Consider the following 72,089-nt stretch of genomic DNA (forward strand, 5'->3'; position numbering starts at 1 on the left):
AAATTGGGGCTGAAGTAAATCTTCCCTTGAGGTTCTCAAAAGCGCCTTGCGCCTCACGTGACCAAAAAAACTTCTTTGAAGTACTGGTAAGAGCAGTAATAGGTGCAATCACTCTAGAGAAGTTCTTTATGAATTTGCGGTAAAAATTGGCAAATCCTACAAATCTTTGGACAGCCTTTCGACTACCAGGGGTTGGCCACTCCAGAATCGACGAGATCTTGCGAGGATCCATCGATATACCCTCAGTGGAAATGATAAACCCAAGGAATTCAATGGAGGTTTTCTCAAATTCGCACTTCTCAATCTTTGCATACAGCTGATGCGTGCGTAGCCTGGAAAATACCCTCCTAAGATGGATACGATGTTCGGCCAGTGAAGAAGAAAAGACCAAGATATCATCGAGGTAGACTACAACGAAAAGGTCCAGGAAATCTCTAAAAATATCATTGATGAAGTGCTGGAAAGTCGCAGGTGCGTTGCAAAGCCCAAAAGGCATGACCAGGTACTCGAAATGACCATAACGAGTACGAAAAGCAGTCTTCCACTCGTCACCCTCACGAATACGTACTAAATTGTATGCTCCTTGAAGATCCAATTTAGAAAAAACCTTTGCAGAACGTAGTCTCTGAAACAGTTCAGGAACCAGCGGAAGGGGATAACGGTTCTTTACTGTAATTTTATTTAATTCCCTATAATCAATACAGGGACGAAGCGACCCGTCCTTCTTTTCGACAAAAAATATTCCCGCTCCCGCCGGGGATGTAGAGGGTCTAATAAAACCTTTCTCCAGATTTTCATCAATATAGTCCTTGAGGATCTTAAGTTCGGGTTCAGAAAGTGGATATATTTTACCAAATGGTATATTAGATCCGGGTAATAGATCTATTGGACAGTCGTAAATTCGATGAGGCGGTAAGACTTTAGCACCCTTTTCATCAAAAACATCACGAAAGTCCCAGAAATGTTCAGGTAACCTGGAAAAGTGTTTGGCCGGAGCAGAGTGAGGAACCAAATTACAAGAGAAGTGTTGTGAACATCCTTCAGGGAAAGTTAGCTTGCCTGATCGCCAATCAATTACAGGATTATGAGTCTTTAACCAGGGGACTCCTAAAATAACAGGGAAAATCGGGGAAGCCACAACATCAAAGGAGAGAAACTCTGCATGCTCAAATAATTTTATTGAAAGAGGCAAAGTCTCATATTTTACAGGTCCAGAGGAAATTGGAGAACCATCAGCTGTCTTAATTAACACAGGACAGGGCTTAACCTTGAGAGGGATCAGATGTTGTTTCACAAAAGCCAGGTCCATGAAGCAGCCGCATGCCCCAGAATCAATTAGGACCTGAACCTGGAGAGCTTCCCTTGGGCACTGTAATGAAAAGGGGAAGGTAATGAGGGATACATCGGAGGTGTCATGAGTACCCGGAAACTTAGACATTAAAAGCTTACTTGAAGGTCGGTTAGGGCAGGAACGGAGAAAATGTCCTGATTGGCCACAATACAAGCAGAGATTGTGTTGTCTGCGTCTAGCCCGTTCCTCAGAAGACAGGGGGGAACGGATGAGTCCAATCTGCATCGGTTCAGGCTCAGCTACAGATGTGGATGGAACCGGAGTAGACCTAGGAAATATTGGGGCTTTAGGAAGTACCCAGGGAGAGGAGCAGGCTTCCAACTTCTCCAGACGACGCTCCCTGAGGCGTCGGTCAATCTGGATAACGAGATCAACAAGTTCATTCAGGGAGTCTGGCACCCCTACACGTGCTAGTTCATCCTTAAGCAAGGTTGAGAGGCCGACACGAAATTGATGTTTTAAGGCAGGTTCGTTCCATTGAGTGTCTGCAGCATGATTTCGAAATTCAGATATGTAATCCTCTACGGCCCTCCGACCCTGTTGGAGTACTCTAAGTGCAGCTTCTGCTGTAGCAGTTCTTCTGGGATCATCGTAGTGCACGGCCATGGCTTGAAGAAAAGCGTTAAGGTCACCAAGCAATGGGCTCCTTTGTTCAAGCAAACGATGGGCCCAAACTTGGGGTTCGCCGGACAGAAGGGAGATCACAAAGCCCACCTTTACAGATTCCGAAGCATAAGTGCGAGGATTCAGTGTAAAAGTCAAATGACAGCTGTTCACAAAGGTTCGGAAAAGCTTCCTATCCCCGGAAAACTTCTCTGGTAACACAATCTTGGGCTCGGGGGCCAGTTGAACATGAGAGGTCGGTGTCGCCCGAACTTGAGAAGCAGCGGACATGGAGGCAGACCCCGGAAGGGGTTCCCTAGGCTGAGCCAGAGCCTGGATTTGGGTTTGCATTTGCTGGTACCCTCCCTGAAGATCTTGTACGGCTTGTGTAAGGGCTGTAAGCTGGAGTGTGAGCTGATTTAGTGCGGATTCTTCCTCTGCAGGCTCCATCGTAGGCGAAGTGATACTGTCACACGTACCTTAGTGGGGAGCCAGAAGTTGAGGAAGTTAGCCTCTCCTACACCTCCCACAGATAGCAGCGCCCAGGGGTGGTAACGGGACTGTAGCAGTGGAGGAGTGGCAGGAGTGCCGGGATAATCTGTGCCGAGGTCTTGGAACGGTTGCAGATGCAAACGTGGTACCAACAGACGTTTAAGCAGAGACGTGGTCAGGCAGGCAAAGGTCAGGGCAGGCGGAGAAGAAGCGGTGTCCAGTAAACAGGCCGAGGTCAAACAAATGGTGAAGGAGAGTCCGTAAAGCAGGCAGGATCAAAACCAGGAAAGTAGTCAGGAAAGCAGCTCAGGAACACTAGCAGAAACTGTAGCGATCACTTCGCAAGGAAACAAAGTAGCCGGCGTCTATTTATGTGGATTGCGCATGCGCGGACGTGCGCGCCTGACCGTGCGCGTGCGCGTTGAGCGTCTATGCGCCTGCGCCGAAAAGTTCGCGCGCACGCACCGACCGACGTCACTGCGCTGCCGCCGAGACCCGGAAGAGCCGAGCGCCCGACCTGCGGTAGGCGCCTTACAGCAAGAGTGGATCAACACCGTGTTTGATATAAAACACCACACTGGGTCTACCTGGCATTATGCATATGCAAGGGATTTGTATTTTGGTGGCCTGTGTATCATTTAAGTCTTATAAGTGGGCATGGGCCATTGGGTATACCATACCGGCACACATGGAAACCTTGGTGGCCCCAGTGCGGGGCAGCATTATGGTGGGCAATGGTTATACAAACTGAATGCCAGGGAGCAATTGGTGATGGTGACTGACTAAGGTAGACTGGGTCGTGGGAGAGCAGAAAGGGGGAATTGTTAATGACTGGGCGTGATGTTTACCCAACAAATAAAAACTGAACACACTTTACTCACAATACAAACCCATATTCCCTTTTAATTATAATACAAAGTGACTACTGTATGTGTGTGCTGACAAAGTAAAAGTCTCTATAGATGGCGTTGCAATGTGCCTAATGGACATTTTTACGATTCTAATGTTCTTTAAAGAGATAATGACACCACAGATTAAATCTTTTTTTACATCTATCATAACATTGTCTTTGCAAGAAGTTTATAATTTTGCCGTAAAAGTATTTGCCTGATGCATTTACATTACCTGTCTGATCTTCCATGTTTCTCAAAGCGGGGGCGGCCATATTTGTTCATTAGCATTGGAAGCTATAACTGACAGGCTGAGAAGGGACAGTCAGGTTGGCAAAACAGTCAGGTTTATAAACTTTAAGTAACAATTACTTACAAAAGCAACCCTGTCAGTGAAAAACCATCAACACGACCTATAGGTAGCTTTTTGTGTAGGTTCATATTTTGAAAAGTAATTTTTTCATGTCAGTATCACTTTAATGGGGTATGTCAGCTTAAAATTAACATACAACATAAACAGTGATTTTTTTGTTTTATCTTTCTATTAATTTCAACCATTGATATAATCAAAAACAAAGAATGAGATATAAAAGGAAAAAATACACTTAAGAAAGGGTTGGGAGGGCAACTGGGAAATACCCTTTCACATATCCATTCTCATATCTTTTTTGAGACTGCTCTTTATTTTTTTTTAAACTTTGTTTTTACTGTTTGTTTTATAACAGTCAATCACAAATGAAACATGTGGGGGGGGGGGGGAATAGAGAAAAAGAGTAAAGTTGAGACCAGAACTGCTCTTTATTTTTTATTGACCTAACAGCTCAAGGTTAAACATTGAGTTCTGCACCCATCTACACAGTTTAATTACTATATTGTTATACAAGAATAGCAAAGCCTGGGCACAAATATATAAATAATCTAATACTGGTGCATCAATGTGTTTAAAGTAAAAAAGCCACAGAGTGCAAAGAGCATTCAGGGCTATGACAATGTTTAGCTTTACACTTGTGTTTGGTAATAGTCTCTGTGGACACTAGAAGTCACAAACAAGGAGCACTGTAGGTAGCAACAATGAAATACATGTTACTTTTACCGGTATACCAATTAAGTATAAAGGGTAAGATTGTTAAATCTAAGTCTAAAATGTTCTAATATAATGGGTAAAGAATGGCACAATAAAGACACAAATGATACAAATGACTGGGTAGTGCTAATACATATTATATTCACATATTTTGCATTTAATAAATAAAGTTGGTGTTATAATTTGGGTAATATAATAGAGCAAAAATGTTTAGATTACTGCTGAGGCTGCAAGTAACAAGCAAACTTATGTGTCTCTGTAAGTGGTAAGGAAAGTTGTGTCCCCATATCACTACCCAGCCAAAGATCTACTATAAAGGAAGCAGACTCTGCAACTGCTGGGGGTACAGAAGGTATATGGGGACCAGTGGTTGATAGTTTCAATATATGTTTATGAAAAACTTTTTATTCTTGACATTTAGGGGGTCATAAAATGACTTTGGCTGTGGGACCTGCTACCTTCTAGCTATACCACTGGCCTACAAGGTTTTAATATAACTGCCCTCTGACTATATAAAAATGTGTAAAGCATGCAGGGCTACACTGAAATCGTTGCTGTCCCCTATTAATTGTACCTAATTAATGCACCAAAGTAATAGGTAACCAAAGTTCAAAGCAACATTTTCCTAGCACTAGGACATGCTGGACAACAATAAAATAATATTGGATGATTCCTTCTACTTCATTTAAACTTGAATGAATTCATATTAATCTTTTAACATATATATATATATATATATATATATAAAGTTCAAAGTATCGGCACTCACCAACCAAAAACACCAATGTCCGGGTGCTAACCATAAAATAGTATAAAGTCTCGCAGAAAGCACTCCAAGAAAAAATAAAAGACAAAAAAGTTTATTTAGACCCAAATGTCTACGCGTTTCGATCCATGCCGGATCGTCATCAGGACGGTGTTAAGGAAGTGAGGTGCATAGTTAAATACCAACATGATCCAATCGGTGTACATATATATTTTATATTTTCTATTATGAAATATATATATTTTTTATTTTCTATTATGAAACTTTGATACTCAGTTAACTGTATGTCTTTTATAATTTTAGGTCCCTGATGGGACATAATCATCACAATAATAGGCACAAGATGCTGTATAAACTCAACGCATCAAATTGGGTGACTTTATGCACTTGATAGGGTAGATATACTGTCACAGTCTTAGTAATGATGTTTTAGTTTTAAATCCCATATGTGCACATAAGGGGTTAACTGAGTCTAATGTCATGTGTACACCGATTGGATCATGTTGGTATTTAACTATGCACCTCACTTCCTTAACACCGTCCTGATGACGATCCGGCATGGATCGAAACGCGTAGACATTTGGGTCTAAATAAACTTTTTTGTCTTTTATTTTTTCTTGGAGTGCTTTCTGCGAGACTTTATATATATATATATATATATATATATATATATATATATATTTTATATATATATATATATATACAATTTATCAAAATTAGAAAATTCTTTTCAATTCTTCTTGAGACTATGTGAAATTGATTAAAAACAAATCAGTTGGCTGATGAAAAGCAATTTTATTCCTCAGGAACAAAGAAAAGTTTCATTTTTATTATGTTCACACTTAACAGTAGTTCTTATACTGCATATCGAGTATTTGTACTGTATTTATAGTTAGTGTTGCTTTAAGTATAGACACATTTAGGGCAGTATGAAGTTGTTGCAATCAGTATGACACTGTGCACTCCAGCCAACAACATGAATAGGAGATGAAGGGGACAATGCCATTCAAGGCAAGGTTACCAAGAGAGTGTTTGTTGCCAAACACACAGAGAAAGTCACATAGCACTGCTTTTAACAATCCAGCCAAAACGTGCACTGTATTTATGTAATGAGTGTACTGAGGACAAAATGTGTAGTCAGTTAATATCCTCAGCCAGTGGCATAGTTACGGGGCTTTAAGAACTTAGCGGTACAAATGGGTAACGGTAACAAATAATAAATGTTAAGCCATATAAGAATACGATACAAGGGTTGAAGGGGAAGGAGGGCTTGTGAAATTGATGTAGAAAGAAGCCTTTGGGGTTCATTTAAAAAAAGAAAAAATCATCATGCAGTAAAGCAGGGGTGGGCAAACTTCGGCCTGCGGGCCACATCTGGCCCCTTGGCCTTTTTAATCATCACGCGAGACTTGGTGTCATTGGCGGGCCGGAATTAAACAGACTAAGGGGGCGTAACGCTGGCCTGGCCCTGCCCGCCCTGGTCCGGTCCGGGGGTAAGTAAATGTGGCCCGTGAGCCAAAAAGTTTGCACACCCTTGCAGTAAAGGCTGAATCTCAATAGAATGCACATTAGCTGTGGAATCTTCTTAATAAGATTAATGAACTGTAGCTCATAAGGGACTGGATGTGATTCCAGTACAGACCTATACTTTGTCACAAAAGCCCCTGTTTAAAAGGAGAATGTTGGGAAATGTGTTATGCAGAATGCAACACATGCTGGGGTTGATTTACCCATCATATTTCACTGCAGAAAACCATCCCTGTTCAACTTTAGCATTTTGATTGTGGCTATCAAAACACTTGTGTGCTATGATGTAACAGTGATAGTTGCCTCGGCTTTTTAGCCTGTCTGAAAAGGCTAGCAATGTATTTTCCTGTATTAAAAGGTTCACAGTAGGAGAGGGTCATACTCCCTCTTATCAAAGCACTGGTAAGGTCCATCTAGAACATGCTCCAGTTTTAATCTCCAATATTAATGAAAGAAAGCCCAAAGAGCTGCTAAGTTAATAAAGTGAATGAAAGGTGTCAGTTATAAAGAAAGTTTGGGTAGAGGGGTGCTTTAGGAGGAAATTATTACTTTGTGTAAATATATAAGGGGAACATACAATTTCACCAGTAATTCGGAGCTTTCTGCATAACAGGTTTCAGGATAACGGATCCCATACCTGTACTGTCTTGGTTTGCATATCAAGCAAAACCTATTGTAGCCTGTGAAAAAAATCATGGTCACAGGTGCTTCTTTTTGTGTACAATTTGAATGTGCTAAGGGCATGCTGTAAATTAAACGGATATTTCTAACTACTTGGGGTAATTACTTGGCTGGTATATTTTAGACTCCCAAAACCCTAAACTCAAATTTAGTGCCCAAAACAGCCTTCTATTTTCTTGAATTTGAAATGAATGACAGCACCAGTACTGTACACACTAAATGATATAAATGATATAACACTGGCATTATCAGGCATTTGAATGGGAGGGGGCTTGAATGATTTTAGGCAGCACATGGCATTAGCCTAAAGCATTGAGGGGTCTTTGAGTGTGTTTGTGATGGGGATATGAGGGCTTGGCATGTAAATTGCTTTTTAGAAGTGAAACATTAAGCTATTTTTGATTTTTTGTTAACTCTGCAAAACTCACCAATAGTAATATAAAGTCATTTTCTGTCATACATGTTATTAATTGTACTTGCACAAGAGCAAATACATTTTCCTTCTTATAAACCTCATAACATTGACATTTAATGGGAATACAGTATCCAATTCCACTTAATTGCAGGTAGCGCTATGCTCCTTGCTTGGAAATACATCTATCTTCTACTACTGACATAGCAAGCAAACATAAACCTTTTGCCAATATGATGTCTCTTCTTGTGATCTTTATTATAAAACTGGATGCATTCCAAATGCTTGGCTACAGTGCTCACTGCTTCTCTTGTAAGGTATTTCAAGATGGCAGGAAACTCAGCAACATTCTGGACTGCAAAAAAACAATAACAGTGGTATAGCTAATAAAAATAATACAATCTAAGCTCACATTATATCTGATTGTGGTTGCTGGGCATCATTAACTCAGGGAACCAGACACCATTTTACATTTTGAGGTATAGAAAGTAATAACTTAGAGACAAAGAATAAGAGAAACAGGTGACAGCAAAAAAACCCCAAAATGTTTATTTTATGAATTATTAAGCTTTATATAGTGCCAACATATTCTGCAGGTTTGTACATCATTTACATGCAGTTCTTGCCCCAGGGAGCTTATTTAAGGTCCCTATCACATTCATGCACAATATAGACAGTGGCATAAGTTGATGTTACTGAGTGAGCCCCACAGCAATTCAACTGTTCATTTAGGGCCATACTGGCCCTCTATTCTCCTGGGCCCCCCTGCAACCACAGGCTTCTGCTTTAGGAACATCCCTGATTATAGCTAATTTTATCAGGAGCCAAATAACCTGCCTGATTGTTTTTGGCGTACCATGGTTGGATTTTAACTTGAGACCCAATGCTAGGAATAATGTGTCCTCTCATAAAATATTGTGTATGTGTTTATATACAGCATATATATATATATATTTACTCTTTATTTATATTGTGCTAGCATCCCTGCCCCAGTGGAACTTACAATACAGCCATACACTGAAAGATCTGCTCATTTGGCAAGGTCACCAAGCGAGTGGATCTTTCTTCGATATACCCACCTTGATGTGGGCCAAAAATCAAATCACATTGATGAGATGTAGACAATCGTGGCCAGGAGCACAACCTATGCGCTCCAAATGCTGACAGGATTTTTATCAGATAATAGTCGGGTAAGCCTGTCTGAAGCCCCCCATACTCGGCAGATAAGATGCCAAGTTGGTCCGTCTGGCCTATTTATTGCTATTTAACCTGACTGTATGTTTTTGTAGTGTAGGAAGAAATCCACAAAGGAATGGGGAGAACATACAGACTCCTTGCAGATAGTGCCTTGGGTGAATTTAAACCTAGGATCTCAAAGCTACAGTATTGTTAAACATTGTGCAGCCTTGCAGCCCATAAAAAAAAAAAAAAAAAAAAAAAATATATATATATATATATATATATATATATATACAGCCTTCATTGGGTTGTATGACCTTATGGAGGCTACAGGCCAGTTACTCTTATAATGTCAAGAAACTTTGACTTGACTTTTATTATCCTTGTGTTTTAATTAGCGGGTCAGGTGACACAGGTGACTTCATGAAGTACCATTTATAACTGATGACCTCACTGCATCTGTTAATATTACTAAATAATGGCCCCCCTCTTGTAAAATAAAAGGATATTATAAGTCACAGACCAGTTCTAAAACCATGTAAAGGCATGAGTGCTTTTATTCAGGTCATGAAAGTCTGAGGTGACGTCTAATATCCTTATATTTTACAAGGGTTGCATTATTTATTATAACACACATGCTTTAGTAAGTCATGTGACAGAAATTACATCATTAAGCAGGGATTAGAACTGATGATGTCACTAAGCACCATTTATAAAGATATAATTGACAGGATTTCCTTAGCTATCGTGTATTACAAGGTTAAATTGTACAGGCTATTCATGGCGTTATGCTACACATAGCTATGTAATGGCATTCTGCTTGGGTTTTGCTGGTCTACTTATGAATCATCATAGATTGTATTAAAGCTAAATTCCAGGAACTTAAATATTTTTTTTTCCAACTTCATTATGCCAAGGCATATGTTTACAAATGTTATTTTGTTTTGATTTTGTTCTGTGTGTATTTTATCTTGTGTTTTACTTTTCCAGCCCAAACATGTGTTGGGTTTGGACCAGGCTCTCCAGCTTAGAAAAGAAAACAGAATGAAAATACTAGAACCCTACAGGAAAAGCACTGTGATAAGCAGAAGCCTCTCTTCTAGCTCTACTAACAATATGCAAGTGGCTGGCTGCTAACAAATGATCTGGTTGAGCCAGCTAATTTTCATAGATTTGTATATGTATGGACTTATGAAAGTTATATTCTTCTGCACTGACAGCGCTTTATACACCAATTTGTGAATAGCCATTGTTGACAGTATGATAACAGGAGGCCCATGGGCCATGAGCAGATGCTGAACTATCTTGTTTTCCCCACCAATATCCCCAATCATCTCTCTTTTCTGAACACTCAAACAACAGCCTGTGTGTGGGGCTGTGGCATTAACAATTAAAGGAGAACTAATCACTGGAGGTTCCAAAATATTAGGCACACCCCAATGATTATAATCGCTTATTTGAAATCCTGGGCTGGTGCTCTCGTTAGCATAAATATAACTGGAGGCCCAGGGGCCATGTGCAAACTTAACTACCTGTTAGCAGCAAACTGCACTGGCCCGGGTATTTCTGTAGAAGCTACTTTACTGCAGTCTTTTTTTATTGGCCCGCGCAGGGGCAAGTTCATAGGGAAAAAGCACTCTACTGCACATGCACCTGCCTGAATCAGAATGAAGAGAAGACAGATGAGGATGGCGAGCAATACAGAAATACCCTGGCCTGATTTAGTTTTAAGCAAACAGGAGCACCAGACAGGTGTATCAGGTAAGCAATTATAATCTTTGGGGGTGCCTAATATGCTGGCACCCCCAATGATTATATCTTTCAGCCTCCTTTAAAGATAGAATTTTTTTTTAAACCATGCAGATCTCAAACTAAGTTTAGTAATTTGGCCCACAACTGACTGTCAAATAACCTAAGCAGTAGGTAATGTATGACTGCATGGATAAACCAGTTTCCGGTGTGAAACTAAGATTGACTCAAAAGTATTGTTATTAACATGAGGCATCGGCCTCATGCTTTTATATGGTCATGGAACTCCTTGATGAATTATAATATCTTTATATTTTACAAAAGGGGGTACTTTATTCACTAAGCAGAGCTACACTTTTTATCCCCTAGCATTCTATGAATATTATATGAATATTATTTATGCCACTTTGCTAGAATTTGTTGTGAAGCATCCTGGGTCAGTTTTGAAGTAGGCTGTATTCCTGAAAAGTAAAGGGTAGTTAAATTATAGGGTGGGTAGACACTTTATTCTCGATTGACTTCCTATAGACCCACTTAGCTAAACAAGCTGCCAATTCCAACCCTGCTTCTTGGCCTTTTCAAACAAGGGTAGAACAGTGGGTTAGTGGATAGCGTTTCTGGGGTCCTGAGTTAAATCCCTGCCAGGGTACTATCTGCAAGAAGTTTGTATGTGTGGGTTTCCTGCCACATGCAAATAACATACAGGCAGGTTAATTGGCTTCTGCCTAAATTGACCATAGTGTGTGAATGTGATAGATTGTAAGCTTGTCTTGGGAAGGGAATGATGTGAAAGATAATTTCTGTAAAGTGCTGTGGAAATGTGCTGGCATTATATAAATAAAAGATGATTCTGTAATCTTCTCCTCTAGAAAATGATTTATATTTTTCAATACACACTTGGGAGAGCTGGTTTTTATGAATTCACCGGGGAATGGAAGGTTACTAATGGCTCCATAACCCTGCCTTCTTTGTGCACAGATGGTTCCCTGCTCTAGTCAGTTTCTAACAAACCAATCACAAAGCTTCAGGCTCCCTAGCTAGTCATACTAACCTACTACTCTTGTGATGCTGAGCCCACACATGATGAATTCAGAAAGAGAGAGATGATTCTCCCTCAGCCTTCACAGAAACAAACTCAAAAACTACTTCTTGGAGCACTCACATAACACCTAAACAGGAAACTGGCACTTATATTGCAGTGTCAACCTTTCTAACCTGCTGCACTTAATATCCTCATATTTGTCTCTGTAATTTACCCACCCACTTAGATTGTAAGCTCTACGGGAAGGGTACCTCTTTCTTCTTGTCCAGTGATCCCCAATCAGTGGCTAGCAACCATGTTGCTCATCAACCCATTGGATGTTGCTCCTAGTGGTTTTAAAGGGGACCTGTCACCCTAAGAAAAAACTCCAAACTCTTTTCTATCATATCAGTTGAGCAAAATAAACTTAATTTACACTATACAGATAGTATAAATCTTGTTTCCTTCAGTCTTGGAACTATTCACAGCAAGCAGGCAGCTGCCATTTTGTGGACACTGTTAGTAAGGCAAGCTTTGCATCACACAAAAATCTTGTTGGAGGACCAGATGCCCATACCCATGCACTGGCTACATAATTAGGTGATGGGGAGGGTGGGGAAAAGTGTGAAGTGCAGTGACATCTAGGAAGTGCTAAATGGAAAGCTAAAGGTATTGTCTGCCGGGGCAGGCAATATATGATTGACAGCTGGGATTTTTAAATGCCTTTATAATGGGTTTGGATGTGTTATTTAAAAAAAGGAATTTGGGTTTAACTTGAAAAGGACTTTTATTATTCAGCTTTTTATGTCTGGGTGACAGGTCCGCTTTAAAGCTAGAGCTTATTTTTGAATTCCTGTCTTAAGGCAAGCTTTAGTTGTGTCAAAACCACGTGTAGTGCCAAACTGAGCCTTCTATAGGCTAGTAGTCCACATGGGGGCTACCAGCAGCTATCAGCCAAGATTTGGCACTCGCAGGAACCTTGTGCATGCCTGTGTTGCTCTCCAACTCTTTTTACATTTTGTTGTGTACATAAGAGCTCTATATAAGTATACATGCATACATACAAAGAAACTAGCTAAACTGAATATATGGTTAGACTGTACCTGAAAATCACCCAGTGGCCAAAGGGCCTAGTGGGCCCAAGCCCAGAAGTTGCCATGGTTACCAAGTATATACCTTTTTTGACATGGAGGTTATTTGCAGGGCCTCATATAGTGAAGCTCCACTGTGTCCACACTGCAACCCAACAAGTGTGTTGGTAACTATAACTGGCAGCATCCTCCCCACAGAGTTGCAGCTTGTAGTTCCCTGTGTACAGTATAAAAACATAGTTATACATTTGTCCCCAACAGCCCCGATTTCCACGATTTTTAAAATGTGCCCTATCCTAAAAACAGCTCGTTAGGGTAACTCAAGGGAAATTGAAGTGTCCTGTAACTCTCATTTGTAAAGTTGTAGTTCCACACCAACAACATGTGCCTCAGTCCAGCCATCCGAGCGTCGTCACACCCACCGCGCTCACGGTAATGCCCCCCCCCCCCCCCAGCCGGGAGCGCGCACGCCGTGCGTGCCTCAGAGCGCGTTCCCGCACTGCCCCATCGCGTGGTCTGCTTTGGCTTCCATATTGCAGCAGTGGATCTCTGGGAGGCCGACTACTGACCGAACCCTCACAGCTCCGATCCTTCTCTGGTTTTACCCCGTTGCTCGTCCCCTGCTCTGCGCGCTCGTTGTCAGTGGGAGCCCCCCCCCCGGTGCGTTATAGTCCCGTCCCCTGACGGGGAGGTTGAGAGGGGAACGGGACATGGCGGCTCAGGTGGAGGCTCCTCTGCTACCCGCAAACCCGCTGCTGCCGCCCCTACAGCAACAGCCGCCGCCTGAGGAGATGATAGAGGAGAGGCGGCCGGAGGGAGGGAAGCAGCGCCAGGCCAAAGAGGACGGTGGCACTGGAGGCGAGGAAGTGCAGCTTCGTAAGGAGTTTGTGGAGGCTCCCCCACCCAAGGTGAACCCCTGGATGAAGGCTGGCGGGAGCACCGTGAATGGGCAGCTGCCCGCAGGTGAGTCAGTGGCAACCTCCCAGCAGACTTGGGGGGCGCGCAAAGCTGGATTTGCCCTGCCGGCCGAAGTCTAGCACATTAGTGGCCATCCCCATACACGCTAGTCACCCACAAAACAGCTCCCCTACATCTGTGGTATTGGGTGTGTCTGTCTCTGCCAATGATTACTTGTGTTCTGCCTGCTGCGGGGCTATATTGGGCGCAACCACTTGGCTGGGGAGGGGTGGCTATGGTCGCTGTTGGTCACCTCATACAGTTACACAGCTCAGGTGTTCTGCTGGCTTCTGGTTAACCCATATTCATTTACTGGGAGCAGCCGCTTGGTTTGTGGGGGGGGGGGGGTGGGGTGGATTATATGGTTATTGCTGGTCAACTCATGCAGTTACACACCCTAGGAGTTAATATGGTGGCTGCTGGTTAGCCCATGCGGATCCCTTTACTAGGAGTTGGTGTGTAGGCTGCTGATTGCCCCATGCGGATCCCTTTACTAGGAGTTGGTGTGGTGGCTGCTGATTGCCCCATGCGGCTCTTATAGTGGCAGCTATTGAGTCATGCTGATTGGGAAACCCATGCTTTTTCTCCTACTTGGTGAAGGAATGGTGTTCTGATCAAATGGCAGTTTTGGAAATGAACCCTTGTTGGTGTGCTAGATCACTCATGTGCTGCCTCTACTGGCTTTCACTGACTAGCTCCTAATAGCTTTATATGGGTTGTTTTGGTAATCGCTGTACTTATGATATTGGGGTAATAGTGAGCTTATTTTATCTAGTGCATTGGGCGCCTTAAACTGTACCATATTGTAGTGGTTGTCACACAGTTTAGTTAAAGCCTTATTTACATGGCTAACCTTTGTCCAGGGCCCTACTTACCTCATGGGCAGGACGTAGATATAGGAAAATATCTGCAAAGCAGCCCAATTCCACAAATATATATACCAGCAAAAAGGGCTCCCCCTAATTGACCTTCAAGCTGTGTTTAAGGTGTAAATAGGAGCAGATAGATTTGGGGAGAAGTATATCTGGCCCACTTGTCACTGTTTAAGACCCCCAGGGTGCCATACCCAGAGTCTGGAAAGAAACTGTCCCGTAGGCTGGTTCTTACACTAGTTTTGACTGCTGGGTGAGCAGTGGGCATGGGAATGAATGGACCTGGCGCAGAATCCGGTATCTTTAGCCTGTGCAACGGGGTGGTGGGCGCCGGGAGTCTGTAACGTGAGACAAGGGCCACACGCTGCTGTGCTAGCTGGGAGTGGTGGCTGCTGCAGGACTGGGTGTTGCCAGAAGGTGTGTGGGTGCTTTGTAGCGAATGGGATACACGGTGGTTGAGGAGGACAGGAATGGAGCTTTATTGGGGTGCTTGTAATGTCATTCGCATGCTTCTCTTGCCAGTCTTGTGACATGGCTCAGATCTTGGGGGCGGTGCCAGGGGGAGGGGGTGGGGTGTGCATATTGTTGAACACCCATTGATGACATTGCAGTCTGGCAGGGGCACAAGGGTGCTGCTAGCCCCGGCGGCTAAAGAGTTCTATGGCTGTGCGGTACTGAGTTACGTGCTGAGAGGGAATAGGGTGGGAGCGCTGCGTGCCCGGCGGCTAAAGGGTTACAGACACACTTTAGAACGTCCCCGGGTCCAACGTTCTGTTTCAGGCCCCGCCCACTCGGCTACCCAGCATTCCCAATGCGGACAGGCAACGTGGGTTTTCACTCCTGTAGGCCTCAGCCGAACGCCACATGTTACTTGGCACTTCCCTGCTTGCTTTTTGCACCCGTATCTTTGTACAAAGCCGACAAAGTGCCCATTATTAAGGCTCTGCTGCTCGAACTTGCAGCGTTAGCAGTTTTTAAATGGTGAACTTCCTCACGCCTTCTCGCCATGTGAACTTCTCTCAGCCATGTGCAACATGCCGCCCTCCAGATGTTGCTGAACTACACATGCTGAATTGTAGTTAAAGGAGCAGCTAAAGGACATAGATCAGACATTTTTTAGCTGGCTTTAGTTCAGCAACTGGATCATTGGGGTGTTGTAGTTCAGTCTCGGTGAGGAATATGATAGGTTCAGAGGACATGTACAATGGTGCCAGGATACTCCCTGTAACAACCTTGTATGAAACTCCCCCCACAAGCTGGGATGCTGCAGTCCTGAGGGCTTGATTAGGCCTTGGCATGTCTCCCATGCTTCGCTGGCACTGTGAGCTACAGACCTGCACTGCTTCCCTATCCCCTCTGCTGTTAAAAATAGCCCGCTTCTATTCCCAGGCTATAAGTGGCAGTGTGACAAGGCTTGAGGGCAATTAGTGCATATAGATGTTATGATTGCCATTCGGCATGTTGTGCAGTAACTAAATGTGCAAGGAGTTTGCCCTTGGTTATCATGTGCTGCTGATGCATTACCATTCTGTGCTTCATATTGCTGCATAGCCAAATCACTTAATGTTTTCAAACAATTTCCCATTGTGCTCTTAATATTTTGCAAAAAGATACCCCCATAAAATAGTCCTTAGCAGCAAGTCATTCATATTAAGGAACATTAAAGAGAATTTTGACATACAGTATGTATTTTGTGCTTTTTGCCTCCTAACTATTTGAAGACTGTCCAAAATATGTCCTTTAAAAATAGTATATTACAGTTTTCCTAAATGTAACTTAAAAAAAAGTCTACTGTGCTATTTAGAATCAATTACTTAAAATGAGCATTAAAGGGCCAGTATTGCCTCCTGACCTCACAACTTATTGGCCCAGGTATGGGACCAAAATGGTGGAATTTGTGGTCTAGTCAGAGCTAGGCCAGATATCAATCTGACTTAAAAATGCCCTTTGTACAAGGATCGTATTCTGCTCTGTATGAAGTCCTCTTAGGGCTCTGGTACACGGGGAGATTAGTCGCCCGCGGCAAAACTCCCTGCTCGCGGGCGACTAATCTCCCCGAGTTGCCTTCCCTCTGCCATCCCACCGGCGAACATGTAAGTCGCCCGCGGGATGGCAGACGCGGCGGCGCGATTTCGCGCAAATCGCCGAAAAAGACTCCCCGTGTACCAGAGCCCTTACAGATCATCTTATCAGCCTGACTTTCTCTGCCACCTGGGTGGCAAAATGTGCAAACATCTGCTTGTTTGCCAGCCTTGCCAAGTGAGTAGATCTTAGTGCTTGTGGAACCATGCCCATGTTAAGGCTGCTATACACGGGCCGATTCTAGCTGTCAATATCGGTCCCTTAGACCAATTTGGCAGCTTATTGGCCTGTGTATGAGCACTAACGACGGGCCTGTCCGACCGACATCACCTAAAATCGCCCAGGTTTGAAATTTAGTCGGATTGGGACCGCATCGGCTCCTTGCTGTGGTCCCCAAACTGACAGATGCCTATACTAGTCTTCCTTAGTTGATCTTTCGCCCAAGGGCCAAACAACTAAATTAGCCTGATATCCCCACCTATGGGTGGGCGATATCGGGAGAAGGTCCACTCACTTGGCAATCTCACCAAACAAGCGGATCATAGCATGTATGGCCACCTTTAGTCTTTGCTGAAATTCATTTTTACATAGTACTATGTTAGTTTAAACGATTTGTGAGATTCTTTACTGGCTTTTGTATATAGTTACATAGGGTTGAAAAAAGACCAGAGTCCATCAAGTTCAACCCATCCAAGTAAACCCAGCACACACAACCCACGCCTACCAATCTATACACTGATAGCTTCTTTGAAGCTGCTCATACTAAGTTTGTTCACACACACACACATGGTTGAGCAGATTGTGAGAATCCAGTCTTTTAACCTCCTGATCAATGGTCAGATCATAGTAGGTGCATATGGAGACCAATCAAGAGAGGACCTCACCCCAGTGCCTTGTGTTTCTGCAGCCAGCAGGAATATCCAGTCTGTCCAATATCTGAGAACTCAAATGTAGGTAGGATTATGATTTAGCCCCACACAGGCTACTGGCTTGGTTAGTGACCAGTTCAGCAGTCTGAATCTGCTTGTGGATGAAACCTAGTTTCATACGATTTTCAGGCTGCGTGTGGGCTCTGAATTATCCTGATACGTTTTATACTGTGGCAATTGGATTGGCCAGGTTAGAAAATTTCAGTTGTATAATGATAAAATCTGCACGTGTATTGTGTATCACTATATTCTTGAGGGACCTACAATGAAAGTCTCTAATTCAATTGGTGTCTGCCAACTCCAGTCCTCCGATTTGTATTTTAAGGGGCTTTATCCTACAATTTCAGCCTGAAAGTTGGTTTTAGATCTTTGCGTTTAAACATTCGACCTATATCTGAACCTTCGTCGGAAGAAGACTAAAATCTGAACCTGTATGGCCACCTTTAGGCTGATGCCACTTGGGGCTGATTTGTCGCCTGTGAAAAAACAGAGGCCATGAATTAGCCCCCTTTACTGGAATCAGCCGCCTTTTGCCTGCACTCAGAACCACTGAATCAGTCCAGGTGCAGGCACATGCGACGGAAATCGGAAGGAATGCAAGAGTTTTGCATTTCAGAACTGATATCCGCTGTGTGTGCCTGCTCTCAGGGCTATGGGTGCAGGCAAAGAGGGCTGATACCAGTGTTTTCTATAAGCCAAGGATCATCCCTGTGTGGCATCAACTTAAAGGGGTGGTTCACCTTTAATTTAACGTTAAAAAAAATGAACAATTCTAAGCAACTTTTTTCAATTGGTCTACATTATTTTGTATAGTTTTTACAACCCCTTTAACTCAGATATTTAATTTTAGGAAACTTCGGCGATTGCGGCACCACGTATACCATCTCGCCGGCGATTTACATTCTCGCCAGTGGGATGGCATATCGGGGAGAATTGTCGCGGGCGACTAAACTCCCTGTGTGCCACAGCCCTAAGGTTGATGTGGCGATGTCTGCCTGAACCCACACAACCCATGGGTCCTGCAAGAATCAGGCAGGCCCACACATCACTAATATATACGCTTCCCTCAGCCAGTAGGCTAATGTCCGATGGAGAGATTTAGTTGCCTGCAGATTAACAATACGAATTCCTGGTAGAAAGGCCTACACATCGCTTCGGTTTTCTGAAATCATGAGAAGTTTCCTTCTGCAGGCAACTTTGTGTGACATTCGAAAACCAAAGCAATTTGTAGTCCTTTCCGCCAGTGATTCGAGGAGTTGTTGGTGGAAAGGCATTTTGGAGAGATTAGTTGCCTGTGGTAGCAGAGATCTATCGCAGGTGACTAAATCTCTCCATTGGACATCAGCCTTAGGGCTCTGGCACACGGGGAGATTAGTCGCCCGCGACAAATCTCCCTGTTCGCGGGCAACTAATCTCCCGGAGTTGCCATCCCACCGGCGAACCTGTAAGTCGCCGGTGGGATGGCACACGCGGCGCGATTTCGGCAAATTGCCGAAAATGCCTCGCGAGGCAACTTTGGCGATTTGCCGAAATCGCCTGCACAGCGTGTACCATCTCACCAGAGACTTACATGTTCGCCGGTGGGATGGTAGTTCGGGGAGATTAGTCGCCCGTGACAAGGGAGATTTGTCGTGGGCGACTAATATCCCCGTGTGCCAGAGCCCTTAAGCATGTTGCCACTGATAAACTATCTTGGAGACTTATGTGACACCAAGGTGTAATATGTGATCATGTCCCACTTAAGTCAGGAAGAGTATTTAACAGCTGTTTTTGTATTGTTGGTGTCATTTGTCCTTTTTATTCCTGCCGTGTGGTGGTTCCTTTTGTTTTTAGAAGCAAATTCTCCTGCCCACCCCCACACCTGGTTAACAGTGAGTTGATTAGTTGGCCTGCAGGCATTTCCTCTACACTAAGTGACTCTGCAAGTAGTCAATTTGTGCTCATAAGAATTCAAATTGAGAGCATACCCTTTTGCAAAGGTGTCCATGGATAAAGAATGGATGAAGGGGCTTTGGTGTAAAATAACATTTACATCTCTATGCAGAAGTTCCCATAGCTGGCGCATGTGCTGTTGAATGAGCAGTAAATTGTTGTGTATTTCATGTAACTTTTTTTCTGTGCATCCTCTTGTTGGAGGCTAGGTTCAGCGACCCTAGTAAACAGGCGGGTAGTTGGAATGACAATAGGAGTTTTTTTAGTAACAAGCAATTGCAATAATCTTGCCTCACAATTTATCTGCTTTCTTGTCCAAGGTCATTGTAGCAATCAAACATTTACAGTTTCAAGTTGCAAGGAGACAAAATGGAAAGTCAAATAATTCCAAAACCACAGAAAATAGAAGGTAAAGACCAGGTGCAAATTTTCTGTGAATATCGGCATACGTAATAGAGAAGAGTGAACTGTTGCTGCGTTAAAGACTTTAGTAAGTCTTTTACTTAGAGTGCAAACTTTGTGGGGAGCAAACAGCTGCTAGTGAGAAATACCAGCAACTAATGCCAAATTGTAACCTCTTAACTATAGTTAATAAAAAGAAATGGTAAAGTAGGACATGGGAAGCAAAATATCATTATTGGTTGTGTATTTTTTTTTTTTTTTTTTTTTTTTTTAAAATACAAGTTTTGTGAAGGTTAATTAACTCCTTGACTAGGCTGCAGGACGAAGAGGGGTGGCTTCCCATGTGTTCCCTGTTGTAGGTAAGTGATAAGACATAAGAACCCGAGACAGCCTGAATTTACTTGTCTGGTACAAGAGTTTTATATACAACATATGCTCTTATCAAGGGGCACCACATTTGTTCCTTATGTTACATGTGCTTGGCATCCAGTCTCCTTCAGCCTGTGCAACCAGTTAATTAGAATAATCAATATTTACACTTGGTCTGTATTAGAACGTGGCTCAAGTTATCTGATCACTCATAAGTAGGAAGCCATAAAAAGCTTTGTTGTCAAATGTATCTCATAAAGATTTGGTTGGCTACCTTCTGTAAAGGCTGGCAGGGGATGGTGGTTGCAATAATTTTACAAAGGCTTCAGTGGCATGGGTTTGACAAAGGCTACATTTCTGCATGGCTTATCCCTTTGTAGAATCAATATTTGCATTTGAATGGTACTGCTTTTGGCCTATACACAGGCACTTGTGAGAACCAATAATATTACTTAAGGTTGGTATTGTTGTTGGGGTATGTTTTCCTCTGGGGGGTGGTTATTTTGGTTCCACTTGCCTTTTTGTTCCACTACCTCAGAGTAAGGTTTTATTTAGGACTAACTGCAGTGCTGCCCCCTTCACATTGCTCTGTGAAGCTTAGTGAACACTAGATGTACTTAAAGCTATCTACAACAGCAGCAAAGTGCCTTCTGTTTTCAGAATTTGTGGTTGATGGCAAATTGAGGTTACTTGGCATGTGTTGCTCTTAAGTATAAGTTCAACTGTGGTTGCATAATCCGTGGAAGATTAATATTTGTACAATTCCCTCTGGTGTGGACCTCCAGACTGTATCCGTTCTTGGCCAGAGTAGAAAGTCACAACAGCAGAGAAGGACTGACATGGGTCTTTTGTAACTTCTCTGTACGTTTGATGGTTAGGACATCCCAGGCTAGCTGTTTGAAATGTGAAAATTGACTTGGGAAAAAGTTTCATGGAAAAGTTTTGGGAAGATGTTAGCCAGTTTGGTAGAACATTGGCCACATTGGAACCCGTTCAGATGGAGAGAATTAACTAGGAAGAAGACTTTTATTGATCATTTATTTTTGTGTTTTGAACTAACTGTAGGCCTGTTTGTAAGCGTGAGGTCAGTTATTCACTGTAACCTAGATTTAGCCCTGAAAACAGACCCTGGTGTAATAAAATATTGGGATATATGATATAAGATCAACAACATAAAAACAACTAGTTTATTTTGTAGAATTCCCCATTTATGTTTTAGATTACTGAGGACATATTTTGAAGATGTGTGAACAATGCAGACAGCCAAGAAGGGTACTTTTATTAACACATTTTCTAGCTGAGAACTTTGTTGGATTACTTTCACTGAAGAACAGGTTATACTGTAATTTACTCAATTCCTCCATGTTACTGTTTTGTGTTGCTAAATGTATTTTCCCACCCACGCTAATTATGATTTATAATACTAGAGAAAAGCCAAGCAAATAGCATATGTTCTGCATGTAACAAAAAAACTTTCTGGTATGTTATTCTCTCTTTTATCATTTTAGCATGTATTTGTGTTATGTTGCAGTCCTATTGCTGCAGCCTTATGCATCAATTTAAAGATCGTTGGTGACTTTTCAGGGTCTATATTATGCATCCTCGTGAATAAGCTCAGAGCTTCTCTGACTGCAGCAGTTATGGGATCTGGCGATTCGTGGAAGTTCTTCGTTTCTAATTGTGGCTTATTTTTTCTGTTGTAGTTTCAAATTTAGAATAAATGTTTCTTTCACACTGTTATGGGCCAATTTCAGTCTTGCTCTTTGAAAATACTTTTTACAGTATTAAGGCATACACTAAAGCTAGCCATACCAGGGCTGGAACTAGGGGCATGCAGAAGAGGCATGTATGAAGTGCAGTGGTGGGAGAGCAGGAGAGTATCGCCGGTGGGGTGGTTGAACCGAGCAGCAGCCATTGTTTTTAGCCAAGTAGTATTGCCTTTGCCTGCCTATGGGCCGCTCACATTTTTTTTGTTGGCATCTTTTTAGCTGTTGTATAGGGCCAAAACTGACACTATGAGACTGTAGACTTGGCACTTCTAGTCCATTGCCTGGCAAAGATCGTTCCACTTTTTTTTTTGCAAGGCCTTTGTATGTCCAACTTCAATCTTGGAGAATCAATAATCTAGTGGCTGCCATTTCTTAAGGTGGCCATACACATTAAGATCTACTAATTTGGCGAGGTTGCCAGCCTTTCACCGATATGCCCATTAGGTGGGTGTTATTGGGCTAATTCGATTGTTTGGCTCTAAGGCCAAACTATCAAATTACAATGATGGGGTTTAATTTTTTATTTGTTAGCTCTTCTGGGTACGTTATGAAAGTGTTTATATGGGGGCCTTACTTGTAAATCACTCCTACAGACTGGCATGCCGTACAAACAGACGAATACAGTACAAGGGGTAAACCACATGTATTCCTCACTTCTTTTGGGCTGACAGCATGAATTATCCAGAACAGCAGAAACTGCCAGTAAGTGGGTCTTCCCCGCTGACCAATGGATTGCAGGATTATCATTTCTCTGATTTGCTATACATGCCCAGATGGTCGGACAGTATGGTTCTAACTGACAAATTTGTCTGACCAAATCTGGACATTAATATCCAGCTTGTAAATGTAATTATTGGAAACATAATATTGTTTGATAATGATTGATTACAGCTCTTGGGGCATTTACATGGATCTGAAAGTAAAATTTGAGGACGAATAGTTATTTTAGTCTTAGATGAGTTTAAGGGGGGAGGATGGACTTTAAAAAAGTGTCTGGAACCCAAAAACTATGGAGGCTTTTGGCCTACATCCTGATTTGTCACTGAAAACAGCCACAAGAATGCTTTATAGGGCAACAGTTGCATGGAGCTGCATTTTTGCTGCAACAGCTTTTTGCTGGTCTCAGGCAGGAGACGCTCGCTTGCTCCTGCCAATCACTCTCTGGGGCTATAAACTATATATAATTTTGTGCCTGTAGTTTTAAAATGCTGTTGTGACTACCAAACGCCTAGAATAGTTGTCCTGTAGTCTTTTTGGTGAGTCAGGTGTTTAAGGCAGCTGTTTTAACAGACCTGAAGGTGATCTAAAATCAAACATATTGTTTGATTAAAGGAACCGTAACACCAAAAAATGAAAGAGCTTTAAAGTAATAAAAATATAATGCACTGTTGCCCTGCACTGGTAAAACTGGTGTGTTTGCTACAGTAACACTACTATAATTTATATAATAAGCTGCTGTGTAGCCACGGAGGCAGCCATTCAAGCTGGAAAAAAGGAGAAAAGGCACAGGTTACATAGCAGATAACAGATAAGTTCTGTAGAATACAATAGTGTTTCATCTGTTATCTGCTATGTGCCTGTGCCTTTTCTCCTTTGAATGGCTGCCTCCATGGCTACATAGCAGCTTATTTATATAAATTATAGTAGACTTTCTGAAGTAAACACACAACAGTCTCTGCTTCATTTGGCATAGCTACACTCAGTCCAAAGATGATATAGGAACAGATTGACTTTTCTCCACCTGCCCACAAGATGCAGGCAGAGAGAAGCAGGTCATACACTTCATGTGCCCTTGCCCTTAGTCATTTGACATTGACAAAATAAGAACAGAGTAAAGGCAAGTGAATCTGGGGTCTACATCAGACCTCCAACTGATAAGCCTGATGTAGCACACTGCAGCTGCCAGGTGTCTTCATCTTTCACATTTCGTTACTATGTTTATGTATATATAGAAATGACATCTCTAGATGATATGTATGTGTGTAATACACAGGGAAAACAGCACTATAATAAATCATGTGATAGGAGACCCGGTAGGCAGGAAGCCCAGCCCCATAGAGCTTTCAAACAAGTAGTATTTGATACAGGTATAGGATCCCTTATCTGGAAACCCACTGTCCAGAAAGTTCCAAATTACGGAAAGGCCATCTCCCATAGACTCCATTTTAAAGAAATTATTTCCCTTTTCTCTGTAATAAAAAAACAGTACCTTGTACTTGATCCCAACTAAGATGTAATTGATCTTTATTGGATGGAAACCAATCCTATTGGGTTTATTTGATGTTTAAGTGATTTTTTAGTAAACTTAAAGCGTGGAGATCCAAACTACAGAAATTCCCCTTATGCAGAAGACCCTAGGTCCCGAGCATTCTGGATAACAGATCCCATACCTGTATATATTTGTCATGTAGAAATGCCGCAAAGTTAAGGAGTAGCCCTTAACTTTTTGCAACACTTATAAACACAACAACTTTGTGTTTTTAAATACTGGTTTTGTGATTTTATTTGCAACATTTTTTAGGAGAAGGACACTCTTGGGGAACAAAGCGTCCTAGCGCTCCTTTCCATGCAGTATAGGCAGTGTCCCATGGCATCATTTAAAATGTCCTTTAAAGACATGAAAACACATAGATAAATGCATGCCTAGCAGCGTGTTTTTGTTACTTGTTGTAATAACACATTGTATTTTACTGTTTAGCTCCGCTATGCATGTAATACTCTTCTTTCTTAGTAACAGAGGGCAGTCAACATAACACTTGTGGGAAGTTGCACTATTTCAAGGTTACCCTTTTATTACTAGGTGACATGGGTGGCAGGGCCCTGTATTTGGGATTTGTTGGTGTTGTCATGCCTCCTGTTCAGTGGCACTATGTTTGTATAATGACACTGAGGAGGGATGAGATGAAAAGGGGCTTGTTTGCTGCTTACAGTGTTTTTTTTTTTTTTATAATCTGCTTCTTCCTGTTGGAATTAGCCCTTTTAGAAGGCTTAGCTGTCAGTGTGGCTAATGTGCATACAACTCATTTGCATATCTCTGTTCTTGGGTCCCATATTAAGGAGAAGGAAGAACAGTGTCCTGCTGCAATTCTGGACTAAACGCAGAATCAAAACCCCACATGTTGACGCCTATTGTAATTCTGTATAAAGTATGTAATTCTGTGTAAAGGGCAGCAGAAGCAATTTTCATTGTTTTTTTTTTTTTTATAAAATGCATTTTATACTGGATTAACTTGTTTTTTAGGCATCTGATCCATGCATAAAAGTTGCTGGAAAAACTCCCTTCCAACTGCTGCTGAGTGCTTCTTGATTAACTTACTGGAGTAGGGTCACTTGAGGCTACTAAATAGGCCTCTGGGTCTGTAGTGTAAAACATTTTAGTCAGGAGAGCCATTTACATAGCCATGACTCCTAAAATGGCTATGATGCGGTGGCCCTGTATGCAGCTACCTTGTTCTTACATTCCAGGAATTCAGTTGATTGGACAGCCCTAAGGAGATTACAACCGATCCCATAAGCTCTGCTGTGGGATGGTTCAGGAAGGCTTCAGTAATGATATTGCTTATCTGCTGCTTTTCCTTTGTGCTCACCTGCTAGCTAGGTGATGAGTCCCCCTTACATACTATTAGCAGCTATTAAGCAAAGCATTGAACAAACCGAATGGACACTTAGGGCAAGATTTATTAACACTCAGGGTTTTCTTTTTTCCACGTTTCGCGCAATTCAACTCAATGTCTGGTATTTAGTGCAAAAAAATCCCAAAAACTTGAATGTAAAAATTCACCATCTAAAAGCTTGCAAGTTTCTATAGAAGTCAATGGGAGTTGTCCTAGACAAATTCTAAAAGTTTTATTTGCATTTGTAAACTCAAATTCGAGGTATTTGAGGTTTTTTATTTTTATGTTTATTTGAAACAAACTTGAAAATTAATAAGCCCATTAAAGTGAGGTATTATTAATCTAATTGGGATGGAAGCATCCAGACTTTCTGCCTTTTGGTGGTTTGGGGTTGTTTCCACTAAAGCAGATCAGTACTTTATTTTACAACAGAGATTGCATTTACAGTAATTTAAGTTTTATAAATATATTTTATTGCAACATTTGTCAAATTATCTTGCATTGGTCAGTTGCAGCTATAGATTAAATCAGATCTCTTTAACTGCTGTGGCGCTAATCAAAACATTGATGTGCTCCTGTGTTGCACTGCATTAAATGGGGTAGTTCACCTTTAAAGGAACAGAAACACCCAAAAAATTGTTCTAAACTCATTAAAATATAATGTACTGTTGACCTACACGGGTGCATCTGATCTGTTTGCTTCAGAAACACTGCTATAGTTTATATAAACAAGCTGCTGTGTAGCAATGGAGGCAATTGAAATAGGGCTAAATGGCATAGGTTAAATAGTGGATAACAGCTCTGTAGAACACCATTATATTCTACATAGCTTATCTGCTGTGTAACCTGAGTCTTTTCCTCCTTTGGATGACTGCGCCATAGCTATTAGGCAGCTTAATTATGTATACTATAGTTGTGTTTCTAAAGCAAAAATGCCAGGGCAGGGCAACAGTACATTATTTGGTGACCTCCTCAAGATGGCGGATACGCTGTCTCTGCGCTGTCCAGTATATCCCACTCTCATGTACTGTAACTCTGTATTTGTAATCAGCGCGCCACCATGGCAGCCAGACGTAAAGGTTGCTATTGGCTGTGGGTGGACATTTGGGAGGTTACTTTTTTTTTTTTTTTTTTTTTACTCTGCCACTCAATCCATTCTGCATGGAGACATGGGAGACATTACTGAACAGAATCACAATGTCTTGGTCTTGTCCAAAACTGCAGCTTCATGGGAGATTCAGAATAGACAAGTCAGTAGTTTTTTCTCAGCATGACAGTGCTGCTTGAAAATGACTGCTGCTGGAGGGGATTACAGAGCGCTGCTGAAGTTATTAAAGTAACTCTTCATATAGGAAGGCATTTTAGTGGGCTTTCCTAGTCCTTTAAAACAATTTTTTTTTTTTTTTTTTACTTTAAAACAACATTTTGGGGTGTTAATGATTTCTTTAAGTTAATACATAGCATGTCTAAAATAGACCCTTGCAACCAGATAGCTGCTAGCACTTTGAGCTGCTGAGCCAAAGGGTAAATAATGAAACCACAAAAAATGAAAACTAATTACAAACTTTGTCAAACTATCACTGTGCATTGTAATAAAGGTTAATTTAAGGTTAAACTACTCATTTAATTTGCTGACTATGGATATTCTGGGACTGATGAGCAAAAGATTGGCCTGTTTAAAAAATTATCTGCAGCGGACAAATGGTTTAATATGTTTAAAGAGGCACTGGTAAAAGTGTGTGTGGCTTGTGATCATATAAGGCCCCTGCAATAAGTACTGGCTTAGTAATCTTTACTAGTAATGTTTTAGGGCAAGAACCCACGGAGCAGTTGTCGCCTGTGATATTACCTCTCCTATCGCGGGCAACAAAAGCTCTGAAAATGCTTTCCACCAGCAACAATAGGCATTGCTGGTGGAAAGCCCTTTGCATTGCTTCTTTTTTCTGAAGCCACACAAAGTTGCCTGCAGGAGAAAACTCTACGCCACTTCGGGTTATTGAAGCGATGCCAAGGGCTTTGCACCGGCGACTTTAGTGGTGCCGCAATAAATCTAAGTTGCCGCAGGCGACTAATCTCCCCGCAATGCCATCCCACCGGCTTGAATGTAAATCACCGGTGGGATGGCATACGTGTCAGTGACGCGTATGCCATCCCACCGGCATTTTTCATTCTAGCCGGTGGGATGGCATTGCGGGGAGATTTACCCCAGCCCTTACTGGTGCTGTTATGGCACTGTTTATATTCACACTGAGCTCTTTGTTAAATCTACATTGTAATTAGCACAGTCTCAACGCGAGATTATGAGCCAGTAAGGGTTATCGTTGCTGGATTAACGGATCATATTACAGGCTGAATAGGGCTGATGTGACTTATTTAGAACAGTACAGTCAGAGCTCAAGGCTGCTGAATGCTGCCAGCACAGAATGCCAACAAGATGCTGCTCGGCACCTTTGCAGCAACAAAGGGGTAAGGCTTCAAGCACTGGCACCTTTGGCAAGCTCAAAAGTCCCCCTGTGCCTTTTATTTTCCATAGCCTGCCTATGTGCAGCAATTAAGAGTGTTTATTTTTGAGAGGCCATTTACACAGTAGCTAAACCATTGGGAGGGGGAGGCCTTTTTGGGAGGAGCAAAATCCTTCTAGCTACTTTGCAAAGCTCGGAGCCATTGGAGATTCCATGAGCAGCCTGCTGAGCCACCCAGAAGCCTGCCTGCAGTGTACAAAGGTAGGGTGGGGATTATATAGGAGGGGCTTTACTGATTAGGCGACCCCAACCTTCCCCCAAAGGTGGCCCTTTTTGGATTTAACAGCCCTATGTACAAACAAGCTAAAATCCCAGCAGATAGTTGCTATTTATAAACCTGCTGGATTCTGTGTGGCCTCTCTTGTGTTTGTAAGAAGTGTTTAGTTTTAACCCCTAAAAATGCTTCAATTCTGCGATTAATCATTTATATGGTAATCCCACGTTGGGGAATTAAAACTGGCCAGGGTCGCCTACATGGCTGGAGGCTGCATCTCTTCTCTACTGTTTTTATATGTTAATCTGTATTTATGTGAAATTGGTTGTCCTGACATCTTTAGATATGCAGAAAGTTTTACTTGTGTGTTTGAAAACTACAGGGGTGGGGAAGACGTTTGCCTCATTATCACTTTTTGTCTTTTCTTATGGCCTATAGCAGTGATCCCCAACCAGTGGCTCATGAGCAACAGGTTGCTCCCCAACCCCTTGGATGTTGCTCCCCGTGGCCTCAAAGTATGTGCTCATTTTTGGTAAGGGGGGAAGTTTCAGTTGCATAAAAAATAAGTATAATGCCAAACAGAGCCTCATGTAGGCTGTCAGTGCACATAAGGGCTATTAAGTAGCCAATTATAGCTCTTATTGGCACCCCCAGAAACATTTTCTATGCTTGTGTTGCTCCCCAGCACTTTTTCCATTTGAATGTTGCTCACGGGTATAAAAGGTTGGGGATCCCTGACCTATAGCATTGATCCCCAACCAGTGGTTCATGAGCAACATGTTGCTTCTCAGCCACTTGGATGTTGCTCCCAGTGGCCTCAAAGCAGGTGTTTTTTGTTTTTTAAATGCCTGGATTGGAGGCAAGTTTTGATTGCATAAAAACCAGTTGTATTGCCAAACAGAGCCTAATTTAGGCTGCCAGTCCACATAGGAGCTATCAAGTAGCCAATCACAGCGCAGCACATTTTTCATGCCTAAAGTGATAGCCTAAAGTTATGGAAGACCCTTATGACCTGCTGCTGTTATATTTTCCTGGCAATAGACCAGCACAACAGGGATCTTATTTTACCAGTGAGCATATACATTATACACTTAACTCTATACAGATGCTGTCATTCTCAGCTTATTTTTAAATGTAACTGTGCCTTTAAATGTCAGCTGTAAAGTGTGCTGATCTAAAAAAGATGGGATATATGACACCTACAGTTTGGATTCTGGCCAGTCATTACATCAGGAGCCCCCAGCATCACTCCTTCAGCATTAGACCGTAGTTAAGGTTTCTGGGACATTTACAAACACACACGCTTCTATTTTATTTTAATGGGCAGGTTAAGCTTGCGGTTAACTTACCCATATGCTGTAGTTCTACCCTTACACAGAATGTCCAGGTTGCTCTAGTCCCTTTGTCAGGGGCAAAATTTTCTGTATCCCTATATTAGTGTGATTGCAGGGCAGTGAGACAGTGTTTTGATGGCCTTGTCTAATCACAGGAGACAAAATGTCCAAATATGCTCTTTTAGTGCTGATGTTGGAAGTTGTAGTTCAAGCTGCAGGTTTGACCTTTTATTTAAAAAAATATACGTTATTTTTATGATTCTCCAATTTAGTAAATGTGGGGGTCAGTTTAGGGCCCAGCTGCAGCTTTAACCCCCATTTCTAGGCTATACGCGTCTACAGATACTGCCCTAATATGGGATGGCTATACCTTTATATTTAGTGTTTTGTTACCTGCAGCGTTTGTGTTTTTATACAGGCAAGATTCAAGCTTCTGAGCTGTCAGCCTGTGATTGGCTTGGCACAAAGAAGTACTTGTTTTGCCTCTCTTGCCTATGGGGAGTTACGCAGAAGTTGTCATGTGAAGCCAAGGGACATGGCAAATAGCTTCTTTGTGATGCCCAGTCCTTGCCTGTTATACCTGGTAGCATCACTATTTATGTGTATTGTAATTTGAATGGCCCTGTGCTGTTCTAGAATTCTCAAAGAATATTCGGCCTAAGGTGTGTATCCTATGCATGGAGCTGTTGTATGCATTTCCATGTACAGCAGTCCTGCACAGACAGACTCCCCCAAGTGCCTCTTGAATATGTGCAGAGCAGCAGTACAGCTGTTTACATTAGTGCTGAAGAGGACGGAAATCTAACTTAATTGTGAAGGGGGTTGGGAGTGGCAGTGCAAGACCTGGGGGGGCACATAAGTTGTGACGGTAGACACAAGTGCCACAACTGATTTCTGATCTGCCCATACATGGACGAGCAGCCACCGCTAACAGTTTGCCAAGGAATGTGATCGAGGGGTGGTTATTGGACAACTTCTTACTACAAAAAGCTACTGTATAGGAACATGTACCACAAACTTGACTTCTGAGGGGTTTTGCTTCTTAAAGGGATTGTGTCGTACTGCAACAAAAAGCCATAAGTTTGCTCCGTGGGTGCAATTTTGATGATTTACAAGTGGCTGCCCTTTGAAACCAGCCCTCCCTGAATAAACACTGGTTAGAAAGTAACCCATGCAGCTCTCGATTTACATTCTAGCCAGTGGAATGGCATTGAGGAAGATAAGTCGCCCGCAACAGAGATTTGTCGCAGCGCGACTAATCACCCCGTGTGTCACGGCCCTTAAGGTACAAAGGCAGATTTAAGCTGCTGATTTGGGCCCCTCAGAAAATCAGGCAGATGATGATTGGGCAGGTTTGGATGCATTGGCTCATTGATGCTGTTCTGGTTGCAATGGCTACTATAAATCCCGTCCGTGTAATCTGATTGTTTGGCCCTAGAGACTAGTCCAGTTTTGGGAAAAGATCCGCTTGTTTGGAAACCCTGCCAAATGAGCAGATCTTCGTGTATGGCCATCTTTGTGACCTTGTACAACAGGGAAGCAGCACTAGTCTCTGGGCTTATTTATCCCTATAATATAATATAATGTAATTTCATACACATGGTGTTACAGGCTTCCACACATGCCTCCCTTTTTTTGATATGTGCATGTATGTTCTGAAAGTGTCATCATAGTGAAGTAAATCTATAGATTAAGAACTGCATATTTCTGGAGAGCATAGGTAGAGAGCTGTATCTCTCCCTATGTTCAGTGTGCAACAGACGGGTAGTCCATTGCAGCAGGCAGTAGAAACTTCTGCAGGTTGGGCGTTACAGCTCTGAGGACAATGAGAGTTGTAGTTTAGTAACATCTTTTGGTCTTTGAGTAGGTAGTGGATTAAATGAAATGTGTGGGTAGGGCCAGTTCATATCTCTTCTGACACATGTGTTCTGCTCTCTATCTGTCACTTGCCTTGTCTGTTTTAATTTTAATACATCATTGTAAGCACCTAGATGTGCACCCTGATGCGCCATCACTGAGCCTCTTTGTATCCCGTACTCACCACCAAATTACCCTAAATAACCTTCATTCCCTTCCTTGACTGGATGGAAATATATTGTGTAAAATATCCTCTTCTACCTAAAACTACATAGATTCTAAACTTGTCCTCCTCTGAATTTTATGAGACTTGTATTAGAGAAACATTGGTATGACTCCTGCTATTCCTATAAATAGCTGTAATGCCAGTACAGGTATCGGACCCCTTATCCGGAAACCCGTTATCCAGAAAACTCCGAATTACGGAATGCCCGTCTCCCATAGACTCCATTTTAATCAAATAATTCAGAATTTTAGAACTGATTTCCTTTTTCTATGTAGAAATAAAACAGAACCTTGTAATTGATTCCAACTAAGATATAATTAATCCTTATTGGATGCAAAACAATCCTATTGGGTTTAATTAATGTTTTATTGATTTTTTAGTAGACTTAAGGTATTGAGATCCAAATTACGGAAAGACCCCTTATCCGGAATACCCTTGGTCCCGAGCATTCTGGATAATGGGTCCTATACCTGTATAGGTTTTCATTGGCTTTTTCTTCAGTTCATTTCAGTGTATGTGTATGCTGGGCTCTTAGTGAGTGGCAGAATGCTGATAGGTGGACCATGGTGCCTTATGAATATAAGGAATGAAAAGCACCACAGGGCAAGAACACACAATTGCTTTGTGCTATTAAACTAATAGCTGACGGAGTTGCCATATATGTTACTGTAGAGCCATTGATTTAGGTGAAACCTTCCTTTGCAAAAGCTGCTATGTTTGCGGGCATGGGGGCAGGGCAGTGGGAGTTTCTCTAGTGTGAAATTCCATTAATCTCCTCTTAAATATAGATTAGACCTTGGCAAATGTCACCGGCTGAATCCACCTGAAAAATAATCTAAAATGTTAAAAAAAAAAAAAAACCCTATTGACTCAGGTGCTGCTTTTCAGGGACGCTGTTTCAGCATCAGGATTTCTACCTGTGTGTTTGATTATCAGGAGTCGCAGCCGCTAGGAATGGTGCTGGTTGCCATCCAATGGCTTTGAGACACGTCGCACTGCTGCCTAGTGACTCACAGCTTTCATGTGAATGGGAGTCAATTGAAAAGTGTAATGTCCAATGCTCTCTCTGTGCACCCAGTGCATTTTATTTTGCCAAAATAACTTTCACTGTTGTTGAAGCAGGGGTAGGCTACCTTCATCCTTCCTGTTATTGCAGAACTACAGCTCCCCACTGTCCCCCGGATTGGCCAGTAAGGGAATGAGTAGTAATGCAAAAGGTCCGGCATTTGTTTGTCAAATAAAGGAGGGGGGGTGAGACTGCTGAACAAACAACCAGAGCTCCAAAGTTCCAAACCTTGTTGCTTCTTTTGTAGCTTATAGGTCCAACTGACAGGTTAGATGGTGTCCTGCCATGGGGGATTTTCTGTGTACTGCAGGACCTGAGCCAGTACCACAATAAAACTGTTGAGCTACCCTCTAGCTCTAGACCTTTGACTAATGTGATTTGGGAGTTGTAGCTCAAGCTGAAGGTTTGACTCCCTCAGTTTCAGAAGCTATGATTTGTATTTGTCACACTCCAATTAACTATGCGCGATGTTCAGATTGGGGCCCTAAATACTTTAGGCCAGTTTAATCGCATCCTTTGATATACTCCTCCTTGCTGTTTATAGTGCAGCAAAATCCCCTGCTCTATGCGGCAGCAATACATTTTGACATTTAATGTTCTTAAAGGCGAGAAACCTTTTTACTTAGCACTTTATCTTTTTTGGACTTCAAATTATATCCTCATCAGTATGTAAGGGTAAAGAAGAAAATACTGAACACACTTGCACATGCAGCAGCTGATGTCTGGAAGGTGTGGAAATAAGCACACATTAACTAACATAAGCTAACTTGTGTTCGCCAAACGAACAGATTTTAGTGTATGGCCACCTTTACAGTGTGCTTTTGTAATGATTGCTAACGATAACATGGTACGACGCACTCATTTTGCAAGGCAATCTTTGCTTGATCTGGCCTCTCAAGACCAATCTGGTTGATTTACAACAGCGGGGCTGTCTTGAGAACCGCAGGGAAGGGCAAATGTGGTCCTAGTTTTGTGGAAATCTAAGGGCTGTGGCACACGGGGAGATAAGTCGCCCGCGACAAATCTCCCTTGTTGCGGGCAACTAATCTCTCTGAAATGCCATCCCACCGGCGAGAGTGCAAATCGCTGGTGGGATCGCATACACGGTGCCGCAATTTCCCCAAAATCGCAGAACGTTCCTCTCAAGGAAATCGCCGCGCCACAAATGCCATCCCACCGACGATTTGCACTCGCAAGTGGGATGGCATTTCGGGGAGATTAGTCGCCCGCGACAAGGGAGATTTGGCCACAGCCCTAAACCTGCACAATAGATAAGCTACCTAGTTCTAGCACAATGTTAATCTGATGGGTTGTAGTTATGGCCCCACACACAGTCTATGAATATTGGTCTGGAGGTGCCAAGTCTACTGCTAAAATTGGACTCTGTATGGGCCATCTTAAACTTGGACATACACGGGCAGATTTAAGATTCCCATTCCACTGTGAGTTAGCGGCTCATTTTTCCATGTATGGGTCCCAGCAATGGGCTTGCCCAACTTATATTGGCCCAAAGTCGTCCAGATAACAATTGTGGAGGTTTAAAAATACCATCAAACAAGCATCCTATCAGCCAGTTAATGGTCCTCACCCCATATTGGCCCGTGCATGGCCTATCTCCTTGCCTATGATACCTTGCCGAAAGCTGAGGCGCTAGTCTGTTTCCATTCAAGTAACTGACGGGGCACAGAAAGTTATGAAGTATTTCACTGTTCAACCCATACCAAGACTGTCAGTGTAAAAATCTCTTTAATGTGAACCAGTTCTTGTGTTTGTGAAACCAGTGCAAATTGGGCACATTAATTGTATAATGTTGTCAGTCCTGGGCTTGTAGCCCCCAGGACACAGATCAAACGCACTTGACAAGCCAGCCATGTGTTCAGTCGCATGGCTGCATTCCCTATTTCTAGCCTCTTGTCTCGTCTGACGTACAGTACATTTTTATGGGTTTATGTTTTTGGATACATTTTCATTTAATGTAGCCAAGTTATACATCTAGATATTGTACATTGCTGCAGATGGTGCCTGCTAGGGGTTATGGGTGCTGCTACATGCCTGCATACTGTTTCCTCCCCCAAACAAGCACTTTTTCCCATTCTTCATGAATTGGCTGTTTAAAGGAGACATATCCTATAAAAATTAAGAATGTACCAGAGAATTATACTCCTAGATATAGAAGGAATGTGCTTAAAAAAGTTGTATTTCAGACTGATTTATTGAGAAATTCCACCAAAACCCCACTAGTCCCGCCCATCTGTTCCACTTCCTGCTGGCTGAATTCTCTGGATGAGCTGGGGAGCCAGCGGCCCTCCGCACTGTAGGATAGGAACCAATCAGCATCTAGGCTGACCTGATAGGGAACTGAAGCCTGTCTTTGCTTGTTGGAGTGCAGGGCCGTGATTGGCTCTCCCCCTCCTACTGTGCTTCTGGCAGGCACCGTTAGGACACGCCCACTCCATTTCAAACTCGGACAGAGAAGTGATAGGATTAATTTTTAGCACAAAGTTAAACCAGCACCGTATATTATTCATAATTGCTTACAAAATTAGTTTTCCCACTTATCCAATATGTCTCCTTTAACAGTTCAGGCTTCTGACACACCCCATGTCACTACTTCCATTCCAATTCACAGTATTGTCTATTGCTGGGTATTTTCTGGTGTTTAGTAGCCGTGACTAAGTAGCTCCGTGTGTCTTTTCTGCGACTTTTTAAAAAGTATTGGCTACTAATTGGCCCGCCGCGAACAAGTCAAGTTTAGTCACGGCTATGTATACCGGTCTGTGGAAACTGAATTGCCGCTAACATGTATGAATGGAGTGTTTGTCTTATGATCACTTTTTTGTTGTGTTCAGGCTACCCTATACTAAGGGATTTAGTTCTGTGCTCTACAAATCGGACTTTAATGTAATTGAATATTTGACTTGTAGCCAAAGATTTCAGGTCAATAAAGGCTGTGTGGCAGTGTGTGGTTTGCCCATAGATCCATCTGATCCCTTCTGTCTTGCACAGCAAGTCCCCACTTCCCTGAGTTTGTAGCCTGTTTAGACTGCTGTGTTTGGAGAATTTATACCACCCCACCCCCATGGTGGTTTAGACGTCCTCTTTAATGTGTTTATAAGTCACGAACATATTCAACAGCGCAGTACAATTGAAGTAGTTAAGAATACAAAAGAAAAGAGTGGCAAAGACACCACCTCTCAATAGAGAACACTCTTCCTCTGCTTTTTCTAACTTCTCCTTTGTCGGTGGCCTCTCCACTTCCTTCCCTGCCCCTTTTATTCCTTTTTAACATAACCCCCTATCTCAGTGCTTACATAAGTCTTTTTGAATAGAAACTGTTTTTTTAAATAGCAAGTTATAAAATTGAAAGACTAAATAAACAGTCTGGAACAGACCTTGAAATATTGCCTAAATATATATTAAAATCCTAAGACCATTTGATTAAACTACCGCATCCCCTTGGGTCAGCCCTGCACCAGATGGTTCTAATAAGCAGGCATCTGCATTTATAGTTATATAAAATGTACATTCTGTAGTTCATTATCATGTACATGGAATCTATTCTGTGGTCCTTGTGAAAAGTTGGGACACATGGGACTCCTGAAAATTTGAATGTTGTCTATCTGTAAAATAGCTCTCTGGAGTTGTGACACTTAGCGGCTTTGGATTAAGGGTAATGTCCCACTGAGAGATTAGTCGCCCGCGTTAAATCTCTGCTACCCCGCGTGTCTTATCACCCCAAAAAGCCGTTTTACCTGCAATAAAGGGAGTTGTCGCTGGAAAAGCCTACGCATCGCTTCCAAAGTTGCCTGCAGGAGGAAACTTTGTGTAACTAATCTCCGTGTGGGATATTACATACACATGTACACATATTAACATACACGTATACCGGGCAGTAGCCCAATAAGTATTGCCTCTGCTCATGATTTTTTACTTGCAAAAATCTAGATTTTTCTTTATTTACTGTCCTACCATACTACTTGCTTCAGATAGCAAGCTATGTATAAATTTCTGTGTCTCGGGCTTACAGATTAGTAGGAGTTCAGCATACAGGGTAATTTTATTGCCTTTTTCTACTTCCAATATTATTCGCAAGTACCCATGGTCCTGCAAGAGAAAGTGCTTTCACTTTACTATTTTAACAATTGAACTGTGGAATTGCCTATAATTAAAACAAGTCCAGTGCAATGCATTTCCAATGCATTACCTATAGGTCATGTTGTATATGGGTGTATACTTCAATTTAAAGTGGAAGTCACGTATGTTGCAGTTGTGTTTAATTAGAAAATCAACATTGGGTCTTAAGATTTTAGTACTGGTACATGGTTTCCGATGAGCAAAAACATTCAATTACTGCCTGCACCTGCTATTCAGAGGGGTGTTGACATTTACACAGCTGGTAGAGAATACACATTGTGTAATATTACAATAAGGGCCTATGCATTTTGGGAAAGAGGTTCAAGGATAACGGAACAAATGGCTGATGCACTCCCCATTGTCTGCAATAGGTCTGCAAAAAAGGTTAAGGCTGATGTCCCACGGTGTGTGTTGCCCGCGCTAGATCTCTATCACGTGCAACTTACCACTTTGAAATGCCTTTCCACTTGCAACAATAGGAGTTGCTGGTGGAAAGGTCTTTACATCGATTTGGTTTTCTGAAGTTGCCTGCAGGAGAAAACTTCGTGATTTTGGAAAACTGAAGCTATGCAAAGGCCTTTCCACCAGCAATTCCAATTTGTGCCGGTGGAAAGGTATTTCGTAGCAGTCAGTCACCCGTGAAAGCAGAGATTTATCGCAGGCGACTTACACACTTTGTGGGACTTCAGCTTAAAGTAGGAAATTTCACACTAAAGGCAGTGGAAAATGTGTTCACTGCATAGGTTGATTTAGTTGTGGCTAAAAATACTAAAAAAATATATGAATCTCTGTCCAGGTTGAGTCAGGTTAAATCAAAATCACAAAGTTTAGTGTGGCTGTCGCTAGCTGTTTATTGTGCGCGTAGTTAAGGCCTTCATGCCTTTGATCTAGTCTTTCAATGCACCTTTCCTCATTATGCTGCCACTTATTTTGTTTGGTGGCCCACTAGCCTCTGTAACAATCTCAGAATAAGTTTCAATCGACCCCCCTTTTTTTTTTTTTTTTTTTTTTTTTTTTTTACAGAACCTCCTGTTCCTGCCAAGGTGGTGAAAGCTGGAAACTCTCGGCCAAGGAGAGGAAGCAAGGTATTTACTTTTTTTTTTTTAATTTTAGTTTCATTGTATCATTTGTATGAATGAGAGAGACATACGCTGTCTGTCTCTATCTTTGTTCTTAAACATTGCCTAGTAACTGTAGACTGTGCGTTATTTACTACTAATTCTTATCTGCAGGTTGGGGATTTTGGTGATGCCACAAACTGGCCTACCCCTGGAGAAATTGCCCACAAGACTGTGCAGGTAAGGCAAACCAAACCTAATCTACTCTTGCTGGTCAAGCCCCCGCGTTAAGAGTACAGTGTAGAGGCTTGTGTGGCATTTTTGTTTTAAGGAAAACTGGTAACAGTTATTAGATTTCCTTAAATTGACACGTGCAAGAATTGGCTTGTTCTTGTGTCCATCAGCAGAGCCATCTTCAGAGACTGTATGATAACATTTAATATGCACTGTTACAGTGCAGAATGTTTATTCTCCGCCATTTCTGAATACAGGAAAACATGGTGGTATTATAAACCACTTTAATCTTAGCCCAGGCCAGAAACTACCCAGTACATACAGTCTGCCATCGGTAATCTCTGCCTAATTACTAGTGGTGCTTTCAGAACCAAACCAGCGATTAGGGGACCCAGGGTACAACAGATCCTCTCTAAAAGTATTGAGCTAATATAGTCCCGTCTTTTGCTGTCTCCTTTAGTATCCAGTGAGAAGCTCCTTGTGACACCAGGAATAGCATAGGCAGGTCCCCCAGAGCTCAATGTCCATTTAGGGATCCCCTTTTCCTGCCTCCTCCCATCTGCTCACTCTCTCTCTCTCTTTCTGGCAGTCACTATTCTGGGACTGAAGCCTTTGCTGCATGCGGTGCTTTGAGGGCGAAGGCCTCCCTGGGGTTTATTTTTAGGATACTGGCCACTGTAACTTGGCTGGTTCTAGGGGGTGGTTTCAGATTTCATTAATTCTTTGAGGACACAGGTAAGGGAAACGTTTGGCCATTTACTTTGTGTATATAATGTTTGGGTCTAGTTATTTATTGTACTCCCCCTTTCCAATGAACATAGTGGATTTTACGTTTACCGGTGTGCAGCTTAGTCTGTGCTCCCGATCCAGGCTGCTTTATTTCTGGCAGAATGCTCAACCATAGACCGTAGCCTCTTACGATTAGATTCTTATGCTGTCATCATATAAGGTAGCAACATCCTGTTTAGCTTATTGTTTGCACCATGGGAGACCAAAGTGTTTGCAAACTAGGTACAGTTTGTTTCATTGTTGTATATGGGCAGTAAATTATGCCGCCCAGTAGTTAAAAGTGCAGCTTCTTAAATTTCAATGTTTTCACAGAAAGGAGTTTGTTTTTCTTTGTGTGTTTGTGTACAGAGAACTTTGTTTTTTTCATGCAAATGTGTAGAAGCCGAGGGAAGAAAGCATACACCGTAATCTGTAGATGTATTACCCCAGCAGCACAACTTTCATGGAGTAATAGAGCTATGAAAGGTGGCAGTAACATGTGCAATGTTTCTACAAGGCCTTGTAACACCAAACGGCAAATCAGATGCTTGCTTTTAAACAGGTGGTTATTAAGAGCAGCTTGCTGAGTGGTTGCTATGATAGGCTCAAACGTTGCACCTCCTTTTACATTACTAGTACTTACATTACTAAGTGTTTCTCTTTTTTCTGGAATGAAGCATTTGTCTCTAGTGACTAACTGAAGAAACAACATATCAGTGGCCTGCTGTGACCACGGGCATGCAAGGTTTCTAAGAAAGGTTCCCTCCAGCCTGTTGGGCTTTGTCAGAAAACTCTGTTGGCCCCTTTCTTATTGGGTCGCCCCTGGAGGGTAGTATAGTTCAGGCTTAGATTGGATCGGGCAATAATAGTGAGTTCATATTGCAGGTTTAGTGGCTGAGGAGGTGATCCCTTGTGTCAGGTTGTCCAGTGAGAGATATTCAGCTTTACTGTTCGCAAGCTGGTGCTATAAAGTGGGGGTGCTTTTGTATGAAGTCTTGTGTGCTTTATACCTTTCAAGATAGATTGGCTAGCTGGCCAGTGGCCACAAAACTGCTCTGCTCAGTACAACCTCACTTCTTTCATTGGCTGGGAAAATATTGTGAATGTTAAGGGGGCCATAGTTGGACTAAATAAGCCAAATGGATTGCCTATCAGAAAGTAAAGTGGAGATGTGGCCCTGTTGTATCTGCTGATGCTTCACGTCAGAGATGTCTATGGAGCTTTAGCAGATTTTCAAACTTGCCCTATCGGTGAACCAATTGTATCCATTATACTTAGATATCATTTAGGATTGTAAGAACACCATGCCAGCTTTAAGCCACATGGCATCAGAATGCCCTTTGCTTAACAGGGCCAAGCTTCAATAAAAAGGTAACTGCCACTGACTGCCCTTCCCACCTGACTAGTAAGCAAAGGTTGGTTGATACACTGGGCAACATCAATTTAATAGGAGCAAAGTAAGACTGTGTCAAACACTAAGCAGGCATTCTGATCTTATTAAAGCCTTTGTCTTTTTTGTTTTTACTTCTAGCCGCCTACCAAACTCCAGCCAGGCCGCAAGTCCCTGGGCAAGAAGGATATGAAAGAGGAAAGTGCAGACGGGAAGGAAAACCAGAGGGTGAAATCAGATGAGTCCAGTGAGGAGAAGAATGGCGATGACGATGGCCAGAGATCAGCTAACAAAAAGAAAGGTACAGTGAGATTTCCTTTAACAATACAGTTTTTTGTTTTTTTTTAATCCAAAAAGGTTCAGTGTCAGTGAAGAAACCTTAAAGGTGTTAGTCAGATCTAAACAATTGCCTCCTTCAAGCACCCAATCCATACTCACCAGCACACTCTGTTCCGCCTGGTGCACAGTATTTAGAGAGACGTCGGCACTCTCCACCACGATCCAAATAGCACAAAAATACCGGCACAACAGGACTTATTTAAGCGGGATAAACCCTGCTGATTTTTAATAGTAGCAAACCATGTAACGTTTCGGTGGCACGCCCCTTCCAGCACCACCATTAACTGTTCTATGCCTCCTTCCCATAATGCCAGATTTTTTGACTGGGCAAAGGCTCAGTAGGTTGAAAAACTGTTGTTAAACAGTGTCTTGATTTCATTCAATTTTTCTCCTGGCATATTTTAATTCTATAACCATACTGTGCTTGCCTTAAGAGTTTTTATTTTTTGAGCAGTATTACCAGTATATGCACAGTATTACCATTCTTCAACCACTAGATGGTGCTGTTCAAATAGCCATAAAGAATTCCTCAAGCTAGGCAAGCAAATAACTAGTAACAGGAAAAACGTGAAAGGGGTTTGAATGCTGATTCATTGATACTACTTTTTTGGTGTTACTGCTTATTTAAGCATCTGTTAACCATATCTGCAAATGCAGACATGAATTGAAAGAATGTTGTGTATGCTCTACCCTTTCACAGCATAGTAGTTAGCGGTATATTATATCTCATCGCACTGCACCTCTCTAATGAAAGCTAAACCTATATTAGTGATCATGCTTAGTAGGGGCTATAAGGTTGCTACAGTAACTACTGTATCAAATTTTAGACAGTGGGTGACCTTCCCTTACCATGCTTCTCATAGGAAAAATGAGTGTGGAAAGCTTAAAGGTGCCCATACAAGTTAAGATCCGCATGAATGGCTGCCCCCAAGGCTACACAGCAGCTTTATTTATATAAACTATATTAGTGTTACTGTAGCAAACACACAATGTTTACCAGTGCAGGGCAATAGTGCATTATATTTCATTTTTTATATTACTATTCCTTTAAAGGGCACATCAAAAAATTATTTTCTTCACCAGAGGTGGTGGTAATTGAGCCTGCACTTTAGAAAGAGAAAACAAACTCTGAGCGCTACTCCACATTTCCTGGGAGAGACCTTTAGAGTATAGGTGGCTATGTTGGTGCTCATTCGCATAATGAGTGTGCGGGGCACATCACCACTCCTATGTCACTAATGTGCTTGCTTGGGAGTATTGTTTTCTCCGACCAGACTGCAGGCTCTATAAGCCCACACCTCCAGTGGGGGAAACTTTTTCTATGATTGGTGCCCTTGAATGTAACACAACAGCAAATCCAAAACCGCAGTCCATCCTGCTACCCATTGCAATCACAATGCCTTGTGTTATGAAGGCAAAATATACCCTATTTGTCCAGCAGTGTTCACAGAATATTCATTTTTTTTGTGTGTGTGGATGCTGAGCAATTGTATTTTGTGTTTCTTATTCTTGTATAAAAAACATTATTGTGAATGTTAAGTTTGCATGTTAGCAACTTTAGTGAATTTAGGGTATTAGAGGGAAATCTGGGGGCTTTTCTGGAAAACTGGATTGAAATGAATCGGATTTAATTTGTAATGCTGAAGCGTTTCCCGCAGGAAACAAACACAAGTGGGTTCCCCTACAAATCGAGATGAAGCCTGATGGACCAAGAGAGAAAAATGCATCCAGGAACAACCGGCAAAATGAGCAGCAACGGCACCCGCTGAACCGCAGTGACCCTAAAAGTATGTTTAACTAGAACAGTTTTCTATCTAAGGCAAATTGGGACTAGGATAATAGGTGCCAAGTTTTCAACAAACCAGCAAAGGCTAATTTCTTGTTGGCTGTTATGTGTTATTTGAGCTGAAGCACACTTTATACCTGTTCATGTGTCCTCAAAGGACCAGTAACACCCAAAAATAAATATATTTTTGTGTGCATTTAAATGTGCTATTACCACTAGAAACCTAAATATATGTATATTAATAAGCAGCTGACTGAAGCCATTCAAGTGGAATTATTTGTAAGAAGAAAAATGCACTTTAGGATATTAACCAGTCCTTCAAGTTTTCTGTTAAAGTGGGCTCAGTAAATACAGGAATATCTGCAATGGCATGGTTTTATGGTGCCACTCTGTGGACATACACGCTAAACGAGCAGATTTTTTTCCCTATATCCCCACCTAAGGTGGGCAGTATTGAACTAATTTGATTGTCTCTAGGGCCAAACAATTGAATTACAACAATGGGCATAGCACCCATTGGACCAAGGACCATATCAGTGAGCTGATGCCGTCCCCAATTTGATGGGCAAATCAAACCTGCCTGATTTTCTCCCAGGTATTGATCAGGGAGGACCATTGGGGGCCCCAAACTCGGGCAAATACTCTGCTGAATCAGTCTAAAGGACTTGAATAGGCAGCTTAAATCTGCTTGTGTATGGCCACCTTATCCATTCCACAAACTTTGCCACCATCTCCATATGCATATAGATGCGAATGGTCAGAAGATGAATATGCAGTGTGGGAATTTTTACCCTTTAGAGCCAGGCTTTTTTTTTTTTTTTTTTTAACCATGGGGATGGCCTCCAGAGCCTTTGTTGGTGTGTTAAGTGTTTGTCTCTACCCCCCAATACAGCAATGTATCCTGATAACAAGTCTGAGCGCGATTGGCAGGACTTCGATGATACGTCCAGCGTGAAAAGTGAGGGAGCTATCAGGGGTGGCTTTAGGGGCAGAGGACGTGGCCGAGGGAGAGGAAGAGGACGTGGTCGAGGAGGCACCCGTTGTAAGTGAAAGTTGTATATTATAACATTTTCTAAAAAATTGTTTCCCCCTATACCGCCATAATGAAAATTATATATAGAACAGTCCAGATCATACACTTTTTTTTTTTCTCCTTTCAATTTACAGCTCACTTTGACTATCCGTACGGGTACAGGAAATTTGATGGTTCAGATGTAACACGTGGGCCAAAGTTTCTCAGTAATATCACTTATTACTACGACAACATGAGCAGTTCAGAGCTGTACAGTGTGGACCAGGAACTTCTAAAAGACTATATCAAACGACAGATGTACGTTGCCTCCATGTATTAGACTGGCATAGAAAGGGTGGATTGGGCCAAGATATTCTGATATGCTTCCTTAGGTGACGTTGGGTTTGTCATAAACGTAGGTGCTAAGTTATAAAAGTGCACTTGCTAATAGCTGCTACTTAGCAAACTGAGAAAATGAAAACTAAGTTGTGATTAGTTGCTATGGGTACAATGCACTTTTTGTGGTTTAACACCTTTCGTTTGTAAATTAGATTGTTTTTTTTACTTTTGTGCTTTTTCTTGCAGAGAATACTATTTTAGTGTGGACAACCTGCAGAGGGACTTCTTTTTGCGCCGGAAGATGGATTCTGAAGGTTTTTTGCCCGTTGGTTTGATTGCCAGTTTCCATCGAGTACAGGCTCTTACCACAGATATTGAACTGATAGTCAAGGTAAAGTGAACTGTGTTGAATTTTGTTTAAATAAAAAAAAATATATATACTCAGACCGTACCACTGTTGCTCTTCAGAGCATCTGTGGCTCATGTTAATGAGCACATATATGTTGATGATGAAGGCTTCTTGTGCAGAACTGCATGTCCATATGTTACCAGTATTTGTCATAAAATAAGATGAATGTACCCATTCTTTGATTGTGTGCATGTTTATAGATATATTTAGATAAATGTGTGTGTAAATGATGCCTTTGTGTTCTGCAGGCACTAAAGGATAGCAAAGTGGTAGAGATTATTGATGAGAAAATTCGCAGGAAAGATCAGCCAGATATGTGGCCACTTCCAGGTCCCTCCCTTTCAGATGCTTCCCAGACCGACTTCAATCAACTCATAAACTGTCCTGAATTCGTCCCCAGGCAAGGATTCCAGAAGGAAACAGGTTAGTGACCTTCAGTTGTTAAAGGTATTTATGACAGAAATGTAATTATAAGAAACTTTCCCAGTACACATACATTTATATAGTTGTACAGGCATAAGATCCATTATAAAGAAAGTTTTGACTTATAGGAAGGCCGTCTCTCATAGACTCCCTTTCTTCCCTTTTTGCATAAAGAATCTGCTCCTGGCTCTCCTCGAACATCCAGCCCAGCCCGAACGACAAAATCCGAAGAGGTCTCTAACTTGAAGACCATGCCAAAGGGTCTTTCGGCCAGTTTGCCTGACCTGGACTCTGATAACTGGATAGAAGTCAAGAAAAGGCCGCGACCTTCCCCAGCAAGAACCAAGGTAATGCCAGGTCAAGATTTGGGGCTTGCTAACATAACCTCTATAGCAGGGATCCCCAACCTTTTATACCCGTGAGCCACATTTAAATGGACAAAGTGTTGGGAAGCAACACAAGCATGAAAAATGTTCATGGGGGTGCAAATAAGAGCTATAATTGGCTACCTAATAGCCCCTATGTGGACTGGCAGCCTACAGAAGGCTCTGTTTGGCATTATACTTGGTTTCTATTCAACCAAAACTTGCCCCCTAACCAGGAATTCAAAAATAAGCACCTTCTTTGAGGCCACTGGGAGCAACATCCAAGGGGTTGGGGAGCAACATGTTGCTCCTGAGCCACTGATTGGGGATCCCTGCTCTATAGAGTCCGAGAATACAGTATGAGCGCAACAAATGGAATGATATTACTGTACACTGCAATTACATCATTCCATTTGAAAGGACCCACTGTGCAGTTTATAGATATGCCTTTTATTTATTTATTTCTTGTGTAGAAATAACAAGTAAAGTACTAGGGAATCACTTAATACATGAATTGAACTGCCTTTCCCAGTTTGCAGCTGGAAATAATATACTAGATGTTATGACCCATTAGGTTAGAGAGCAACAAGTAAGTAGCATTACAATAGGCAGACCAAAGCTGCACACCCAGAATAAACCTTGGGATTTAGGACCATAATAAATTCAATGTTCAAGTATTTTTGCCCCTTTGCAGTGCCATAGTATGTTTAAACTGGAAGCTTGTTTAAAACCATTATATTTACTTTTATTTACATTTAATTAACACAAACAGGATGAGGTTAAGTCGCCACAGGTGGTTACACCCTTGCAGGTGACTCCACAAAAGCCACCCAAAGATCAAGATGAGCCAGAGGAATTGGACTTTATGTTTGATGAGGAAATGGAGCAAATGGACGGGCGGAAGAATACTTTTACTGACTGGTCAGACGAGGACTCTGACTATGAGATCGATGATCGAGATGTGAACAAGATTCTTATTGTGACACAGACACCGCCTTCACTACGTAAGCACCCTGGAGGTGACCGCACCGGCAACCACACCTCCCGTGCAAAGATGAGCTCAGAGTTTGCCAAAGTTATTAACGATGGTCTGTTCTATTACGAGCAGGACCTGTGGACTGAACAGTTTGAGCCAGAATACTCTCAGATTAAGGTGAGTTAAGCATAAGCAGTGTTTTCCACATCTGAACTAAACCTTATTTCCTTCTGTTGAGGTCTTAAGATGGCTGTACTCGTACCAAAAAAATTATTTCATATGAATCAGTATGTGTACATCGGCGGATGGTGGGGCCTGTATAAAACTTTTATCTGCTTATGTACTGTATGTGTTAATATATGGTGCACCAGCAGATAAGGTAGTGAAGAGGGGCCAAAACTCCACTTTCTGCTTTTCTGATGGTTTCTCTGTGTAAAAGAGCTGACTTGTGTTGCTTGAGTGTCCATCATCATTTTTGTTTCTGGGCAGGAATCCTAATTCAGAAAAAAAGTTCTCGCTTTGTGTTTTTGTTTTTTTTTTTTTACTTTTGGGTTACTTGTATAAAAGTGACCTTCAGAAAAGATAATGAAAACTCTGCCTTCTTAAATTTGTGTATGATTTGGTTTTGTATACCTGCCATAGGGGTGAGGATTATATAACAGGAGCAGCAGTTATATTGGGGTTGTGCTGGAACATTTGGGATTCCAGTGTCATGTTGCGGTTCATGTGAGAGTTTGTTGTACAGCTTCCGGTGAGAGCAGAATAATAGACACATAAGTGATACCTCTTTTTGGACAATTTTTTGACAGAGGAAACCTCTTCACGTGTGATACTGATTGTATTCAAATTCAGGTTGAGGACTGCAGGCTGTACATGCCAGCTATAGGGGTTTCTAGGCGACAACTGGTGTTTTGTCAAAAGCAGCTTGCCTCTGTAAATGTCCTCAAAGCAAATGCCATGTGACTGGAAGCGGAGAGGAAGCAAAAAGCATTGAATTGCAGTTTACCATTCTGTGTGTTTCCTTCTTTTGGGTACTGATGGGCTATTGTAATTTGTAAGCATGAAATCAGTCAGCTGCTCTCACATGTGCTAAGCCCTTCCACTCTTTGTTGCCCAGCTTTTTCTGGGCCTTGCCTTCCTGTTCCTGGTAACACAGCACTGGGAGTTGTTCGTGTGATGTTTTCTGGACCATCTAAGAGGGCAGTGGTGGGGCATGAGGGGTGTTTTCCAGTTGCAAGGGATGTCTGTCCTGTTATCACTATGTTCTACAAAGCAGAAGAATCCCTCTTTAGCAAACTATTTGAAGTACTGTGTGCGTGCACCTTTATTTCATTGCTGGCCTGGATCTACTTACCCTTCACTAGGAACCTAGAGCAGGAGGAGCTGTATTGGGTCTACCTTGCCACTGTCTTTCCAGGTAGGAGCTTCACTGTGGGCTTTAATATGTGTATTCTGATCTGAAGACTACCAGCATCCTAAGATAGCTACTGGAACTCCTAACTCCCTAAATGTTTGGAATCTCTGCTTCATCTTACTGTTGAACTGGGTTTCAACTAGAAAATACCTATAATTACTTTTCCCCATACCTTGCCAACACCTTAAAAGGACTTTCACAGAAAAACATGAAGAAAGATTTTCTTTTTTTGCTACTGTTTGGCTTTTTAATGGGCTCTGCAAAAATGTGAGTGAAGCTGCTTGTTGAATTGTGTGCTTAAAGGAACAGTAACACCAAAAAATGAAAATGTATAAAAGTAACTAAAATATAATGTGCTGCTGCCCTGCACTGGTACAACTGGTGTGTTTACTTCAGAAAGTCTACTATAATTTATATAAATAAGCTGCTATGTAGCCATGGAGGCAGCCATTCAAAGGAGAAATGGCACAGGCACATAGCAGATAACAGATAAAACACTATTGTATTCTACAGAACTTATCTGTTATCTGCTATGTAACCTGTGCCTTTTCTCCTTTTTTCCAGCTTGAATGGCTGCCCCCATGGAAACACAGCAGCTTATTATATAAATTATAGTAGTGTTACTGTAGCAAACACACCAGTTTTACCAGTGCAGGGCAACAGTGCATTATATTTTTATTACTTTAAAGCTCTTTCATTTTTTGGTGTTACTGTTCCTTTAACATACGATTGCTATTTCAAGAGTGTTTAATTTATGGAGACTGTTCCATGTGGAATATTTGTATGTACGGTGCTAATTGCTATTCACAGCAAGCTGGAAAAGTACCTGTATTTGAAGACAATTATATTTATCACAGTTTCATATAAAATATCTACATCTGAGAGATTAGAAACAAGATCACTGTGTACCCACGTCCATTGTTATTTCCTAATAATGGCATTGCCTTCTGTTCTCTTGCCATATTGCTGATAGTCTGTATCCTGGCAGGGACTGCACATAATTTATTAAATTATCAGTGATTGTTATATCTTCTAGTTAGGATGTGAATGCTTGCAAGATTAAGTTTGTTAAAGGATCAGTAATGCCAAAATATAAAAGGATTTTGTGTGCTTTAAAGTATAATATCCTTTTAAAAATCGTATTTGCTTCAGGAGCGCTAATAAGAGGCTGACATGAGGCAGCTGTTTATCTGTAAATGTGGCCTAAAGCCCAACTTCAGTATGAACAGATAAACTCTGTAGAATGCAATTGGTTCTTACAGAAGTAGATAAACGGTCTACTGGCCCCTGTACCCGTAGTTGTAATTTAATCATTTGGCCATGGGGCCAAGTGATCAAATTAGCCCGATATCGCTCACCTTAGGTGGACATATTAGGAGAAGATCTCAACGTGTATGGCCACCTTTAGGCTCTAGCCAAATGAGCAGATTTTCTTGACTTTAAGTACTTTTTTTATTTTTTTTTTATTTAAAGGTTAAGTTCTGATTTTAAATGTCATCGAAGGTATGCGCCTATTTTTATATACAGTGCAGGCATGCTTGTGGAAGCAAAAGCCGGTGAATACTAGGGTTCCAATCTAAACAGATAAGATGTTTAATCAGAACCGTTGCAGCTTTGACTTTCATGATAAATACCGGTGGTTTCTGACCAACTGTTTAGTAAATACTTGATGCTGCCTAACATAAACCAAGGCTTTTACAAATACAGTATTTGGAACCCAAATACCTTTTATAAAATGTTCCAGTCAGTGTTTTAGTTAGTTACATAGTTTATAGTATTGAATACATTTAACTTCTTGTTTTTTTTTTCTTATCAGCAAGAAGTGGAGAACTTTAAAAAAGTGAACATGATTAGTCGGGAGCAGTTTGACACCTTAACCCCTGAGCCGCCTGTGGATCCAAACCAGGAAGTTCCTCCAGGACCCCCGCGATTTCAACAAGGTAAGCAGGGATCTTTGCGTCTGCTGTAGTCAGTTTGTTAAATAAAGATCACCGTTGCCATATTTTATTTGGTGTTTTTCTCACATGGGTGGAAATTGCCTTCGCTATAAACACTTTGTAGGCAAGAAAGCCGCCAACATCACTTAATGAACCCCCCTACAGGGTTAAAACGTTGCTGACTGCGATATACTTAAGGACCTGTATGAAGAAATTATACTTAGCAAAAGCTGCAAATATATGTGGCAGTATTTAGATTAAACACAGCTATAGAACTTCAGGTTCTAACAATGTACTTTGCCTTTATACTTTACTGCCTATATGTGAAGTATATATGTTTTGCTAATCATTGTAATCCTCTTTGCTAACTGCATAGCTTAAAATACCCAGGCAGTGTGCCTCTGTTTAATTCCGTTGCCATGACATAGGCAGGTCTTCAGGTGTAGGTTGCTCAGCCACAGGAATGAATTAAATTCTGTGCAAGATTTTTTTTTTTTTTTTTTTTTAATATTTGAATCTTTTCATTTGAGATAACAGAAAACCGCTGCTTTAACCAATAGACAAAAAGTGTGTTCAGTACGAGCCCTATTCCTTAAACTAATGTTGAAAAATTCAGGTGTACTGAACATACAGAACAGCAGGAAAACAGCCCCCCCCCCCCTCACTTGCCCTGAAAGCCTAGATGGTTGGGCAGTAAAGCTTTTCTTATGTAAAATAGGCCATTTGTTGCTAACAATTGCTTTATTTGCTGGATTTATGGGTACAAACTTTAAAGCATGTATCTACTTTACCTGGTAAATTATACAGCTTTCCTATGATCTGAAATACGATTACAGGAATTTATAAATTACTATAAATGTATTGCCAGACTTAAGCCCTATTAAGTTTAGATAATACAGTATACTATGAAATGTTGAGTGCTTGCAGATCTATAATTTACTTTGTTTGCAGTCCCTACAGATGATTTGGCTAATAAGCTGTTTGGTGCCCCTGAACCTTCAACGATTGCCCGGTCCCTACCGACCACTGTTCCCGAATCTCCAAATTACCGCAATGCTCGGACGCCACGTACCCCACGCACACCCCGGTTAAAGGATCCAACTCTTACGCCAAGGTTTTACCCAGTGGTTAAAGAAGGCAGGACGATAGATGCTAAGGTAATAAGAGTTTGACAGGGATAGGTTGTTACCAGCTTTAGATTTATTAGTTTTTCCTTTCTTTGAAGTCAGGGATTTACTGTTGGCTTTAGTCATTTGGGCATGAAGAACGTGTTTTCGATATACATATCCACATCCCTTTTTAGGATTGAGGATTTTCATTAAATGGCAAACCTGGTGAAAACCTCCAGTATATAGTTGGCACTCATCAATCCTTGATATCATTGGACTATATTTAGAGTGCATCCAAAGATCTAAAAAGCATGAGTATACCAGTTAATTCCTCAGTATAATTATAGGGCCAAGGAAAGTACTTAAAAGTTTTCAATCTGCTTCATGGAATATTTCTTTGCAGACTCCACGGAAAAGAAAAACACGACACAGCTCCAACCCGCCAATGGAATGCCACGTGGGATGGGTGATGGACTCCAGGGAGCACAGACCTCGTACTGCCTCTGTCAGGTATAGCTGCACTAAAGCGGTGTGGATGCCAGGGTATTAGAAATAGGTTTATCCTAAAGAGGATTGTTAGTAAAATGCAGTCAGAATTCTCTCCATCTCCATGAAATGGCAAATGGGGGACAGTTCAGTTCCCTGAATCTTGACTGGATTATTTTCTGTTTGCCTTGTTTAACTGCATGATCTTCCATGATATATGCATTAATTTTGCCTGTGTCCAAGAACTGAGTTTTACTAAGGGCCTCACTGCAGTTGCATGGTCAGAAGTTGAGGGGGGCTAAAAACTTTTTTCTCCCAACTGTTTAGAAAAAATTAAAAACATATGCTTAATTATAATTGTTCTTTTAGCTCTACTGCCAGCCCCTCTGAGGTTGCTCCAGCATTGAGCAATTACGGATGTACCCCACAATCTCTGCCAAAGTTCCAGCACCCTTCCCATGAACTGCTGAAAGAGAATGGATTTACACAACATGTTTACCACAAGTACCGCCGACGTTGCCTTAATGGTGAGTCCTTTGGAGAGAGTTCTGTGTGTTGTGTTTTTTTGGGGGGTTTTTGGCTCGTTCTACACTGGATTTTCTCACTTTTATCTCTGTTACAGAAAGGAAACGGCTGGGCATAGGCCAGTCTCAGGAGATGAACACCCTCTTCCGCTTCTGGTCTTTCTTTCTTCGAGATCATTTCAATAAGAAAATGTATGAGGAGTTCAGGCAACTGGCTGTGGAGGATAGCAAAGAGGGATACAGGTCAGTATTGAGGGCAGATGGCTGTTGAAGTGGCATCGAATAGATGAGTCTGTTTCCTTCTCAAGCATCTCCTTGGGGGACACTTGAACAAAGAGGTATAGGCCCCCCCCACCGACTGATCTTCAGTCATCTACCATTACTAGATCTAGGTTCTCCTGGTCACCAGGGGATGTTCCTAGCTGCCTACACAGAGTAGTCCGCACTCTGTACAAATGGGCAGGGGTAACCCCCCTAGCCCCTGTTGCCTCTGGTTCTGGGGTGCACAGCCTGACTGGGCTCTGGGTTATCTGCGGGCAAATGTCCTGTTTTTTAACCTATTACTAAGTGAAGGGGGAATATCTGATGATCCAGAACAGTAGTGCGTGGTTCTTTGACCACATCTTTCTTTCAACGTGGAGATGAATTGGTGACGTTCTTTGTATCCTGTATGAGACACAAGTTCCAGTCACGTGGTTAGGCTTATATATTATGTGTTCTGAGGACTTGGCAAGTAAAGGAGTCACATGGCTGTATATATACATACAGAACAAGTCTGCAATATTGATTTATACAGTGACCAATCGTTGGGCAGATATGTTACTGTATGCTTCATATTTGAACTAAATCTCTGACCCCAGTGATTTAAGTTGTGGGAGGCATTTATGCATTCTGCTACCTCTATAATATGCTTCTAGATTTTTTTAGCCTTATCAATTTTATAGAATAGTTCAGGATTTCTTGTGACCTTTATTTCCAAGATTTTTAAATGGGTACATTATGCTGAATTGTAGCCTTAAAGGGGTTGTGCAGCTTTGAGTTAACTTTTAGCATGCTGTAGAGCAGGGGTCCCCAACCTTTCTTACCCATGAGACACAGTCAAATGTAAAAAGACTTGGAGAGCAACACAAGCACCATAAAAGTTAATGCAGGAGCCAAATAAGGGCTAAGATTGGCTATTAGGTAGCCTCTATGCACACTATCAGCTTACAGGCTTTATTTGGTAGGAAATCTTGTTTTTATTCAACCAAAACTTGCCCCCAAGTCAGGAATTCAAAAATAACTACATGGTTTGGGGGCACTAAGAGCAACATCCAAGGGGTTGGGCAGCAGCATGTTGCTCCTGAGCCACTGGTTGCGGATCACTGCTGTAGAGAGCAATATTCTAAGATAATTTACAATTGGTCTTCATTTTTTATTTGTAGTTTAATTTGTTTTTATTCAGCAGCTCTCCAGCATGGAGTTTCAGCAGCTATTTGGTTGCTAGGATCCAAATTACCTGAGCAACCTGGGTGTGGTTTGAATTAAAGACTGATATGTATATATAGCAGAGGACCTGAATAGAAAAATAAGTAATATAAAGTAACAATAAAAATGAAACTTTAGCCTTTCAGAGCATTAGCATTTTGTCTCAGAGGTCAGTGACCCCCATATGAAAGCTGCAAAAAGGTAGAAGGCAAATAATTCAAAAACAAACAGTGAAGACTAATTAGAATGTTGCTTAGAACTGGCTATTCTATAACATACTAAAAGTTAACTTGTGGCCCACCCCTTTAATGTAAACAGTTATGCTAGTACCAATTTTTAGGATAGAAATTATTCTAAATACATTTTTTCTTATCCTGTTATTTCCCATTAGACTTCACAAATCAAAAGACGCTCCTTAGGAAAGTCTTCTTTAGTCTTTGGACCTATTTAGATGACCCTGCCACTATCTGTTTTTAATCTGCATCTTTAAGTGGTTCATCAAAATAATACCCATTTATAATATGGCTACCGGGGCTTCTACGTGTTTTAGGCCAATAACCTGTTTTCCCACCTATCTCAGGGCTCTGATTTCTGTCTGCCAGCTAGAAATGTGCCTCAGGTTTTTTGCATAACATAACGGCCTTTCTGGTTCTCCTCTGCAGGTACGGGTTGGAGTGCCTGTTCAGATACTACAGCTACGGCCTAGAAAAGAAGTTCCGAGTGGACATATTCCGAGATTTCCAGGAAGAGACTAGAAGGGACTACGAAACTGGTGAGCTCAAGTTTTTAACAAGGGATGGTTGTATTGTGGGTAATATGACAGCATCTCTTTAATTATCCTTTTATGTTACACTGCAGGTCAGCTCTATGGGCTGGAGAAGTTTTGGGCCTTCTTAAAATATTCCAAAGCCAAAAACCTTGACATAGACCCCATATTGCAGGAATATTTGAGCAAGTTCCGCCGACTAGAGGATTTCAGGGTTGATGTAAGTATATTATTAAAGACTGTGTACTTTTAATCTAGGTAGGGTTACCAGTTTATTTGAAAATTAAGGGATATCTCTAATAAGTGCACTTTGCAGGGCATCACTAATTGCATTTAAATGAAACTGCAGTCAGCGCAGCCCTTCTAGCTTGTTCTAGAAGTGTCCCTGAATTTTTATGTGCTCTGGTAACCCTATTCTAAAGCTGTGTTTTGATTGCCATATATGTGTTTCTTGCATTGCTATATGTATACCTTACTGTTTTATGTCAATAGGGTGTTGTATCAATTTCATTTTCCCTTCTGGACACTTGAATGCAGCTCTTTTGGTGGGCTGCTTTATTTCTCAGTCTTATCATTACCTTTATACTGTGTACAGTAACAGGAAATTCTGGTGGTAAAATAGACACTTGCACATACAGCACTGAGCTGTCAAGAAACCTGCTTGAAATTGTATGCTGCCAAAATATGGCTGCAAGTATATTTGTATTTGTTTTAACTTCTAATATAGCTCCATATGCTCTATAAGCTCCATAGTCATGCTTGTTACTTGTACACCTGGGTGTTTCCTTTCTGCAAACAGACCAGGGCCAAAATGATGCAAATATTTTTTTTAAAAAAAAAATTTCCCCCCCCTTTCAGCCACCAATGGGAGAAGATGGAGGATCAAAGAGGCGACACTCACTCTCCACAGGTGAGGGCAGAAGGAGGTACCCATCCCAGTCTTCCAGTAGAGGATCTGGTCATCAGACTTCAACCCAAAATTCAGCGAGGGAAGAGGCCAAAGCCCAAAGCCATCCTTCCACTGCCACACCGGATTCCCAGACTCCTGGAGCAGGGAAGTAGGCAGAATAAAAATTGGAGTGGAACTAAGGACTGGGAAGGGAACATGGTTTCTTGGATATGGGAAGGTGGATATATCAAATGCAATGGATCCAGCCTTCTTCCTACAGGAAACACTGCTTACACCAGAGACTCCAGGTGCTGGAGGCAAGGACTAGTTGTTCCCGTGCCCTTTACACATATAGGGGGTAGCTGCTCATACTGAAGAGGAGGATGATCTTTGGTTAGGGGTATGACATTTAGTTTCATTTCTTTTAGCAGAAACCTGGAGGAAAGCTCTCGCTATGTTCAGAGGGAGATTTTTATTTTTTTTTTTCTCCTTGTTTTTAAATTATTGGATTTGTGCCCTTCTTTTTGAGCAGCAATTCCTCAGTGTGAAAAAAGACTGCGGACTCGTGTCTGCTGTGAGATGGCCACGCGCAGACGAGCCGAGCTTTGCTGTTACAGGCTCGCCATAGGGCGACACACAGGGCCCTTCTCTGGCTTCTGTCTCTCATGCACGAGACACATCAGTTTTCTTTGAAACAAAGATTGGGTTCTGCAGCATCTCCAGTCTCTGACATTGTCTTTTGAACGATGCCTCTTCCTCATTACATTGAAAAGGGGGTTCCAGGGATTGTCCACTTGGTGGCGCCTAATCTTCTGGCTTTCTTTCTTCTCGCAGCAACTCGGCATGCAGCTTATGGCTTCAAGGCAACCCTGCAGTTGGTCCCCCTTCCCTTTTAAGAGAGAATTATATATAAATATATTTTTATTTTTTCTTTTGTTTTATTGTTTTTTTTTTTTTTCTGAATGAGAATGTGAATGAGAACCCAAAAAAAACAAAAACTAGCAAAAGACTAGAGGAAAAAAAATTATCAAAACTGAAAACAAGACTGCCTTTTATTTCCCTTTTAAAACATGAATCTATTTAGCAGTGAGAACAAAATGATGAAACATTGCCTTATAGTAACCTAGAAGCTTGCAGAAGGAGCTGCCATATTGGAATAGAGCAGCAGCCAATCATAAGCATTTTGGAGCAGCCAATAAACAGAAGACTGGCTGCAGACCAGTCATATCACCTGGCACAATAGCCCCCACATTTCATGCTGCTGTTTATCTTCACTGGGACGACTGTTTCAAGGTTGTTCTACCCCAGGGCATATTAATTTGGTATTAAAAAAAAATTGCCGCATGATGTAAAGCAGGAAGAGGCAATTTGATTTTTTTTTTAATTACATTTTTAATTTTTTTCCCCCCTTAAGGAACAAGAATAAACAAAATCAGTTCCATGCTGCAAAAGGGTTAGTTGTGTTGCATTTGCTGTGTTTCTTTGGGGACCTTAGGGCTTAATTCTACCGAAGATTTGGAAATTCTTGGCCAATTGGCCATCGCTGAACCACAGATTACAATCGAGACTCGTTTACACCTTAATAGACTCCCCCCCCCCCCCCCCTCCCCCCGCCAGTTTTAGTAAATCACTGCCATCCCCGCTGCAGGTAGTGCTCTTCTGAATGCAGGAAATTCACAGAGACAATGGAATTGAAACTGCTTTCAGACTCTGTTGCAAAGCCAAATCTGACGGGTCTTGTGGCTGAGAAGGTGCATTTGTGCATGTAGCTGGCATGACAGACACTGCCATTGAATAAAATGGTGCCTAAAGGTTTGGTGTGTTCAGCCAAATCAAGTTACCAGAGCACTAATTAAATAAGCCTTCATATGATTAATTAGGGCTGGATCCTTAAGGAACCATGGCTGGTTACACAGATATTTAAATGCCCCTCCCCTTCATTCTTTATCCTCAGTAGCTGTTAATATTCACCATCGGTGGTGGCAGCTGCCATCTTGCCAGTTTTACCTCTACTTGGATTTGTGTTCCATATATTGGTGATGACTAGTGGGTGAAAGGGTAGATACGAGTGCCTAATACTCCCAGAATCCCTTGAGGGTGCTTACGGAACTGTCACTTGCCCCCTGTGCCCTTTGCAAGTATGCAGTGAACTTAGTCCTGATATGGTTATCTGCCTTTCCAGGCATGTATGTGCTACAGATCATATATCTTCAGATATGTATAGAAATATATATAAATCCGTCATGGTTAGCTGCTCATGTGATTTATTCTTTTACACTGGCCTACTCTTTTATATTGACAGTAGCTAGTGTGTCCTTTAGTTTGCTCCTTCCCTCCCATATCTTGATTTTGGCCCCCATGTAGAATGGCAGGAACGAACTGTTGCTTTGTTGCACCTTACAAATCCATTAAAATACAAACAACCTATTGCTCCAAACCAGTGACTCTAGCACTGCTGGGCTGGGAGTCACGCTGTCTTAGATTTGCACACAATTCACTTCAAACCACTTGTTTTCCCCCCCCAGGAAGACTGACACGCTTACATTTCTTGATGAGAGTGGATTGGTGCTCAGTGTATTGCTGTTCTAAAGATTCCACTACCTTCCCCTTCACAAGCCTTTGCCAACACTTAACCTTCCACCTTCCAAAGTCATCGTTGACTTTGTGCAAACGCTGCTGCCCCCAGACTATGGAATGCTTCAGATACATTACCCCCCACCCCCTTTATGCTCAGATCAAAAAACAGAAAGAAAAAAAAAAATTCAAAAAAAATGGATAAAATTGACAAAATGTAAAATACTTGAATGAGCGCTTGTATTATAACATTAATATTATTCAGAGTATCCATTCTTATTGAGTTATGATTTTGCTTCTAGCTGTGCTTTAGTCATTTCTTGGTAATTTGTGGTAATTATACTTTTTCCTTTTTAATACAAAAAAAAATGTATAAAAATAAAAACCTCAAAGACAATGGTTTCTGATGCTTGTGTTATTGTGGGGGTAGTGCCGGTATGTATTTATATGCTTCCACTTTAGTAAAATACCGTGTATAACCCTCTAGCGCCCTGTGTTCTAATCTGTGGGGCCTTGCGTGTTGCAGGGCTTCAACTCCCACTATTATTGCCCATAGAGTCGAGGCATCCTGGGTGTTGTAGTTCTGCTACATGGCTAGGAAACAGTAGAAAACGGATATCAGAAGCTGCTGAAAGCTAATTGACACAATAAAGCTCTGAGAGAATTTAAAAGGACACTTTAAATTTAAATTTTATTTGACTCCTTTGCCTATCTCTAGAATGTGTATTTAATAGACTTTTCCCCCTACTTTTGGGTTAATGCCCCATGGGGAGATTAGTTGCCCATTCTAAATCTTTGCAACTACCCTTTCCTCACAAGGCAGCTTTGGAGAAACAAAGAGCCATGTAGGTTTTCTTACATTACTGCTGGTGGGCAGGCATTCGGGGAGATCCGTTGCCCACGGTGGCAAAGCTTTATCCCAGGCGACTAATCTCCCCGTGTGCCAGTACATCTAATGAAAGGGCCATTCACCTCAGACTCAGGCCCCCTGGGCACAACCTTCCTAGAGGTGGCCATACATGCACCAATAATATCGTACGAAACCTCGTTTCGTACGATATTCGGTGCGTGTATGGTATGTCGGCGAGTCGACCGATATCGCAGGAGGCTGCTGATATTGGCCGACTCGCGGATCGGACCAGTTTGAAAATTTTGATCGGGCGCCATAGAAGGCGCCTGACCAAAATCTCCCTTCAGGGCTGAATCGGCAGAAGGAGGTAGAAATCCTATTGTTTCTCCCTCCTTACCTGCCGATTCAGAACTGAATGGCGACCGTTGGTCGCACGAAACATCGTCAGATCGCCACGTGTATGGCCAGCTTTATTCCCCATCCAGTCACCTTCCTATTGTTTTATAATCCTTAGTATCGTGATCCAAAGAGGCACAAAAGAAAGTGCCTCTCCTGACAGAAGTCAATAACACCAGTCCCTGGATCAACTTGTACTGAGAGCTATCTCCCATAACCCTGTATTCCCTCACTTGTACTGAGAGCTATCTCCCCTACCCCTGTATTCCCTCACTTGTACTGAGAGCTATCTCCCCTACCCCTGTATTCCCTCACTTGTACTGAGAGCTATCTCCCCTACCCCTGTATTCCCTCACTTGTACTTAGAGCTATCTCCCCTACCCCTGTATTCCTTCACTTGTACTGAGAGCTATCTCCGCTACCCCTGTATTCCCTCACTTGTACTGAGAGCTATCTCCCCTACCCCTGTATTCCCTCACTTGTACTGAGAGCTATCTCCCATACCCCTGTATTCCCTCACTTGTACTGAGAGCTATCTCCCCTACCCCTGTATTCCCTCACTTGTACTGAGAGCTATCTCCCCTACCCCTGTATTCCCTCACTTGTACTGAGAGCTATCTCCCCTACCCCTGTATTCCCTCACTTATACTGAGAGCTATCTCCCCTACCCCTGTATTCCCTCACTTATACTGAGAGCTATCTCCCATAACCTTGTATTCCCTCACTTGTACTGAGAGCTATCTCCCCTACCCCTGTATTCCCTCACTTGTACTGAGAGCTATCTCCCCATACACCTGTATTCCCTCACTTGTACTGAGAGCTATCTCCCCATACACCTGTATTCCCTCACTTGTACTGAGAGCTATCTCCCCATACACCTGTATTCCCTCACTTGTACTGAGAGCTATCTCCCCATACACCTGTATTCCCTCACTTGTACTGAGAGCTATCTCCCCATACACCTGTATTCCCTCACTTGTACTGAGAGCTATCTCCCCATACACCTGTATTCCCTCACTTGTACTGAGAGCTATCTCCCATACCCCTGTATTCCCTCACTTGTACTGAGAGCTATCTCCCCGACCCCTGTATTCCCTCACTTGTACTGAGAGCTATCTCCCCTACCCCTGTATTCCCTCACTTGTACTGAGAGCTATCTCCCCTACCCCTGTATTCCCTCACTTGTACTGAGAGCTATCTCCCCTATCCCTGTATTCCCTCACTTGTACTGAGAGCTATCCCCCCTACCCCTGTATTCCCTCACTTGTACTGAGAGCTATCTCCCCTACCCCTGTATTCCCTCACTTGTACTGAGAGCTATCCCCCCTACCCCTGTATTCCCTCACTTGTACTGAGAGCTATCTCCCATACCCCTGTATTCCCTCACTTGTACTGAGAGCTATCTCCCATACCCCTGTATTCCCTCACTTGTACTGAGAGCTATCTCCCATAACCCTGTATTCCCGCACTTGTACTGAGAGCTATCTCCCATAACCCTGTATTCCCTCACTTGTACTGAGAGCTATCTCCCATACCCCTGTATTCCCGCACTTGTACTGAGAGCTATCTCCCATAACCCTGTATTCCCTCACTTGTACTGAGAGCTATCTCCCATACCCCTGTATTCCCTCACTTGTACTGAGAGCTATCTCCCCTACCCCTGTATTCCCTCACTTGTACTGAGAGCTATCTCCCCTACCCCTGTATTCCCTCACTTGTACTGAGAGCTATCCCCCCTACCCCTGTATTCCCTCACTTGTACTGAGAGCTATCTCCCCATACACCTGTATTCCCTCACTTGTACTGAGAGCTATCTCCCCATACACCTGTATTCCCTCACTTGTACTGAGAGCTATCTCCCCATACACCTGTATTCCCTCACTTGTACTGAGAGCTATCTCCCCTACCCCTGTATTCCCTCACTTGTACTGAGAGCTATCTCCCATACCCCTGTATTCCCTCACTTGTACTGAGAGCTATCTCCCATACCCCTGTATTCCCTCACTTGCTAAAAAGCCATCCAACCCCTTCCTGACACTATATAATGTATCAGCCAGTACGACTGGTTCAGGGAGAGAATTCCACAACTTCAAAGCTCTCACAATAAATATCCGAATATTTATATGGAACCTTCTTTCTTCTAATTTGCTGGGATGTCCAGTGTTTCCTGATGTTCATGATAAGCAAGCAGAATTTTGTTTAGTTTTTTTGTTAAATTTCGGGCTCTTCCGTTTTGGACTGACTTCAGTTCCCAGATTATTCTCCAAAGTACTTAATGCCTACATAGCAACTGTGAGGGTTCAAGGCATTCCAGCCACAGCATGAAAAAGCTGAGAGCCAATCAACACAGATGCATTTCTCAGCAGTTGTCATCTCTGAAATCCAAAAAAAAAATAAAATTCCACAGAGCCCTTGCCATGACCTTGGCAGGACAGGGTTGTTTTTGACCAGGTAGATTTAGGGCTTCCCCTAACCCCCCCCCCCCCCCCGCCCAACGTCCTTCCCTGAGCGCACGTAAGTTGAACGCATCAGGCAAGGAAGACCATTGGCCAGGGAAGCACCAGGTGGGGCTGCCAGAGCCCACTGGGTTTTTTTTCCCCAGCGGCCCAGTCTGACCCTGAGTGTGTATATACAGTATACTTTGTAGTAGAAGCAATTATTTTACCCTATAATTAGATTTTAGTGGGTTGCCAGTACCTATCTGAAAAAGTTGCCACGTTTTATTTTCAACAGTTCCTATTAGTGTTGCTTATATTGAACAAAGGTGCCTATAGGTGTGTGTGCGTGATGGTATATATAACATTGTGTTTAACCCAAAAACTGGCCATTGGCGATGTGTTGCCTCTCAAACATGGGGGCACGATACCATGCCACTATATAATCTGGCTGTATTATGACTATTAAAGCCACACACTTGCCTCTGCCAACGTTATGGACTTATAAACCTATAGATAAATCTAAAGTGATAAAAAATCTTTTAAAATGGATTTTAACAACTTGTTAGGTTTATCTCCAATCTGAATATGTGAATGCGAGGCTCAGCTGGCTATTATGGAGTCTGTGCATCCCTAATGAAAAGCACCACATCTACATAGCGCTAGATGGCAAATTGTAACATTGGTTGAAACAAATGGACAACTTAAGAAAATATGATTGGACGCAGCCGAGATTCCTTTAATACATTTTATCTGTGTTTTAGGCAAAATTAGAACATAATTGTGGCACACGAGTTAGTTGTGATTAGTGTAAGAATATGATGCTGTTGCACCCACCCAATCCCACTCGTCACTACTGAATAATGTACATACGGTAACATCCGTACCTAATGGGCCACTATGGTGCACAGTGATGTCAGTGTTCTCAATGGACCCTAAATCTACAGCTAAATATCCACAGACACTGGGTTTTTTTTCTATGCACCTACAGCCATGAACAATTTCTAACCTTCTAATTATCATTTAATCACAGAGATAATTAGTATCATAAGTCAGTCAAAAACTGGAGTGGGGGGGGGGGGGGCGGCTCCAGTATTTAAAGCCCCAACACACCCAAACCCGCTGGATGTTGCTAGTACATTAGCACAACATTAAGGGCAAACCATATCCTTGCAGGTCTCTGTTCAAGAGGGACAACTTCTCTTCTAACATTTCCCCCTTTAGACTATTGGGACTTTTTAGGGGTGTCAGGAATGCTCTGACTTAGTGGTGTAAGGTTCATTAATAGAATGTGTCTTTCATAAGCCTTGGTTTGCTTGAACATCAGATCTGTTCCATGCAGATGATCCAATACCCCAAGTACTCCGTAGCACTGGTTAAACCTACAAATAGAAAATGTGTTGAGAACAATGCATTTCTTGTATAGCAGGTTATTTGACATCTGGTTGTACAGATAGGCACAGTGAATTATTGATTTTAATTGGAGCAGGGGCAGTGAGCATGCCCAGTAGGCACCTCCTGAGCTCTTCATAGTCGGAGAGAGGAGAAAGTAACTCGGAAAGTAAAAGGGGCGGAGCTTCATGCTAGACAAGGACATCCGTGAAAGAGCTGCAGTGCAGCTGTTTGTAATGGGGAAACAAAATAAATCTGCATGCAGGGAACAAAGTCTGTTGTTCTGGGGCTGTTTAGAGTAACCAAGGCAGCAGCTAAGCAATTAGCATCGCTAGGGTGTGCCCAACTTAGTTCTCCTTGGTTTGGAAATGAGATATTGGACAGACAAGTGTCCACATATAGTGTACACAGTATTTCAAAGTAGACTTTAAAGAATACAATATATTGTGTCTATAAAGAGTATATTTAAATTTTAGAAGCTGCCATATTGATTAACCTTCCCTAGAACATCTGCATTACGGGAACAGCGCAATTCATGTTTGACAACTAGATGGTGCTGTTGAATTTTGGACATGCTCTATAGAAGTTCCAAGCCCATATTGGGACATTTTATATATATATATATATATATATATATATATATATATATATATATATATATATATATATATATATATATATATATATATATATATATATATATATATATATATATATATATATATATGTATATATATATATATATATATGTATATAAATGCTATTCTTTGGAGAAACAATGCATTCTTACACTGAAATGTGGCTTTTATTTTAACTGGGAGAGAAAGGTAAGTAAAGAATCACACCAGGCCTTTTAGTTAACCATTTCACAGCCGAGCAGGGAAGCAAATAACTTGAAGGTTCCTTGGGCTGCACTACAGCCTGACTTCTGCAAGGGATAATCTCTTGACATGTGACTGAAGTAACTCGTGATGCTAAAAGCCTTTAGACCCTCTTCTGAAATGGTGTACCACAATAATATGTAATAGAAGGCACTAAGTTTGCCCAGGAGCAGTTACCCATAGTAACCAATCAGCAGCTAGTATTTACTGGTCACCTGCTTAAAAGCAAATATCTTATTTGTTGCTATGGGTTACTCTTTAATACCCCTGTGATCCATGGCTCCCACAGCATATGTGTGGTCCCTTCTAACAGTACTTACTTGAGATGGTGAAAATCATGGAACTCTGGAGAAGGCAGGAAAGGCAGGTGGTAGCCACAGTGTGAGATGGTGGTGGTGATCAAAGCCAGGCAGAACCACAGCATGGTTGTGGCCACGTGGGATCCCATTACCATAGGGCCGACCATGGATGGCAGCATGTTGGAAAACTGCAAAGACAATTAACAAGATTAAAAGCAGTTCTTTGGATTTCTATCTGACAACAACATAAAGGGGATATATTATGTAAAAAAAAAAAACCAGAATGTTGTGTTTCTGGCTGATTAATTGAATATTTCTCCCTACTAATCCCACCCATCTGTTCCACTTCCTGCTGCCTTCTTGCCCAGGCTGTGGAGGGGGGCCGGCACTATAGGAACCAATCAGCAGCTAGGCTGACCTGATAGCGAACTCATGCCTGTCTTTGCTTGTGTGACTGCAGGGCTGTGATTGGCTTTTTCCTTCCTACTGTGCTTCTAATGGCAACTGTTAGAACATACAATCCCCTCATTTGAAACAGGTACAGGGACCATAGCAGATCTATGGGGAGCTCCAACAAAGGTGAAACCAGCTCCATATATTATTTATTATTGCCTGCAAGTTTTTTAGGGGGGAGGTCAGTTATGCTATGTCTCCTTTAAAAACTCTATTCACCTGTACAATGTCAGCTACTGGCTATAGGCCACTCTATGTGCCCAGTGAGTGTAGCCATACTAGACAGTGCCAACAGTGGCATTAGCCCGTGTTAGGGAACACCGCTGCTAAAAAAAGGCAACATTACCCATTGCTAATATACAACCCGGATTCCAAAAAAGTTGGGACACTAAACAAATTGTGAATAAAAACTGAACGCAATGATGTGGAGGTGCCAACTTCTAATATTTTATTCAGAATAGAACATAAATCACGGAACAAAAGTTTAAAACTGAGAAAATGTACCATTTTAAGGGAAAAATATGTTGATTCAGAATTTCATGGTGTCAACAACTCCCAAAAAAGTTGGGACAAGGCCATTTTCACCACTGTGTGGCATCTCCCCTTCTTCTTACAACACTCAACAGACGTCTGGGGACCGAGGAGACCAGTTTCTCAAGTTTAGGAATAGGAATGGTCTCCCATTCTTGTCCAATACAGGCCTCTAACTGTTCAATCGTCTTGGGCCTTCTTTGTCTCACCTTCCTCTTTATGATGCGCCAAATGTTCTCTATAGGTGAAAGATCTGGACTGCAGACTGGCCATTTCAGTACCCGGATCCTTCTCCTACGCAGCCATGATGTTGTGATTGATGCAGAATGTGGTCTGGCATTATCTTGTTGAAAAATGCAGGGTCTTCCCTGAAAGAGATGACGTCTGGATGGGAGCATATGTTGTTCTAGAACCTGAATATATTTTTCTGCATTGATGCTGCCTTTCCAGACATGCAAGCTGCCCATGCCACACGCACTCATGCAACCCCATACCATCAGATATGCAGGCTTCTGAACTGAGCGTTGATAACAACTTGGGTTGTCCTTGTCCTCTTTGGTCCGGCCATGACATGGCGTCCCAGATTTCCAAAAAGAACTTTGAATCGTGACTCGTCTGACCACAGATCAGTCTTCCATTTTGCCACACTCCATTTTAAATGATCCCTGGCCCAGTGAAAACCCTGAGCTTGTGGATCTTGCTTGTGGAAATGGCTTCTTCTTTGCACTGTAGAGTTTCAGCTGGCAACGGCGGATGGCACGGTGGATTGTGTTCACTGACAATGGTTTCTGGAAGTATTCCTGAGCCCATTCTGTGATTTCCTTTACAGTAGCATTCCTGTTTGTGGTGCATTGTCGTTTAAGGGTCCGGAGATCACGGGCATCCAGTATGGTTTTACGGCCTTGACCCTTACGCACAGAGATTGTTCCAGATTCTCTGAATCTTCGGATGATGTTATGCACAGTTGATGATGATAGATGCAAAATCTTTGCAATTTTTCGCTGGGTAACACCTTTCTGATATTGCTCCACTATCTTTCTGCGCAACATTGTGGGAATTGGTGATCCTCTACCCATCTTGGCTTCTGAGAGACACTGCCACTCTGAGAAGCTCTTTTTATACCCAATCATGTTGCAAATTGACCTAATTAGTGTTATTTGGTCTTCCAGTTCTTTGTTATGCTCAAATTTACTTTTTCCAGCCTCTTATTGCTACTTGTCCCAACTTTTTTGGGATTTGTTAACACCATGAAATTCTGAATCAACATATTTTTCCCTTAAAATGGTACATTTTCTCAGTTTGAAACTTTTGTTCCGTGATTTATGTTCTATTCTGAATAAAATATTAGAAGTTGGCACCTCCACATCATTGCGTTCAGTTTTTATTCACAATTTGTTTAGTGTCCCAACTTTTTTGGAATCCGGTTTGTAATCTAGTGCGGGAGAGTATAGGACTAGGCAGCATTGTAACATTTGGCACACACAGCACGTAGCTGTAATGACTCAGTGGTTTGCCACTGTATTATGTAAGAGACAACATTCATTTAGGTGAAATATCAACTTACAATATGCTCCAGGGGATGTGCATACAGGCACACCACTCCTACAGGTGCCGTCCATTCATGGTGCTTCTTGTGGATGCGCTTGTACAATAGAGGGTGATGGACCAGCCTAGGAAATGTATAATGAACGTATAATATCATACCTTCCAGATGCTCATATTAGGGGAACCTAAGTTGTATACCCAAAAGGAATGGGGGCTAACTTAATTGTAATGGGGGGGGGAGGGGGGCTAAGTAAATGTATTTTTATTATAAAACAGAATTTATGCATACAGGTGCTATCCTACAATTTCCTGCACATTGTATAGCTCCTAGAACAGGAAGCTGTATGGGTTGAATTCTTTGTTCAGGACGTCTGTCTGTCATGGAGGTCATTTGCAATGAGCTTGCATCATATAAATACACATGGCATATTTATTAACACTGTATACAAATGTCACTGGTGATGTTGCCCATAGCAACCAATCAGCAATTAGATATGAACGGTCTCCAACACACCAAAAGCAAAGATCTGATTGATTGCTATGGGCAACATCACCAGTGATGACTGTTTCCAGTGCTAATAAATACACACAGACTTACATAGATACATAGAAATACATAAAAAGGGGGTTGTGGGAGCATGTCTAAGTAAAAATATATATGTACAAATTAGCTACAAAGCATGCAAAGAGAGGGGTTTAACCGCCATGTATGGGGTTTACCTTGCAGTAGTATGGTGGCTTGTAAATGTTATGATCAAAACTTTGTAACTAAAAACCCTAGTTTTCAAAAGTGTATGCACTTGCACCGACTGCACTACATTACTAGTGAAATGGGACCAGGGAATGTGCTTCGATCAATCCCCTCACTTTTGTACACACAGACTTTGAACTTAAAAATATTGAATGAAATGTAAATATTGCCATAGCAAATTATTTACAACCAATCAGCACATGAAAGATGCTCTTTAACCCTTTCCATCAGGTTTCTGATGTGCTGGTAATAGATCATATAGAAACCTGTAAATTTATAATATAAGGTATCTGCACGGTGGCACGTCTATGCTAACTTTGTAGGTTCTGTCACGGGTGGCCATGAGATTTTCTCAGTACATGTGTGGCTATTTCTATGTTAGATGCTGGCCCTGGAGACCTGGGGAAGCTTATCGAGCTTTAGGGATATATCAGTACCAATATAAAACCAGCACAACGCAGCAATTTCTAATCTCCTGCATGATTTATTAGCAAAATGCAACCCCAAAAGCATTGCATTTCACTAATTAATCACAAAGGGGGGTTCAGGCCCGGACTGGCAATCTGTGGATTCTGGCAAATGCCAGAGGGGCTGCTGTAAGATGCCATAGGCAGTCACTATTAAGTGAGGATGTTTGGGCCTATGTGTAATTGACATGCCAGGGCCTATTTTAGATCTCACCTTGCTTAAGTTTGTCTTGGTACTAATTCAATAGTAAGGTGGCTGAGCCTGGGTGTGCTTGTTTTAATATAGCTGTAAGGATACATCCCAAATGTTGATGTAATACAGATCCCAGCATGCTTTACATGGAACCTGTGCTAGCTGTCACTGCACTCCATATTCCCTCTCCCTCCTCACCCTCTATAATCGTGTAGCGTAGGCATCAGGTCCCCCCATTACGGTGCATACATATGATTTTAGGACAAAGCTTTGCTTTTTCCAGTGTGTGCTACTTAACCTCGCCTCCCAACGACTCCAATGGTATTAACTCACCGGTGTGAATAATAAAAGAGAATTTCCTCAACCAGCGCGAAGACTGTGAGTTCCAAAAGGACCCAATGGAATGTAGGCAGCTCAGGGCCACAGGGATTTCCTCGCCACAGCATGATGGGATACATGAGAACGATCATGGGAAAGGAGAGAAAGACCTGATTGGCAAGCACAGTGATCACGGCCTGTCGGAGCTTGGCTGGATCCACCTGGAGATGAGAGGTACAGTGGGTGCACAATAAAATAAATGAATACTGACGGAGTATGTCTGGGCTTTGGCTAAATACACAGGATTTGAAATCCTGGCAGGGGAGGAGGGGATTAAACACTGATGTTACAAATTGTAACAAAGTATCCACAGCTTACAGACTGCAGGAACTACATAACCCACAACGCATTGCCCTGTGATGTTCCTTTCATTATTAACATCACGTGTGCAGGGAGTTGTGGGATTGGGAGGATGCAGGCTGAAGGCAGGCTAAAGACAGGCGACTACTGTTATATTTTATCTGAGTCTCAATGCAGTCAGTCAGATCAGCAGGGGAACAGGGGGTGGGGCTTATGGAACTGTTCCAATCCATATTATTACATTAAAAATAATGAAAAGGCTGCATATTCTTTAATTGATGTATATTACAAAGTTGCTTGAAATTCTGTTTACTTTTCAAAAAACTTAGTTGTGTTTGGGTGGGTTCCCCTTTAATCAGGTATAATTTTAGCTTTAACAAGGGAACATTTAGAGAGAACAGTAACATAACATGAGAGCGCAGCATACGCACGGGGTCGTTCTTCCCAGGCTGGATCCGGTATTTGGTGATGAAGTATGGCTTTCCAGTGAGGTCGATAAGCATCAGCATGGCATTGAAGACCCAGAAGGAAAGCGTGGGCATCAGCATGGTACCTGTAACGGGTTAGGAAGGATCTAGCAACTATTGTCCAAACACTCCTCAAACACCTCTGGCATACAGTGCACATGTTTAAATATACTTGGTTATTGTCAATAAAATGCACAATTTAGGCAACCCACCTCATGACTGCCACAACCAGCTACTCAAAGACTCTTTGTGCTACACAGGGACACTTTGTCCCTTTTGGATAACCCCCAATCCCTTGGGTGGTTGAAAAATCTGTACGGCCCCATATAAATAGGGATTATTGGGAGGTCAGTATGTAATATGACCCATAGCTACAACCTATTAATCAATTCACCAATCTGCCACTGGGTGGAACATTCTGAGAAAACAGCAGAGAACACCCCCACCTACATTCCTAAGAAACTGGCATCGCTGCCAAGGCATCAGGCTTCATATAAACCAGCCATGTCAGCATTCTTATCGCTCCTCATTGGTGCAGATTCCCTTTAGCCTAGTGACTCCTTAAAGGGCCAGTTCACCTTCAAATGAACTTTTAGTATTTTATAGAATTAGTAGTTCTTAGCAACTATTCAATTGGTCTTTATTTTTCATAGTTTTTTTTAAATTATTTACCTTCTTCTGACTCTTACCATCTTTTTAAATGGGGGTCCCTGACCCTGAATGCCAAACAACTATTGCTCTGTGAGGCTAGAATTTTATTGTAATTTTACGTTTTATTACTTACCTTTCCATTCAGGCCTCTCCTATTCATATTTCTATCTCTCAAAACTTCTTCTAGGTTACTGACTCATACACGAATAATCAGGACAAGGCAGGTAAAAGGGTCTTATGGGCATAGTTATTATGGTGTGTAAGCCAACAAGCAACCAATCAGATGTTTGCTTTTGTTATCTTAAAGTGGCCAGCTTATCTGCCCTTTATGGGGTACTTCGACAGGCCTCCCCGACCAATATCTGCCCAAAAATTGACAATCAGACAGGCTTGGCGATCTCGCCAAATGAGCAAATCTTAGTGTGTATGGCCACCTAATTATTACTAATTGTTTATCATCACCAGTGATGTTGGCTTACTAGAATAAATATGCCCCATAGTTGCTGTAGTTACCTGGAAAAGCCCATCCCTAGCAAGAATAAATACAGCTTTTTAATAAAAACGGTCAGTCACTTTAGTATGAATAGGCAAGGCTGGGGGATTCACTTGTCACTATTCAACAAAAATACATGTACAACATTTCATCAGCTTCAAAATATCTCATATAAAAGATACCCAGCAACTGAATTAGGAAAAAAACCTTTATGAAGGATTAATTAGTTTATGTGAACTTGTTGCGAGATAAAGGACAACTAGTAGGTAAGAAGAAATACTCTAATTATCTAACAAAATTGATACCACAATGTATTTTAGTTCAAATTATCCCTTGTATATTTTTATTAATATTTTAAGAAACTGTAATATTTTTATAGCCATGTAGCCCCATATGCCACGGCCCTAACATGACTATAGGAGGACTACTCACCCAAACAGAACAACGCCAGTTGATTTCCATCAAAGAAAGTGTGCAGCTTCCCCCACTGTGCTTGCCAAAAGTCCCCCGAGGCTCCCCAAAACTGCTGCAAGTGCCTGAGGAGAAAGAGGTGCACCAGTGAGTCTCATATATCACCTAATGGCCGCACCCTGCGTCGCTGCACGTGCCAAAGGCTTATTTATTTACTATATGAAAAGTTATATCATTTGCTTATTTTTGGGGTGGGGTTAATATTAGGGAAGCACCGAATCTACAATTATAGGATCCTGCCGAACCCCAAATCCTTTGCGAAAGATTCGGATGAATACTGAACCAAATCCTAATTTGCATATGCAAATTCTCTGCTTCTCCTAAATTGGTCTTCATTTTTTTTATAGTTTATGATTGATTTGCCAACATTTTCTGACATTTTTCAGCTTTCAAATGGGGGTCACTGACCCCAGCTGCCTAAAAAAACTATTGCTCTGTGAGGCTGCAATCCACAGGGATCACACCAGCCCAGGGACTGCTGGCCAATGCACAGGGTGGTCCTCCATGACTGGGACTGGTATAGTGACGGACACGCCAACCAGGGTACCAGGAAACCAACTTGTGGGCTCAGTGCATGTAATGTAAAGGTGAGTGAATAAAGGAGGAAAAAATAAAATCTGTGACTACAAACAGTCAGGGTCAGACTGGGCCACCGGGACACCGGGAAAATACCCGGTGTGCCCCAGCTGTTGGCGATTCCCTTGCCGCCGATGTCCTCCCCTGATGTGTTCACAAACGTGCATTCAGAGGAGGACGTCCGGCGGGGGCCCCTGAGGGGGGGTACGGGAGCCCCGGTGGGTCCTGCACCCCCCATTCCGACCCTGCAAACAGTGGTGTACCTAGAAATGACTGTGCCCTACAGTTCCCACTTACAGGGCTCTGCTTAGGAGAGATTAAAAAAAAAAAAATTAAATCTGACACTCTTTTTACCCTATGATTATCACTTATAGATAAAAGGGGCAGTATACCCTCTTATTTAAAGTGACTTCAATGAATAGGCTTGTGTTGAACATACCTTTTGTCTATAGTTTTATAGAAAAGAAAAATGTTTTTGTTATTTCTTGAGCTAAACATTAAAGTTACTCCATGTTTGGTCCTTGCGAGTCATAAGAGTGAATACTTTTAGTTCAGATGTTTTTGCCTTTGGCCATATCAGGTTGCAGCAGTTCACCTTCCACTGTCCCTATGCAGAGATATGATATATACATTAGCCTCTCACAACAGATTTACTCACCATGTCACGGAATTCCTAAAGGCAGCAAAGATGAGAAGCCCAGTGCCCAGGACAAAAGCTGTCTTCTTTACAGAGTCCCACACCTGGCCATCCTGTAGAATGACGATTTTGGTTCAATTAAAATGCAGCATGAAGGGTTCAGACTTCAAGGCCCATTTACTGACTTGGTGCAAATGAACTTCACAGCAGTAACCCAATAACCCATAGCAACAAAGCAGCAATCATGTGCAGTTAGAATAATCAAAGCATGTAAACCAAGGCGTGTATGGGTTGCAATACAATCCTGCAAGCAGCGCAACAATACAGAGCTTGTGTCACGGGGACTGAAGTGAGAGCTCTATTACCTGACTCCGACGTTCTGCAGGACGGGAGGCATCACCTTCCCCCATCTGTAACCAGACATAAAGACATGGGACATTTACACGTTGGAAAAAACCCTTAATTGCACCCTTCTCACATAGTAAAGGAAAAAGGTAGGGGAGTCTGAGGAGCAATCGGGAGTGGTGGGCCAA

At 42.0% G+C, this 72,089-nt stretch overlaps 2 protein-coding genes across 6 annotated transcripts in view; one reads left to right on the forward strand and one right to left on the reverse strand.

Moving 5' to 3' along the window:
* The first annotated feature begins 13,305 nt into the window (after nt 1-13,305).
* Nucleotides 13,306-57,787, forward strand: larp1 (La ribonucleoprotein domain family member 1). 4 transcript variants are annotated; one of them, XM_012958714.3, is made up of 19 exons: nt 13,306-13,809; nt 38,149-38,210; nt 38,358-38,423; nt 40,717-40,876; nt 42,561-42,701; nt 43,593-43,742; nt 43,868-44,030; nt 44,298-44,442; nt 44,709-44,883; nt 45,058-45,230; nt 46,021-46,401; nt 49,455-49,578; nt 50,527-50,732; nt 51,088-51,194; nt 51,540-51,697; nt 51,793-51,937; nt 53,824-53,933; nt 54,020-54,147; nt 54,786-57,787. In XM_012958714.3, exons 1-19 carry the CDS (start codon nt 13,557-13,559, stop codon nt 54,987-54,989), a joined length of 3,051 nt encoding a protein of 1,016 aa, XP_012814168.1. In that variant the 5' UTR covers nt 13,306-13,556; the 3' UTR covers nt 54,990-57,787.
* A 3,997-nt stretch (nt 57,788-61,784) lies between these two features.
* The window catches only part of faxdc2 (fatty acid hydroxylase domain containing 2), a 17,103-nt gene continuing 6,798 nt past the window's right edge, over nt 61,785-72,089 (reverse strand). For both annotated transcript variants that reach the window (XM_002932315.5, XM_031898714.1), the window contains exons 2-9: nt 71,922-71,966; nt 71,578-71,669; nt 70,305-70,408; nt 68,693-68,814; nt 67,917-68,122; nt 66,192-66,297; nt 63,665-63,831; nt 61,785-62,453 (exon numbers count right to left, since the gene is read on the reverse strand). In XM_002932315.5, coding sequence (XP_002932361.1) covers nt 62,297-62,453; nt 63,665-63,831; nt 66,192-66,297; nt 67,917-68,122; nt 68,693-68,814; nt 70,305-70,408; nt 71,578-71,669; nt 71,922-71,966 — 999 coding nt within the window. In that variant the 3' untranslated portion in view covers nt 61,785-62,296. The remainder of the gene's footprint in view (nt 62,454-63,664; nt 63,832-66,191; nt 66,298-67,916; nt 68,123-68,692; nt 68,815-70,304; nt 70,409-71,577; nt 71,670-71,921; nt 71,967-72,089) is intronic.

The sequence above is a fragment of the Xenopus tropicalis genome, chromosome 3, assembly GCF_000004195.4.
Source record: "Xenopus tropicalis strain Nigerian chromosome 3, UCB_Xtro_10.0, whole genome shotgun sequence".
NCBI classification, from domain to species: domain Eukaryota; kingdom Metazoa; phylum Chordata; class Amphibia; order Anura; family Pipidae; genus Xenopus; species Xenopus tropicalis.

What these genes read in the sequence shown, in the direction of transcription:
- larp1 (XM_012958714.3), top strand. Translation starts at nt 13,557, where the DNA reads ATGGCGGCTCAGGTGGAGGCTCCTCTGCTACCCGCAAACCCGCTGCTG. An exon ending in ATCAGCTAACAAAAAGAAAG is followed by an intron (nt 40,877 to 42,560) that starts GTACAGTGAGAT and finishes GTAATGCTGAAG; the next exon opens with CGTTTCCCGCAGGAAACAAA. An exon ending in CCGCCGACGTTGCCTTAATG is followed by an intron (nt 51,698 to 51,792) that starts GTGAGTCCTTTG and finishes TCTCTGTTACAG; the next exon opens with AAAGGAAACGGCTGGGCATA.